Source organism: Gracilinanus agilis, chromosome 3, assembly GCF_016433145.1.
Source record: "Gracilinanus agilis isolate LMUSP501 chromosome 3, AgileGrace, whole genome shotgun sequence".
In the NCBI taxonomy this organism is placed as follows: Eukaryota; Metazoa; Chordata; class Mammalia; order Didelphimorphia; family Didelphidae; genus Gracilinanus; species Gracilinanus agilis.
The window spans coordinates 182,439,538-182,511,626 of NC_058132.1; the positions used below are offsets into that span (position 1 = coordinate 182,439,538).

General features: G+C 35.3%; 1 protein-coding gene and 1 pseudogene across 1 annotated transcript; both read right to left on the reverse strand.

The window, feature by feature from the left end:
* Positions 1-15,894: 15,894 nt before the first annotated feature.
* MMP13 (matrix metallopeptidase 13) lies at positions 15,895-25,989 on the reverse strand. The gene is made up of 10 exons (XM_044666263.1): positions 25,861-25,989; positions 25,535-25,779; positions 24,636-24,784; positions 24,420-24,545; positions 21,708-21,869; positions 20,829-20,946; positions 19,525-19,658; positions 18,518-18,677; positions 16,455-16,558; positions 15,895-15,995 (listed from the first exon to the last, which is right to left on the reverse strand). The coding sequence occupies exons 1-10, from the start codon at positions 25,987-25,989 to the stop codon at positions 15,895-15,897; spliced, it is 1,428 nt and encodes a 475-aa protein (XP_044522198.1).
* Positions 25,990-35,229: 9,240 nt separating this feature from the next.
* LOC123241345 lies at positions 35,230-45,653 on the reverse strand (annotated as a pseudogene).
* Positions 45,654-72,089: the final 26,436 nt, after the last annotated feature.

The window sequence follows — 72,089 nt, forward strand, 5'->3', positions numbered from 1 at the left end:
ACTATCCCTGATTTCTTAAAAAAAAAAAGGCAGTAGGGGCAGCTGGGTGGCTCAGTGGATTGAGGGCCAGGTCTAAAGATGGGAGGTCCCAGGTTCAAATCTGACCTTAGACACTTCCTAGCTGTGTGACCCTGGGCAAGTCACTTAACCCTCCATTGCCTAGCCCTTACCATTCTTCTGCCTTGGAGCCAATACACAGTTTTGACTCCAAGATGGAAGGTAAGGGTTTATAAAAAAAAGTAGTAGGTGCCTAATTAATGCTTGTTGATTGATTAACATGACTCCATCCCACAAAGAAAACAGCTAACAAGTTAAAACTGCCTCCTGACATGATGTCACTCTTGCCTCTCTCTCTACTCCTAATATATTCCAAAAGCAAAAAACAACTTCAGAATACTACATTGTTTTGGTCCTAAACTGTCACCCTCTCAGTCTTTGGACAACTCAGATGCTGATGGGAGAATCTTGAAGCAGGTACAGCAAAAGTTTAGTTCTATTACTTTAAGGAAGAATGAGGGATTTCCACCAAAAAAAGGAAATAAGGCAGAGGTCATCTATACTAAAATAAATGTGGAGTATTTTTATATTATGAAAGATTATTTCTCAGTTTTTTTGTAATATTGAACAATAGCCATTGTAAAGAGGAAGATAAGATGCATTTTCATTATTCAGCACAGCTAAGGTAAAAATAAGAGAAGTAATTGTAGCTATGTTACAAACACAATGGAAATGTTTATGGACCAAAAAAAGAAAACCCCCAAACCTCAATAAGTTGTAAATCTTTTGAAAGAATGACTACATAAAGTGCCTTTGAATGAATCATTTATTCCTTCATTCAATAAGCATCTTTTAAGTTCCTTTAAGGCATCGGGTACTTGGCTAGTGTTGTTCAATCATTCAGTCATATCCAACTCTTCACTCTCCATGGGGTTTTCTTAGCAAGGATCCTAGAATGGTTTGCCATTTCCTTCTCTAGTGGATTCTTTTGTCAAGCAATCAGGGGCAAAGTGATTTATTCAGGGTCACACAATTAGGAAGTATTTGATACTGGATTTGAACTCAAGTCTTCCTGGCACAACCACTGAGCCACAGCTACTAATGTTACAAAGAAATAAAGGAGATAATCCCTGACCTCAAATACTTTGTATTCTAATGGATGGAAAACAACACGTATGTGAATGAATACAAAATATATACAAATATCAGGGGAAAGGATTTGAGCACCTGGAGGAGGTGATTGAAAGGTTTCCTTTTAGATGGCACATAACCTAAATCTTAAAGTTGTTGCTTTTAAATTTTATTTTAATTCTGAATTTAAACATCAAATAAAATGATAATTTTCATATACAAAGAACAAAATAAAATGAGTATGAAAATGCTAATGTCTGTAATGTATAGTTTGCTTTTCTTTCTTTAATTTTTAAACTCTTACCTTCTGACTTAGAATTGACATTCTAAGAATTAATTAGTATCAGTTGGATACTAGAATCATTAAGAATTGATACATGTCAGTTCCAAAGTAAAAGACTGGTAAGGGGTAGGCAATTAGAATTAAATGACTTGCACAGGGTCACATAGCAAGAAAGAGTCTGAAGACAGATTTGAACCCAGGACCTCCCATTTCCAGGCCTGAACATCTATTCACTAAGCTACCTAGTTGCCACCTTGCTTTTCTTCTTAAATATATAACTTCTAGCTTTCAAAGCTATCTTATTTGTCTATACTTCTTTCCACCTTTTCTTCTGATTTCTTTTCTATATTTTTAAAAAATTCTTCTCTTTTCCTTTTTTTGCTACCCTATTCCCATCATGTACTTCCCCCTTTACCTTCATGATATTCCATCATGAAAAAAAGAAAAAGAGAATCAAAGCCCTTTTAACAAATATTCATAGTTAACATTTTCTACACTCTCCAAAAGAATGTCTTTCTGCATCTTGAGTTTATTGCTGCTCTTTAAAAAAATAGGTAGCCTACAATATCATTAGTCCTCTGGAATCTGAGGTTGGTGTTTGTATTTATCAGCATTCTCAATCTTTTCAAGTTGATTTTCTTTGTCATGTTGTTATTATATAAATTGTTCTAATTCTGCTGACTTGATTCTGAATCAATTAATACAAATATTCCCTCTGAAATATTCTCTGAAACCATCCTTTCCATAATTTAGTACAATATGACAATAATCCATTATATTCATAAACAATAATTTGTTTAGCCATTAGCCAACAGATGGGTTCTCCCTTAATTTCCATGGTGTTTTTTTTTCTGCTAAAGAGACATGTTTAGTTTCTTCCTGAGAAGCTAACATCGTATTGGTCCTTAGTTTCATTAAAGCCCAGTTCGTAGGATCATAGGATCATTGATCTGGAGATAGAAGAGAACTTAGTCCAAGCCATTCATTTCACTGAGGAGAAAAATGGACTTCAAGGATGCTAAGTGGCTTGCATATGATCACACAGAAGTTCACTCTCATCTCGTTCTCTTTCAACTCATCCATGCAATCCTTCTGTCACCACTTTTTGTTCTTCATCTAGGTTGTTCCTAGTAACCCTCAGTGTCTCCCAAAGATCTGCTTTGGGAGTTAGATGAGTGGAATTGATTATTAGAACAATAATGAAATGTTTTTATTTTTATTCCCTCCCTTTCAATTAGCTTTTTGAACACATGTAACTCAAGTTTGAGGCATAGGAAGCTTGGACACAGTAAGAGTGGCAGAATCAAATATACAAAGTTAAGTGATTAATAATGAAATCATGAAGTGGTTAAACATCACAAATTAGAACCAGCCTTTCAAGAAAAATTCCACCATACTCGAAAATTGTTTGAAATCATAGTGGCAAAAATTTGAATTAAAATTATATATATGAGAATGTTAAATACACATGGCTTATGAATATATTAGTTAGAATCTAAATGTTAATTATGTAGATATTGGATAAACCCGTTAGGTAGGATAGGTTTTTCTAGTAAAATGATTATTCATATTATAGCTAATTCCATATAATCCCAGGGTGTGTTTTATTATGCAACAGATATGTTCTCATTACTGTATTATTCTATAAAACATATCCAGGCGTGTCTCATGACAATAATTCCTTACCATTCCTGGCCGGAGAATTATCATCATCACAGATTCTCTTTTATGCTTTCCCATAAATTGGTGTTCCAGGGTTCCTACATAGCAAGAATACTTCCATGTTCAAAGGTCTATCATTTCTAGGTGGCAAAATCAGTATAAAAATTATACCAGTGGGTAGTTTAGATTCATAGAATTATAATATCTAAAACTAGAAGGGACTTTAGAGAACATTTAGTCCAGGCCCTTTGTTTTATAGTGGAAGAAACTGAAGCCCAAAGTAGGACATTTGAACCAAATTTCGCAGGAACAGATGGATAAGCAAATGATGCTGTGATGGTTTCTGAATGCTCTGACCCAGCCACCTCTACTTTTCACCTAGTCAAGTTGTTCATTTGCTCCAATAGCAATTGGAACTAATTATCAATTATTAATTAACATTATTCAATTAGCAAACATAGTTTATCTTGAACAGAATTCATCACTGGTATGCATGAGGATCTGGATTCCTTTGAGAACACAAGAAATCTATGCATTAAGGATCTAACATAAGGCACATCAGACAAATGCCAGAATTAAAAGAAAATAGAAAACCAAAAATATATAAAGAATAGATTTAAGAGTGTAAAACAGAGCAGATGAGTTAAGAGTCTGAAGACCTGGGTTTGAGCCTTGGGCTTGTCACCTAGCTGAGTGGAGTCTCATCTCTGTGGCAGGTATTTCACATTTAGCTGTGTGATGTTAGGCAACTCAATTAGTCTCAATTTACTTATTTGTACAAGTAATAGGATAATTAATAGTAACATACTGATACAGAGATTTTAGATTTACAAATCACTTTACTCATAACAACCATGTGAGTTATAATTCTATTTACCTGGGTCTGATTTGATTAAACCACCATTTATTAAGAAACTATTTTATACCAAGCATTGTGCTAAGGATAGCAAGGCAAGTATGAAAGGTTTCCATGAGGCCAAGTGATCTGAATTTAAAAGCTTTTCTCCGTATCAGCTATTATTTTATTGTTTCAAATGCACCCATTTGGATATTTTCTTACTCTTTTATCACAAAGAACCAAGATTATCTAAAGATAGAAATGTTTTGTTTTTTTGTGCTGACAAGACCGTGCTAGTTTGTGTTCATATTTGAGAGCTGAATTTACATCAGATATTAGGGCCTATGTCTTATGATTCACTTGGTGAGCCAGTCACCAAATGGATTTCATAATGACTGAAAAAAAACAACCCATACTTCCAAGTGAGTCTTGGATGTTCACAACAACACAGCCCTCTCCTGACTCTGGCCTCTACAAAAGGTTCTGAAAAGTTTCTTAGGGCTAGTGACCAAGGCATATGAAGTCATTAGGAAGCCAAGTAAGCTGATGGTCTCTCAAATCCATTACTTATGAGACTACAGTTGACAGAAGGTAGAAATTTATGGCACCGACTTGGGCTAATTCCAATAAATTCCTTGTCTGAGTGCTCAGAGCCCTTCCTATGGGTGATAAGGGAATCAGGGGGGCTTTACCCATGCAGGGCTTGGCAGTGCCCTGAAAGGCTGGGTGATTAGCCCCTGGCCACACAGCTGGGCAGCTTCAGGTAGGACTGGAGTGAAGGTCTTCTTCATTCACGGTCCAGAACTTTGTCCCCTACACTACCCTGACTCTCTGTTATATATGCAAAGAAATACAAATGGTTTAGTTGCTACAAACAGTTCCAGATGTTTTCTTCCACCTAGCTCATTCTTACGACCTTTCAGACAAACTGCACTTCGTGGTTTGCCTCCATTATTTTGCCTCTAAGCCATCAAAGAGAAATGCAAATTCTGATTTTCACTATTAAGACAGTGCCGCCTAGTGGCTGAATATTTCCAACCCTGATTTCGAAATCCCAGCATTCTAGCACAGAACTGTAAGAGCTGACAGGAAGGAATCTCGGCCATTGATTATTTAGGACCACTGACTCAAAGTACCTTAGATCCATAGGTAGGATGGGCCTTTAGAGGGTATCTTTTCCATCTCCATTATTTTACAGATGAGGAAAATAAAGTCCAGAAATTATTTTAAGTTAGCCTTTTATTTTATTTTTATTTTGAATGTTTTCCCATATTTACACGTTTCATGTTCCTTTCCTCTCCCCAAACCGCCCCCCCCAACCCTCCTTATCCAACACACAATTCCACTGGGTTTTTTATGTATCATTGATTAAGCCCTAATTCCATATTATTGATAGTTGGACTAGAGTTATCATTAAGTGTCTTCATCCCCAATAATATCCCCATCAGCCCATGTGTTCAAGCAGTTGTTTTTCTTCTGTGTTTCTTCCAGAAATTTTTAAAGACTTGCTCAAGATCACACAAGGAGCAAGTATCAGAGGCTGAATTGAAACTCCTGGACGTCTGTCTAGAGAATCTGTGCTCCTTGTGCTGCCCCAAACTACCTCCTTCTCTTTATGGGTGAAAAAAATTGAGTCTCTCAGAAGTAAGAGGCTAGGGAGAGCTGAATGACTCAGTGGCTAGGGAGACAGACCTGAAGGTGGAAGGTCCGGAGTTCAAATCTGGTTCATATACTAGCTAGCTGTATGACCCTGGGCAAGTCACTTAACTTCAGTTGCCTAGCCGTTACTGATCTTCTGCCTTGGAATTGGGAATTGATACTTAATATCAATTTTAAAATGGAAGGTAATTTTTCTAAAAAGAAAAAAAGAAGTAAGGGGCTTACTTAATGCCAGTAGAATTTAAGTTTATTAAGGTCAGCACCATGAATAATGTCTTGTGCATTGTAGAAACTTGAAAAATGTTGTTTGAATTGAATTTGTTGAAAGTTATAAAGCCAGTTGGAGAAGTAGTACAGTGTTCTGTGAACCAACTGTTCTTGGAGTCAGAAAACATGGATTTGAGGCCCTGCTTTGACATTTTCTAGTTGTATTAGTGTGAGCAAGCCGCTGTTGCTTCAAACCTCTGAGCCTTTGCTTGTCCATTTGACATGATAATTCTTGTACTGCTTAATCTGAAGGATTATGAAAAAAAGCACTTTGTAGACCTTATATTTCTTTATCAATTTAGGCTATTATACAGGTAATAGGATACAATATTTTCCACATAATGAGCTTTAAGGGACTCCCACATTCAGATAGAAGTCAAGTGCCAATCACTGAGGAATTCAACAAAAGGCCAGAACATGAAATCTCTCTTCTGGTTTTTCTCTGTTTTCAATACCAGACTTAAACTATTGAGTTTCAAATATTGGACTCATCTTTCCTTTAGGAAATGGTACAGGTTCCAGTATAAGACTCTCTGTGGATCTTCATTTATCCCTCCCATTTATTACCTTGGAAAGGCTTAAAACTTGGGTTCTGAAGCAGAAAGACTCATTGTTTCCCTAGCTACATTAGCCCCAGGGGATATCCAATGCACTAAGTACTAAAAGAATCTATTCTGTTCATTCAAGACCAACTCTCTCCACCACCATCCCACTCCAGTGCTCCCCAATGAGCATGTAGCCAAGGAAAGAGAACTAAAGAAAGTTTTATGCATCAACTGAATAAACAAGAACTATAAACTAGATGAACTAGAACATAGAAAGGAGGGGAAGTTGAAGAAAACACTCAAGAGAGAGCCAGAATTAATCAACACAATGAAAGCACAACCACCAAGGATTTGTCTGATCTTAAGAAGCAGAGGGGCAGCTATGTGGTGCAGTGACTAGAGCATCAGGTTTGGAATCAGGAAGATCTGAGATCAAATCTAGCTTCAGACACTTATTAGTTATATGACTGTGGACAAGTCATTTAACTCTGCCTCAATTTCCTCATCTGTAAAATGAGCTGGAGAAGAAAACGACAAACTACTCCAGTATTTTTGCTAAGAAAATCCCAAATGGGGTCCTGGAAAATTGGACAGGAATGAACAACAAATGGAGCAACAAGAGCTTTGTGCTCAAGATATTGGAAAGAGGCCATTCCTTGTTACCTTCCCTTCAAGTGTTGGGGAAGGAATAGTATCTGTGAAGAGTTATCTCACCCAACAGGATATAGTTCCACTACTCCATTCAGGCTGCCAGCATTATCTCTGCAGTCATTTCTTCCCACACAGCAGGGGTCAGCAACGTATGGTTCTCAAGCCATATCTGGCTCTTTTGAGGGTCAGATATGGCTCTTTCTGCAAGAGCCATAAAGTCAATTGTTACAGGAGCGCACTGTGAGCACTGTACGGCTCTCACAAAATTACATTTTTAAAAATGTGGCGTTTATGGCTTTCATGGCCAAAAAGGTTGCCGGCCCCTGCCACACAGTCTCTTATGGCTGCAGATGCTGAGGAGGAAACAAATCCTCGTCTTCAAGAGGGAGAACATGCCCACCACTCTCAAACTCCACTTCTCTCCCTTTCCCCTTGAATCTTCTTCCCAGAATTCTCCTGGCACCCATTCCCAATCACATCCACATACAGATGTGCTTCCCAACTGCTTCCCAAACATTTCATTGTTCTGCATCCCAGAACTGCAATGCTTTGAAAGCCAAGTTACATTAGTCAATGGCAGAACACACTGTACTATGTTGTACTGCCTGGCCTATGTGGGTCCCAGTTTTCAGTAGCCATCCTTAGTGGGACTTGGCTCTTTGTTTTGAAAGTCATGAGGAGACTAATAATGTAATTTTATTCTGACATTATGAAAATGATGGGAAGATGAGGGAGGTTAAGGGCAGTTTTAAGAAGACAGAACCAAGAGCTCTGATTCCTTACCCAAATATCCAATATTACCAGGTGTCTAGTCTTGTCAAAGTAATCTAGAATAGGATTATACATTTTTGAAGAATAAAATGCAGAGACTAATTAGTTCCCACATGCATTTTCTGGGTACAAATGAATGCTGAGCACTTATCAAGTTCTGATTGTTTTGTCAAAGTTTTCCTCTGCCACCTTCTTGTGTCATTGAGTGTGAATCTAGGCTACCAAAGGCTGTCCTGATGGTAGGTTATGCCATATTCCAAAAGACTTTGAGGACACTTCCCCAAACAGGCTGTGCTTGTGGTCCAAGTAGCAGCCTAGCCAAATGTTGACTGACTCTCATCAGATAGCTGGCCATGAGGAAGGTTGTTTGTTTTCCATAGAGAACCATGAGATACTTGATTTATGAATTATTGTTTCCATAAATTTGAAACTCATATTTACTAATCGTGTGACCAGGGCAAGTCACTTTAATTTTCTGAGCCTTAGTTTCCTCATTCATGAAATGGGAACAAATAATACCTGTAGTACCTACCTCATAGGATTGTTAAAAAAATATGCATGATGTTTTATAAACTTTAAAGAAATATACAAAAACCAGTCATTGTTATTATTGCTGTCATTTAATATTAACAATTAATAATAATAAAGACATTGAGTAGTAGAAAAAGTATTAGACTGATAGAGAAGAAATATGGGTTCTAGTCTTGACTTTCAATTAACTAACTAGGAAAAGTAGACAAGTCCCTTAATTTTCTCACTTTCCGCTTGTACAATCCTCAGCTTTCATCTACATAGCGCTTTTCTTTATCTCCATCTCCCTCACTTCTCATCATTAATATAATCTTTAAAATGATTTTTCATTCATTTGTCTAAATTTTGTATTTACTTGCATACATATTGTATCCTGCCCCACATTTCCAGCATGTGAGGTCCTTGAGGTCAAAGGCTGTATTATTTTTTCTTTGTATCCCCACACTCACCACAATGCTTTGCACAAAGCAGATACTTTTTTAAAAATATACTGGAAATAAAATAAATTGTTGAATTAAGCTCTCTGAAAGTCTTTTTTCTCACCTGTAAAATAATGGATAATAATACCTATCAAGCTACCTTATATAGAAACAAAAGAATTGTCCATTCAAAAGTCTTTAAAGTCTACAAAGTGCTATTAAATATAGAATATTATTATTATTATCATCACAATTTTGGAAACTTTAATTCTTATAAACATGTTTGATTATTAAGATGGATACACTCTTGTCATATATGGTATTTTCCTGGTAACTAACTGCACAAACAAAAAATAAGGTGTGATATCAAAAAACGAGGAGCCAAAGTCTTCTGGCAAACTCAAAAACTTCACATCTTTTCTCACATCATTTCTTTCCACAAAAGATCCTTGGCCAAGGTAAGTGATGATCTACACTATTTTTTTAATGAAATTGACTGTACCTTAACAGATAATAAAAGATTGGTTATCGATAAAGTAGTCATTTGAGGTCAACATGTGCAGTTAGATTATTGACTGATTAAAAAAAGAATAAAGTCAACTTGTCTTTTGGGGGGGCGGAAATGAAGATAAGATAAAAGATAAAAATCACAAACCACCTATGCCTACAGTAGTTCCAAATTAACCCATTTTAAAGAACCATTAAGGTTTTTATTTTTTAATGGGAAAAGAAAAAGAATAAAGAAATTGACTTATCTTTTCTTAGGGAAATTGCATGAAAACCAAGGGAACTCAGAAGCTACCTCAGCCAAGAAGCTTTTCTCCTTGTTAAGACCTTAGTCTATAATTACAATGAAGGAAATGGGTCCTACTCACAATGAGCTTTCATTTAAATGAGAGATATAAAAAGAACTTAAACCCATATATACTCCCTGTAGTGCTTTAGAGGGATCCTTTTTAGAGGCTACATTGATTTGAGCATGGTGCTAGACTTAGAGTCGGGAGATTAGGGTTTGAATCCCACCTCAAATATTTCTTCACTTTTTGGTTATAAGCAAGTCTCCTAAGCTTTCCAAATCTCAGTTTCATCATTTGTAAAATGAGAGTAATGATACTTGTATTACCTCATATGATAATTTTGTGGAGAACATCATGTAAACTTTAAAATGCTATAGAAATGTTAGTTCCTAACATCTGAAGCTTCCCTCCATTGATTAACATTCAATCAACAGACATTCATGAAATGCCTACTATGTATCAGGCATGTGCTAGGCACTAGAACCATGTTGGCGAACCTATAACATGAGTGCAGGAGGGGGCTTTTCCCCTCCCTCTCTCCACATGTACCTGAGGACATTTCTCACATCATCCATCCCTCTGCACAGCCACTCAATGGAAGTACTTCCTCCCCCCCCCCCCCCCGGTTTGGAGTAAGATGAGGGGCTTACATGCTGCATGGGGGTGGCAGTTTGGGCACTTGGTCTCTAAAAGGTTCGCCATCTCTGGACTGAGAATTCAGATACAAAAGGGAGATGGTGCCTGCCCTCAATGAGCTCATATTCTACTGAGTCATTATAACATGTTCATAAATAAATAAATACATGATATATAGAAAATAAATACAAAGTTATTTCAGAAGTGGGTAAAGGAAGGGTGCAAATAATTGGGAGAATCAGGAAAGATCTCCTGGAAGAGAAGGAAGAGAATCCCAGGGGTGTGAGACAACCTATGCTAAGAAAAGAGGAAAGACACTGAAATGTTAAATATAGATTATAGCAAGTAGACTAATTAGTCAGAAGTACAGAGTTCATGAAGGGAAGAACTATATATTCAACATGGAGTTGTATTGTCAAGAGCTTTAAATACGCAATAAGCGCTTATTTTTAATTCTAGATACAAAGGGGGAACCACTGGAGATCCTTGAGCAGAGGAGTAATATTATCAGTTATGTGGCACAATGGGTAAAGAGCTAGACTTAATGACAGAAAGTCTTTGATTCAAATTTTGTCTGAGATACTTACTAGAAAGGTGGCCTTGGGCACATCACCTAATGTCTCTCAGTCTCATTTTACTTACCCCTAAAATGAGTATAATAATAGTATCTATTCCACAAGATTGTTGTAAAGAATAAGTAAGATAAAATACTTTGAAAATCCTGAATAATACAAATGCCAGCTATTATTAAAGTATTTCAAAGTGCTTTAGAAATAACAGTTTGGCAACTAGGTGAAAAATGGGTTGGAGAGAGAAGAGACTGGAGACAGTGAGACCAATTAGTAGTACATGGAGCAGATGATGAAGACCTAAACTGGAATGGTTGTGGTGTGCTAGAGAAAGGGATGGATGTGAGAGACATTGAAGAGGCAGATTTGGCAGCTGGTTGCTTATACACGTTAGCATGAGTGCAAAGTTGGGTTCTATACAGTAAGTATTGTTGCTTTATTACCCATGTTCTCCTAGTGCTACATATGACTGAAGGGACAGAGAGAGAAGAGGTTGGGCTGATAGCAGCTGTGATTGACACTCTGCTTCTGATTCCTTGGCTAGCCCTGGGTCTTAAAGTCTAGGGACTCCATTGAGAATCTTGTTTCCCAACTAGTTAATATGATACCTGATAAACTCCACAGGTCAAGAATTTATTTTATATTCTTAGTTCCATCATCATTATCCATTATCCATAGTTCAATTATCCATTATCATAAAGGAAAGGAAGGAAAGAATAAAATATTTATTAGGCATCTATTCTGTGCCAGACATTGTGCTAAGAGCTTTTCCAATGTTATCTCAGTTATTTCTTACAACCTTGTGAGGTAGATGCTAATATTATACTCCATTTACCATTGAGGAACCTGAAACAGAAAGAGGTTAATGACTTGCCCAAGGTCACATAGTGTAATATCAATTTCTGACAAGAAAATGGAGAACAGGATGAGTGACAACCAACAGTTTGGAATTTAGAATTTACCCAGATGCCATGAGCCAGGGAACAAAAGGCAGTTACACCAGCACTATAAAAGGCAGAGCTGAATCAAGATATGCTCTCACTCATGGGTGGCTGGGTGGGTAAGCCGACCAACCTGCTTAAATTACCTGTATCCTGTTTCATTGATTACCACATCATCAACTACAGAATAGAGCTGATATATGTATAAATTAATAATAATTAATATATATTAAAAGTAATAATAATATATAACTATATCTATATATATATATCTATTAAAGAGGAACATTATCAAACCTCAATCCACCTGGTCAGAGCCAAAGGTGCCTGGCTTGACCAGGGCCAGAGAGAGAGGAATCTCTCCAGCCAACAGTTACAACCTGATTAGTCACTGACCAACAAATCTAATCATCTATAGTCTAGAATAGATTCCCAACACCTTCTTCCTTCAACCCTGATTCCTTCTCCTGGGTTGATTACAATTAAATCCTTAAAGCTTACTTAGGTGAAGGCTGTTGTTATTATAAACATCAGTGTGACATCCTTTGCATCTAAGGGGAAAGGAAATACTCAGGCAAAGACAAAGTCTCAGTCACCATGCTATCCACTTATCATTAACATTTATCCACTCATCATCAACATTATCCATCAACTCAACTCCTGGACAAGTAACCAGAGAAGCTGTGTGATTCATTTCACAGCTTCTCACTTAATCACTTAGTCCTGGGCACTGTTAGGTAGGGTTTGTTGTTCAGCTGAGCTCCAAATATTTGTGGGACCTAGTGTTCACTACCACGACTTGGTGTTCACTTGGGCTTCTCATCCCAACTCAGCTTAGGTCTTTAGACCATCTGAGGACCTTGGGCCATCTCTCTATCAGGCCCTGTTCAGCATCACCATACCACCTATAACAAAAGCTAGTAAGTGCCTGAGGGTGGATTTTAACTAAGGTCTTCTTGACCCTATTCATAGTTAAGCATCCTCTCTATTGTACTACCTACCTGCCTCTAGGAATAGATAGAAATATTATCTCTCTGAAGAAATGGGTTTACTTAAAAAATATGGCAACATTTGAGATAGGCTATATTATTTGGGGGAGCATTATACTAAACAATTGCCAGCTCTTAAAGCTATGATTATTTATTGTACAATATCACCAGCTCCAAATAAATTTGGAATTTTAGTCTTATCCTTTTTTCTTTCTCAATATATAAAATTGCCTTTAATGCTATTTTAATCTCTATTTAAAATGAACAAGTTAATTTCCATCTTTAATCAATGCTTGCCTTTGACTATAAGCAGTCATTTATGAAATTATTCTCTCCTCTTTTATATATCCCCCAGGTGGGGGGGTGGAGGGGCTTGAAACATTCTATTGGGCTGTGGGACATTATTCCTAATCTGACGAATACAATGAGTAGGATACAATACAATGAAACTTTGAAAGAGTTGCCTTAGAAACAGACTGACACCCCATTGCCCACCCTTACCACTCTTCCAACTATGAAACAATACACCGAAGTACAAGGGTTAAAAAAAAAAAAAACCTAAAAAAAAAAAAAAAGAAAGAAACAGACTGACAGATGAGCATTTCCTTCCCTTTGGCCCCCTCTTTAAAAAGTTTGCCCATCACTGATCTAGGGCATAGTACAAGAAGAGGAGCATTTAGGAAGGGATAGGAAAGGGAATATATTTGGTCCATGTATCCATAAGGACTGTCTTGAAAGATCTTTGTTCTTTCCTTCTACTTCTTATTGTAGGATTTAAATTAAATCCAACATTCCAAGAATTACATTTTATAGAGTTTAATAATTAATTATTAATTGTTATTAATTATTACTTGAAGTAGAAGGAATAAAAAGGAAATAGAAGTAAAAAAACCTAATTATCTAACAAAATTAAGACCACGTGAGCAATAGTCTCCTGGCTTTCGCCTCATGCCACCTCCACCAAATCTATCAGATGCAGAGAGGGAGAGAGGTGGGGCTACACAAAATTTATAACCTCCCTACATTAGCACATAATGTGAGGAGAGTGGGGTGCTGGAAATCATAGTTTTTACGGTAACAGATTCTAATTACACATTATCCTTGTATTACAGGCTGAGCTGGAAGGGAGCTTAGAGGTTATCTCATCTAATATCTTCATTTTACAAGTGAGGAAACTGAGGCTGAGAGAAGTTAAGTGACTTGCTCAAAGTCACAAAGGTATTTAAGAATGGAGATGGGTCTCCTGACCCTCAGTCTAGGGGTCTTTGCTCTCTACCACCAGAAAGTACCCATAGTAGAAAAGTCTCAAGGAAGGGAACCATGTGGCTATTTCTCAGACTCAAAAGAGCTCAGATTTTCCTCAGTACTCACATTTAGTTCTTTCTCATGGAACTAATATAAACTTGTCTGCCAAGAATAGACACAAACTACATGTATCATTTACTGTGTTTATTGTTCTTGCTTTTTGTTTTTTGACTGACTCTTCCTATCTTGCTAAAGCTGACCAGAATCATTCATAGGCACGACCCCATTCTGATTCACCCAGGACGTTTGACAACTCCATTTATAACATAGGCCACTTCACCACTCCTTAGGCAACCTGTCTCCTGACCCCCAACAATTAATCCCAAACTTAGTCTAGCCACCTCAGCTCTGAACCCTCCAAGTTTACGGAATCCCCTAGCCTCAGCCATTCTAGTAGTGGGGATTATAGGTTAAAGCCTCTACACTGGTCACTGAAGTTTTACTTTGAAAGAAATTAATATTAAATGTCAAATTCCTTTTGTTGTGTTTAGAACCCGAGTTTTTTGGGTAATGGATTTATAAAATAGATATCACATATGTGAAGAAAAGTTGAACATATAGCTTAGGAAAAAATACTATTTAACAATATCATTGAGGGTTAAATCAGTTTTATTATGAACTTGTGCAAGTGTATTTCAAAAAATATGATTCTACTTCTCGTTCTTTAACTTTTTTAAAAACCACATGATTTTCTAGCTTCCTGAACCTTTCAGGATTGCTACAATTTTTATCATTACATTGGATTTCACTGGTTGTCATTTTCAATTTATAAAGCAACTTCTATCACAAAGCAAGTGGTCTAGACAAGAACTGTGCCCACATATTCCTGATGCAGAGGACAATGGAGGCAATTCCCTGTTTAAAATATACAAAAGCACAATTATTTTTGCTTTAGATACTTAGAAAGCAGTGATTTCTTTTCTTTTCTTTCCACTTAAATTATCCAGATAGTGACCATCAAGTCTCAACTTCATCTTGTAGATCTAAAAAGATCTAAGGGAACTCAGATTAAATGCAATGACCCATCTTGCTTCCAGAGGACCAATGATAAACATACTTCCCTCCTCTCAGTAGAGAGGTGGAGAACTCTGGATATGGAATGTTGCATACAATGTCAGATACAATCACTTTTTTGTTTGGTTTTGCTTAACTACTTTTCCTTGTCATAAGGGAGAGTTTTTTTTAGCAGGGCACATTACTGGGAAATAATTATGATATAAAAAGCACTGATAAAACATCTAAAATAAAATAAAATAAAAAGACCTGAAGCATCTTAGTAAAAAAAAAAAAAAAAAAAAAAAAAAAAAAAAAAAAAAAAAAAAAAAAAAACAACGGATAGATCATTGGCCCTTTTCTTCCAAAAGACAGTATTTGCCTTACTGAAATTTACCCTCAGGAGCAATTTCATGACTGAACTGAAACAGAAGTCAAGACTTGACTTCGAATTATACTGCCCTAACCATTAGACTACCCCACTGCATTTCTTTGATGATCGTTTAAGTTTCCCTGGCTAGTACCTTTCGGGAGACAGGCTTAGATATGTGGTTGTTCTTGGTAAAATACCAAATTGTTTCTTCAGGCCTTTGAGAAGTTGACTAGGAAATATTTATTCCAGTCATTCCATCCCTCAGGGTTAACCTTTCTCCACAGGGCTTGTTTGTTATACTTAACACATCTGGTAGACCACAGAGATACAGAATTACATTGGTTTAAGTAACTACAATGCAGTTCCAGCCTGACGGAAAATTTTCCCACTTCCCTCTGTACACAGTGCATTTTCAATAATAAAGTTCATAGGGAACTTGTTGACAGAATGAGGCTTTTTCCTGGGGGGGCCCCAAAACCTGTAGTCACATTTTCTCATGTGTGAAAAATTGAATTATATAAAATAACACAGCCACATTCAACACCACAAGAGGGAATTGGTTGGCATAACTCGAACAATGCGTTGACTCCAGATGCTGTACTCAAATTGCAAGACTCCACTAAAGAAGTATATATAACCTAGGGAAAAAGAATTCTATTTAGACAATGTGAAAAATGAATCATCCTATATAATATTTTAAGCCCCTTTCCAATTTTTCAATCACATAAAATTGATTGGTTCATTCTTTTAAAAATCAATGAACAAGCATGTATTAAATATCCACTCTAAGGAGGAATATAAATGAGGGATATATAAGCTGATGAGATTAATATATATTTTTTCATAAATAGTATATCATATTATAAATTTCCTTATTTATATTTCTTGAAACCAAATCATATAATAATTTTCATTTAACACAAAGCAATTATTTTTACTATTTTCATTTTCTACCTTCTATAATTTAAGAGAATTATTAAACCTGAAAAATTAACCCATAATTCCTTCATGTAACATCATTAAACATGCCCTAGATAAAGATGTATGTAGACAAATGGTACTAGTTCCTGAAAAGTGAACGAGGTAGAAATACTTACCATTTTTTTCATATACTGCATCTACTCTATTTCCAATTCCTGGGAATTCTTCCTCGAGCAATCTGGGATAGCCTTCATTCATTGTATGGTTAGTTTCATCATAACTATAGCAATCAGAAAAAGGAAGTCTCTTATCAGCTGGATAGATTTAGGAGAGAAAACTGAGAAGAAGGTCTTGCCCTATTTGAATCCAAATAACTATAAGTATTAATGCAGTGCCAAGGATTTAGTATTGTTCACTCTGCATTGGATTACTAGCAAACTGTAATCTTGGATTCAACACTTCAGCTCTTTTGGTTTCAGTTTATTTATCTGTAAAATGAAGAGGTTGGACTAGATGACCTCTGTGGTACCTTTTAGTTTTAAATCTAGGAACTGATGAGCTCTTAGTCTACAATCTTTTAATAGCTATCTGAAAACTATTTTTTGCATATTAATTTGAGACCTTTCTTAATTCCACTAGGTAGACATCTAAATTGAAAAATGACTATTGAAATGACCTTAAAAGTCATCAATTATTTCATTATTCCATCCATCATTCATTAATTCATTCAAAAAAGGTTTTTTAAAACCTTCTATGTATAAAGAATTATGCAAGGCTTGGCAAAACCAAAATACAAAAAATTGGCTTCTATCCTCAAGGAACTTATATCTAGTAGACTAGATAAGACCTGCTAATGAATAATAGCATGGAAAAGTGGAAAATGTACTAGATCTGAAGTTCAAATTTTTCCTCTAACACTTACTAACTTGTCGAGAGCATGGAAAAATTATCAAATCCAGTTTTCCCTATCTGTAAAATGAGAATGGTAATAGCACTTATCTCATAGGGTGACCCTGAAGTCAATGAATTATTGCATTTAAACCTTTTGGGCAACCATACTGAACTATTTTTTTTTAAACTACTGTTAAATATAACGCTAAGTGATGTGACAAGTATCCTAAGACCAAAAGTGTCATAGAAGTTCAGAACAGAGAGAGATCTCTCCTGGTGAGGGTGATGAAGGAAGGCTTGATGGGAGGAGATGGCATCTCAGGCAGTGCTGAAGAATAGGGTGTGATTTTTATTAGGGAAAAATTAGAATGATAATGACTTTTCCACTTGAGGCAGCAAAAGTCCAAAGGCAGAAAACACAAAGACAAATGTTAAGTAAGTCAATTTTCAGCATCTAAAACAAATAGCAGATTTGCGGGAAATAATGCTAGGAAAGGAAAACCAGGACAAGACTATGAAGGGCTTTTAAAAGTCTTGGAAGGCTTGAGCTTTTTTCTTTGCCCAACTCCCCAGTGTCACCAGTATCCACTTCTGAATTGATGACCTTTCAGAAAACTATTATTTTCTAGCCTTTTGTCTTACCACTGGATTTTGATGACTCCAGAAGAAAGAATAAGGCTGACAAAAACAATCTAGTGCAACTCTGCCTCACTTAAATCCAATCCATGTGAAAGTCAAGTTGTTGGTAATGTATTGGTCCTCTTTGAAAATGAAGGATGAGCAATAACTTTCTAGCCCTATCAAATAGAATTGCTTAAAAGAGATAGTGATAAAATTTGGAGGCTTCGAGAGGTACTGTAAGAGCTAGTAGCGTCTAGAAAGGAGTGGAAGGGAAGTGTGAATTTAAAAGGAATGACTAGAAGTGAGACAAAAAAGGATGGTTTGACACTGAATGAAAGTACCTAAGTGGAAATCATAACTGCAAAAGTTAAGGACCAACAAGGAATGGATAAGAATTAAATTTAGTTATACGGGTACCATTTTTAGAAGACTTGGAGTACTATAAACCAATCCAGCATTCGTTCCTTCTGTGTGTAACACACTAGACTAGGTGCTGGTGAAACAAAGACTAAATGAAAAACTTCTTACCGTCAAGGGGATACATTCTACTGGGGGAACAACTAAAATTTAGTGGCCCCACCTGTTTGATTTAACTATTTAAGATATGTAAAAAATATATGGCACCTTTTACTTTGCATTTTCTTAATGAAATTAAACTGACTTGTATATAAGAACTTTCAAGTTGGCTAAGAGGATATACAGCAAAAAATAAGGATGGTTGCCGTACCTCCAAAAATGATCTCCAGTGAAGAAGAGAGTTCTGTGTGTAGCTTCAATATGAACTGCAGCATCTATCCTCTTTACCTCTTTTGGGAACCCTAGTTCAGAGATTTTCTTTGGGTAATCCTTCAGTATCTCATAGCCATTCAGGGCCCATACTTTTCTGCCTAGGATAAGTGACAAAACAACACTTCAGAATTCTAATATAATTTTTAATACATAGAAACATTTATCTTAATGAAAAAGTTGCTAACAATGACCTAAGGACCAATATTTTCATCACATAATCCTTGAAAATATGAAAATACAAATACTATTCAAGCCAAGTTTAAATCCAGGCTTCTTAATTTTCTATGAATTCAGCTGCATGAATATTCCCATGCTTTGCTAATTGTTACTCTATATTGAGGAATATACTATATATATACAAATAATTTAGGAGGTATTAATATAGTAAAAATTCTGAATCTATACTCCACAATCAATATAGCATTAATTCTAAATTATAGATTGATTATAGCTAGTAGATCACAGTACCATGGAAAGTAGATTATTAGCTTTGTGACATTAGGTAAATTACTTACTTTCCCCAAGCTTCCGTGTCTGCAGCTGTACAAGAAGGATGTTAAACTAATGGTCTCTAAGGTCTCTCCAACATCTAAATCTATGATTTTATAATATGATTTTTTAGGTTAACAAAGAACATAATGCCTATTGATTAAACTGAACTGAAAAAATCAGACTTCATGGCCTAAAATTAATCTCTTTTTAACAAAGTCTAGAAATAATCAACATTAACTTGTCTTCCACAAGTTAAAATCAGAGATAGCTAGCAGGGCTTTGTTGGGTGCTCCCAATCATCAGGTTGTTTTTCTCTATTTTTTCCTAAAATTCAAAATATTTACATCCCAAAGTTCTGCAGATGCTGGATTAGAAGTACAGTGGTTTTGAATATGGTCAAGTATACCTAGAAGGAAGTGAAAGCAGATGAAAGTTCTCTAGCAGAAGACTTACCTCTAAAGATGAATATTAAGTCATGAGCAGGGTTCTCATATGCAGCATCAATGCTATTTGGAAGTTCAGGCCAAAATGATTTAGTTAAAAAGAGCTCTGGTTCAACCATCTGTGGATGCAGACGCCAGAAGAATCTAAAGAAGACAGAAGAGTAAAGAGTTGCTAGTGCATGAAATGGTGCCTCATCCTGTTCTAAGCACTTTTTACAAATGTTATTCCATTTAATCTTCACAACAACCCTGGAAGGTAGGCACTATAATTATTCCCATTTTACAGATAAGGAAATTGAGACAAAGGTTTAGTGATTTGCCCAGGGTCAAACAGATAACAAGTATCTGAAGTCAGGACTGAATTTAGGTCTTCCTGACTACATTCCTAGCTTTCTTTCCACTGCTCTATCCATTGCCTCTCCTACCAACCACTAAAGCTATAAAAGGATTTCACAAAAAGTCTTTTCAGTAGTGGAAAGTGATGTTACCTTTTCACTACCATATTTTCAAATGTTTTTTTAAGGTTTTTTTTTATCTCCCAAGAATAATTTTATCTTCCCTGAATTCAAAGACTTTCCATATTAGAAATATTTATGGACATTGGATGCGACGCCTAGCTTTTGAAAATAGCATCCATGAGGTATATTTGCCTTTTGTCCTACCCACAAAGGATTTCTTAATCAAACTATTATGTCCTTTAACGTAAGAATATTCTACGACTATAATGATGTAAACAGTGACTGTGTCTAATGCAAAAGAAATCAGTCTCGAATAGAAAAATTTAGACATCCAGTTTACTCTTAACCTCATTCTGGAGTGTGTTTGTGTGCGCGTGTGTGTTTTGATCTTTCTTTGTATTTCCAGTGCTTAGCAAGGTGTCTGGCATAGAGCAGAGACTTAATGCGTGCTTGTTGACTTCCATTTCATTAATATAAGAGCATCCTCCTTAGCAGAGAGTTTTATGAGTGACTGTCTAGAAAATTTTTTTATTTGTGGTCAAACTTATTTTTTTAAATAAGCTTTTCTAGATTTCAGAGATTTGTATCAAATGGTCACTAGTCCCTACCATAAAGGCTGTTCCAGGTGGAAAGATCTGCCAGAATTTACGTTTCACCAACAAAGCCTTCAAGAACCCAGGGTAGTTTCCAGCCCATTAGAGTAGAAATAAACAAATAAGTGAGAAAAAAGAAATTGGACTTTCTTGACCAATTGGACTACATTTTTTTGGTTTTTACTTGACACATGTTTACACCTGCAGACATTGTTTCAGATGTATTTATCAAGTAGTATTCTTTGGCTTAATATTGTACTTGCCTGTCTTTAAAGATTATTGTTTCTCCTCGTAGGCTAGTGACAGCATCCAGTGACAAGGCAGGATCACATTTGTCTGGGGTCTTGGGATGTTTAGGGTCAGGATCTTCATCTCCGGGACCTGAAAACATGAATTAAATCATGAGGATGGCTGCTAGTTCTCTAATGTGAAATGACCATATTTTATGTAAAAACTACCATCATATTGCTGTGTGCCACAGGAAAGCTGTTGATGAATTCTTGAATGCTCAACTTTTCTGAACCTTATTTACCTCCTCTAGAGAGTAAAGATAATAACACCCAGCTAAACTATCCCTCATGGTTACTGTGACTATCATGACATTAATGAATATGAAAGAATATACATTGCAAAGAATATAAGTACATGTTCTAAAAAGGCAGGAAAGAAATTTAAGCTGTGTCTGAAATGTTTTGTTTTGTTTTGGTATAGATTTGAGATTTCTTTGGTAGAGGGAACTCCTGGTGAAGGAACTCCTTTCAGAGTTTGCAGATTGGCAACTCATCTGTAACTTATGAGCCAGGAGTGCTGTGCAGGGCTCTGAAAAAATTGCCCATGATCACACAACTAGACTACATCAGATTCAGGGCTTGAACCTACATCTTCCTGACTCCAAAAGTGGTGCTCTAGTCGCTATTTTTGGATTTTTTTTAAACCAACATACCAAAATTTTTAAAAAGGGTTTAAACACCTGAGGAGTGTGGTTTTCTGTTTAGGCATCCTGGGTCTCTTTAAAAAAATATGGCCATATTGTCTCCTGATTTAATGAATAAGCCAATATGCATGGATAGAAAGTTATTTGGAGTTTTAGAAAACTAAGAAATGTAGTTATTCTGATTTAATACTGTAAATCTCTAACACACCATAAAGAGCTTGGATCCCTTGGACATCATCATCAGGAAGCATGAAGCCACTTTTGCCAGTATAGGTGTAGATAGGAAACATAAGTGCTCCAGGATCCTTGGAGTGGTCCAAGCCTAAGGAGTGGCCAAATTCATGGGCAGCAACAAGAAACAAGTTATATCCTGTAGGGAAGAAAAATGTAAGCCAATTTAATAAGAACTCACCTTTAAAAAATTATATTTTATATTTATAATTATATATAAGCATATATATAATTATATATTATCTAACAACCCTAGGAGGCAAGTGGTACAAATATTATTTCACAGCTAGATAATATGGTTGATCTGAATTAGATCAGAAATCAGGAAGACCTGAGATCAAACACTGCCTCAGACATTACTAGCTATATGATCCTAAGTAAGTCTTTTAACCACTACCTTAGTTTCTTAAACTGCAAAATGCTAATGTTAATAATAGCACCCATCACAAGATTGTGGTGTGAACAGAAGGAAATAATAATTATAAAGAATTTGGCATGCCTTAAAGTGTTATGTAATTGCTTTCATTATTGTTTTTTTATTATAGCCATTTAACAGATATGGAAACTGAGGATCAAAAAATTAGGTAATTTGTATACAATCATAGAAGCAACAAATTCAAGAGCTAAGCTTCAAAATGAGATCTTATGACTACAAAGTCTCCTTCTTTGATTAAGCTTCCCCAAAAAAGTGACTTTGTCTTATCCTGGGATTGGTTGTATTTGCACTTTCTATCTCATAGAATTATCCCTAAAGAAAAGTTTTGTAAACCTGAACGTCATTTATAAATTTAAACTATTATTGCTCTTACTGTTGTTATTATTAACTATTATTAGTCAATTGACTGAACTAGTCAATATGAATTCAGTGTGAAGTGTGCTTTATGCACTGAGCCACTTAACTGCCTCCATCATACTTACACTCTCATGTAAAGTTTGATGATTCATTTAAAACATATATTAATTAATATATAATTAATTTGTAATTAATTAATTATCAATGAGTTAATTATTTGATTAATTAATTTTAATTGAGATAGTTAATTTATATATAACAATGACTTGAATATCAGTTGACTAATTTATGTTTACACAATTAAAAACTGAGTTTAATTAAATTGAATTGAATTTAGGTGCAACTTTCTTGGCTTCTTTATATTTTTATCCTCTTTCTTACATAGCTTTCACTTTGTTCATTTTCTCATAGTTACCATTCAGTAGTATAATATCAGATGGCTCAAATAATTTCAACTTGTTTGTGTGTGATCATTTCTGGTTACAAAATTTGAATGTCAATTGTCTGAACCAGACCGGTTAATGTGAATTCAATGTGAAAAGCTTGTTTTTCCTCCTCTCTTTTGAATCAGAGATGAAAAAAATTGGGCTGCTAAAATATGAGGAAACACTCACTACACATGAAAAGTACATATCCATTGCACAACCAATCATAGTTTTATATACAGGGCAGCCAGTATCAAACAAGCCCCCAGTTTTGTATGGCAAGTAGCTTTTTCAGAAAAGGACAACTTTTCATCCATAATCTTACAACATATATAAAGATAGAAAATAGAAAAAAAAAGTCACCTAACAGAGAAATAATTGCAGTGGGTAACAAGATAGAAGGAACAGATCCTAAGCATGTTTTATAACATGAGCAAGCTAATTAATTCCTTTATTTCCCAGATATCTAAAAAGGGCACTAACAAGAATGTTGAATTGCTTAGCTCTAAGAATTTTAAATTTCTAGAAGTAAAATCTTCAACAAATGCAAGAGTTCTGGGAGACTCTGTCAGTTGAACACGAGCCAAGGCAGAGCCTATAAACCTGAGAAAGGAGTTCTACATGTGGGTACCATTAAAGACAATATGTCTGTTTCCAAAGTTGGAAGCAACTAGTTCCAACTAGCCAAGTTGGAAGAGGAGAGGCACATCACCAGAGGACTCGCCACCAGGTGGTGATTTTTTTCCTTCCCCACAACTTCTCATGAAAGCCATCTACTAAGTCATCAGGTAGGGAAGAAATCAGCTTATGCTCTGCAGAGATGGATGGAGCAAGTCACATCAGCATATACAAGAACAGATCTTTGGAGGATTGAAGTATACAAACACATAAGAGATGGAGTCAGGGAGAGAGGTGTGTGTGTGTGTGTGTGTGTGTGTGTGTGTGTGTGTGTGTGTGTGTGTATATATCTGTATATATCTGTATATATATATACATATCTGTATATATATACATATTTGTGTATATGTACATATGTATATTTTTGCTACTCAGTCATTCAGTTGTATCTGACTCATCATGATCCTATTTGAGGTTTGATTTTTTTTGACAGTGATAATAATATAGTTTGCCATTTCCTTCTCCATTAAATTAAGGCAAACAGAGGGTAAGTGACTTGCCCAGGGTCACATAGCTAGTAAGTTTATGAAATCAAATTTGAACTCAAGCGTTCCTGATTCCAGACCCAAAGTTCTATCCACTGAGCCAACTAGCTGTCTCCACATACACCTATAGATGGTTTAAGGGAGTTATCATACTTTATAAATACACATTCTCATGTAAAATATGAATCATTTGAAATGTCTATAATTTCTTACCAAAATGACCAAGTATTTAGCTTAATCTAGGATTAGCTGACCACATACACATTCCAAATTAATTGTTTGAGTTTGAAATATTTGGAAGAAATTACCTTTGGCACTATTTGTCCAAATCTCATCATCATCAAAATGAGCATCCCCTCCATAGTTGGGTCCAGGAGGAAATGCATGAGCCAGAAGTCCAGAAGGTCCATCAAAGGGGTAGAAGTCTCCATGTTCTGCAAATCAAAGCAGCACTTAGGAGTCCTGTTTCTAAAAGTAGTCCAAAGTCCAAAAAGCATTTCTAGCAAGTGGCTCAACTTTCTTACCTTTTATTCCAAAGGAGATCATGATATCAGCAGTGCCATTGTGAAGCCTGGTAAAGTTGAGAGGTGTCACATCAGACCAGACCTTCAGTGCTTTCCTTATTGCCTTGTCTACTTCTGCTTGGGTCATGTCTGGAGTGTAATTCAGGATCCTATTCATCAGAGGAAATGGAAGTTAAACTTTTTTTGAGTTCAAGCTATGTTAGAGTAAACTTCTTTGGAAGACTATGAAACATTTCACAGTGCAGAGCTCTATTTCTTCAGCATAGTTCAAGATTTACCAGGTTTCCTTCATAAAGGGCCCTGATCAACATGATTTCAAACCAATTGGTAGAAAGTGAAAAATTCCAACAAATATCTGGACACCTCTAAGTAGTTGGGTGTTTACCATCCTGTAGACAAAGGCTCCAAATGTTTTGTGGAATTTTTTACTTTGCATTAAAAATTTTTTGACACAGAAAAAAACTTAAAATAACTATGTTTCCTTCATTTTTCTGCTTTTTGAATTATTTTACATAATCAAAGTGAATTACTCTGACGTCACATATTTGCAAATCACTCATCCTATCGTTAATGTTTATAAATAGTGAATTACAGTGATTCTCAACAGAATATTTTGGTTTTGTTTTAGATTTTTAAAAGATTTTTTCACATATATTATGGTTTTATTTTAAAATATAAGCCAATTTCATGAAACAATCTTTTCACAGAGTTGAGAAAAAATATCTGTGTATACATTATTTTTAAATCCCACATACTAACAAGAAAGTTATAATATTCTGTTGAGGCTATACATGTCACTTACCTTTCTTGTAACTCATATTTCCTATGATTGCATTTCTGTGATAGTTAAATAGCAAAATAGCAAAGAAATGACCAAGAAAAATTGTCAATCCTTTTACCTGTAGGTTAAATTAAACCTAGGCCACTTGAGAGTTCGAGGAAAAAAGTTGTATTCTCCCACATCAGGGACCCCACATCTTGGCTTTTTCATCACATCTAAAGTGTCATCATCCAGTTTGCCAGTCACTTTCAAGCCAAAGAATGACTGCATTTCTCTTAGTCTTTCTGCTGTGGTGCCAGATGCCTTTTTCATAAGTATACCAGCAGGGTTAGAATAAAGGTTGTAGTATGTCTTCAAATAATTCTAGAAAAGAAACAGAGACCATTAGAATCTCCAAGATCAGGCTAATGGAACTTTTTTTTAAAAAAAACTGCAATATCCTACCTCTGCAAAATGGAGGTTCTCTTCTGACAGATCATCATCATCGTCGTCATCATCATCATAGGATAGGGGGAAAGCTGAACAATATGTCCAGCTCAATAAAAATAAGGCAACTATGAAAGTTGGCTGCATCTTGACTTTTTACACTTAGAAGCTGCTGTCTTTCCAAAAGACGAGTACCTGGCCTTTTATAGACCTAAACTGATGAGTCATTTATTATGGGCAAGTTTCAACTTCCTAAGCATTGTAAGATAAACATGCTTACTTGACTACATTTTTTTGCCCAAGAAATTGTGGTTTGTGGTAAAATTTGAGGGAAATATGAAATGTGGGTATCTTTGCTTTCCACAGGGTCTCAAAACTTAGCTTGCAAAATTGATATACTAAGCAGATTTGTGGGCTCTGTGGGAAATAGGAGAGTATATTTTTCTCTTTACAGTGATTTTTAAACCATTTACCATATTAAATTGAGGCAGCTAGGATAGAATATAGAGTGGATAGAGTGCTAGGCCTAGAGTTAAGAAGATGTGAATTCAAATCTAGCCTCAGTCCCCCATTTGCCTCAATTTTTTTCTGCAAAATGAGTTGGAAAAGGAAATGGCAAACCACTCCAGGATCTTTGCCAAGAGTGAAGGGTTAAAATTTGGGGGGTAGGAGTTTGAACAAAGGTCAGGAGATTAGTTTCTTAAACATAAAACAGTTTATTTTGAGGAAAGTTTGGATAGGAAATAGAAAGGAAGAAAGTAAGAGTGATTTTATAATAGCTTGTAACTATACCTAAGATCCCAATCCTAACTAAAATTTTCTAAGAAATCCTAAATCTATCTGCCTTCGAGGGCAATGTTTTCTGCTGAGCAAGACCCAGCCTACTTACCTACTCTGTCTATCTAATAATATACCTACTATCTGTCTACCTATCTACCCAAGCTAATCAATAATCAATAAGGCTGTTAAGGCCTTAAATCAGTTTCTCTGTCTCCAACTATCAGTTAGAAAAAGTGCCAGCCTCAGAGAGAGAGAGAGAGAGAGAGAGAGAGATACTCCTTTCCCCAGGGTACCCAGAAACCAAAGCCCCTTTCCAACTGCCTGCAACTCACTAACTAACCAACTCTTAGCCATACCCATCTAACTGTCTCCAACTTACAGCCTGCACAGCAGTGGGGCTCCAACTCAGAAATCTTTTTGCTCCTTTGCCTCTTAAAGAGAAAAAGGGAGATTAAGAAAAACTTAACACAAGAAAACCTCAAATAAGGTCATGAAGAGACAGGCACAACTGAAATAACTGAATGATAGCATATTAATTTGTTCAATATTTCAAGAACTAGAGATGTGGGCTATTTAAATGTTTCTTCCACATAGATAGGTGACCAATCCCTCCAAAACTTCATAGATGGTAGCTATGAATTATGAAAAGAAAAAAAATCACCCTAACAACAATCCCATGATGAGCTTTTAAAAAATCCTTCCAGTCACTCTTCCCAAATTTGACATCATTCTTGATTTCTGACTCTCCTTCATCCCATGTATCCAATAAATCACCAACTTTTGTCATTTCTATCCTTATGTCTCTCACATATGTTCTCCTCATAGGCCACCACCCTAAATCAAGTTCTCTTCTCTTTTTACTTAACTACACCAATAGGATAATCCTTAGTCTCTCTGAGTCAAGCTTCTGCCCACTCCAATCCATCATCCATAGCCACTAAAGTAATTTTCCTAAAGCACAGGTAGAATGAAGTCACTTCCCTGATCCATTAAACACCAGTTGTTCCCTATTTCCTCTAGGCTGAAATGTAAAATCTTCTCTTTCACTTTTAAATCTCTTCATATTCTAGTTTCTTTGTACTTTTCCAGGCTTACACATTTCTCCCTCTCTACTTTTGAAATTCTGCCATACTGGTCTACTGGCCTGAATACATGATTTTTTTCTATTCTCTGTATCTTTTTACTAAAGGTCTCCCTTATCTGGGATCCACTTTCTCCTCACCTTCACCTCTTAGAATAACGAATTTCTTTCAAGAAATATCTTTCATGAAGCCTTTAAGAAATACCTTCTTCATGAAGCCTCTCCTGAGCTCCCTCCTCAGACAACCCTGTGTCCATCTGGTAAATATTATACATATACTTATAGATATTCAAGTTGTTTCCTCTCATCATAATGTAAATTCCTTGAGGGGAGAAACTATTTTGATTTTGTCTTAAATATTTTCAACATTTGGCTCTTATTGAGTGCTGAATAAATGATTATTAATTGATTCATGGGTTTGTTCTCAAACAGATCATATCTTACCTCTTTAATTACCACCTATCAGAGCCTAAGCTCACCTAAAAGCCATTGATCATCTTTATGTCCCTGATGAAAACTTCAAATTGGACTTCATGAAGAAGGGCATGGAGGAAAGTTGCACAGGATGAACAGACATGAATAGATTAAATCTTATTGTAAGAGGTACCCACAACAATGAGATCATGAATCTATGTGGCATATTGGAATATTAAAAAATAGCTTTGAATAAAATGCTTCCAACTAAAGTAATATAGTACAAATGGAAGAATTCAAGGGGTTTTTATAAACAAGTTGATTTTAAGTTACATGTTCCTCAAAATAGACTTTGGTGGGGGAGAGTTGCTTCTATGATAAGTAAAGTGGAATTGGACCAGAACAAAAGTTCAAGGGTTGCATTTGCTACAGCTATAAAATTAGAATTAGAAATTGTGGTCCTGAAGGGGACAAAACCCAGCAGATATTAGTGTAAACTAGATTTGGGGAAAGCAGAACCCAAATGATTCAGAAATATGTTCCAATGAACTGCATGAATTCCAATGAATTCTGTAAGGGAAGTCAGTTTAAGAGAAGTAAGAAGCTTTCAAGAATGAAATACAAAAAAAAACAAAAAAAGAAAAAATTGTTCTGTGGAGGAAAAGGGGGAGTTAACTAAAGATATCAATAAGGAGCATGGGGAATTCATTTTTTCCAACTTAGATTTGAAAAATAAACAAACAAAAGTTGGAAGTAAGGATAAGTAACAAAAAATAAAAGCATGGCATGGCACTATAAAAACAATGTCAAGAGCTCTATACCTTCAGAATGAACAAAAAAAGGCAGAGGACAATAAAGGTAGATTTTTAACTATGTTGACAAAATGATAAAAATTAAAAAATGAATGAGACTGAGGCTCAGTGTAGGTGGAATGATGATTATCAACCACAGAGAGAAGCCAAAACTTCTTATTCTTGTTTTGCTTCTGCTTTCTCTATCAAGGAAAAATGATCATTGGACTAAAAAGAACAAAAATTATAAATGGACACTAGGGCATATGATACCCACACTAAGTAGGGAAATGATAAAGGGATGTCTAACTATTTTTGATCACCTTGATCCAGATGAACTATGTGTCAGTGTACTGAAATAACTGACAGATATCATTGTTGAGTGGCTGTTGGCAATCTTGAAAAGACCATGGAAAACAAAAGGATAGTTTTATAGTTTTTATTTTTTTTAAAAGAAGAGTTTGAGGACATTTTAAAAAAGCATTAATCATAAAAATCTAGCATAGCTTCATCAAAAACAAGTCACAATGACAAATCTTATTTCCTTTTTTGATAATATTACTAGAACTATAAGGACACTGTATAGTTTACCTATGCAGTAGAACAGTTGACAATAGCTTATACTATTCTGGATGACAAGATGGTCTAGATCAGGGATCGGCAACGTATAGCTCTTGAGCCATATCTGGCTCTTTTGAGGGCCAGATATGGCTCTTTCTGCAGGAGCCATAAAGTCAATTTTTTTCAGGTGCTGTTACAGGAGCACGCACTGTTACAGGAGCACGCACTGTGAGCGCTGTATGGCTCTCATGAAATTACATTTTAAAAAATGTGGCGTTTATGGCTTTCACGGCCAAAAAGGTTGTTGACCCCTGGTCTAGATGTACACTGCTTATATGGTATCATTGATGTGAATTTGGAAATAGCTGAATGACTAGACTCAAACAATAATCATTAATCATTGGATGTCAATTTGGAAGAAGGTCTCTAGTCAAATGTTTCAAGGATTTGTGTTTGGTCTTACACTATTTAATACTTTAATTTAGTTAAAGGTTTAATTAAAGGAATAGACAATAGAATTTTCATGACATAGATATTGAGAGGATATCTAATATATTGGATGATAGAATCAAAATCCACTCAACAGGTGACGTAGCATCGTGGGTAGAGTGCAGGACATGGCTCAGTGGATAGGGAGCCAAGCCTAGAGATGGGAGTTCCTGAGCTCAAATCTTGTCTAAGACCCTTCCTAGTTTGTGACCCTGGGCAAGTCACTTAACCCCCATTACCTATGTTTTATTTCTCTTCTTCCTTTGAACCAATACACAGCATCAATTCTAGTACAGAAGGAGAAAGAAAGAAGGAAAGAAGGAAAGAAGGAAAGAAGGAAAGAAAGAAAGAAAGAAAGAAAGAAAGAAAGAAAGAAAGAAAGAAAGAAAGAAAGAAAGAACATAGTGTTCTCTAATAGAGAGGTGAGAGCCTTGCTTACCTCACCTAAGTCATCAACATCTAAAGTGATGTGCTCAGTTCTAGGCACCACAGTTTAAGAGGAGTATTGGGGGGGGGACCTCGATAGCATCTTGAGAAGGGCAAATTGGACAAAAAAAAACACATAAAGGTCATATCACATGAAAACTAGAAGAACTGGGAATGTTTCATTTGGGGAAGAGAAATGGCAGGGGGTATAAAATATCTGAAGGGGCATAATGTAAGGGAGGGATACAATTTATTCTGCTTGGCCCCAAAAGAAAGAACTTAGAGCAATAGATAGATACATGGATTTTTGTCTAATGTAAAGTTAGTGTAATTCCAAAAGATGGCTCCTTTTTCACTGGCTGGAGGACCATTTACTTCTTCAGTGTGCTATTGACAGGATTCATCTTCAAAATCATCCTGGGTAAGACAAGGCTATTTCTGAGCTCCCTTTCAATTCTCTAATTAACCCAAACAAAGGAGATTTTAAAAACTCATCCAGCTACTCTCTGGGAATTACAATAACTGACACTGAATCATTGTATCATAGATTTAGAGCTAAAAGGAACCCTAGAGACCACAGAATTCAACTCACTCAGTTTTGTTGATGAAGAAATTGAGGTATGGAAAGGTATAAGTATAAACAGAACCAGTACCTAAATGTTATGATAGAGGGGAGATAGAGAGAGTCTATGAGGGAAGAGACTCTCTTCTAGCTCTCCCCTCTGCCAAAATATACACTGAGAGACTTTGAGGGAGTGTCACCCCAAAACTGGGTGACCTGGATGGTCATGCTGCCCCACAGGAGTTGTGGGTGAGGTTTCCCTAAAAGATGAGGTATGGGGTACCCCAATCTGATTCTGAATGAGGGCGGGGTTCATACAAACCTCTCCCAAGGTCAGTCAACTTCACAGCAGAGGGGTCTGGCTTCAAGATGGAGGCAGCTAGACCAAGCTGTGATTCCCTCCTCCTTGTTGTCTCTCAGGCACTCTGAAACACTATCTGACTAATGAATAGCTTTTATTATTCACAATTCATGGATTGGGGAAAGGGGTGAATTGGGGATTGGGGGTGCCCTCCTCTATTTCTATAGAGTCCATCACTCAAGTGGGAACTTTTGGAGTTCCCACTCCTATGCGTCTCCCCTTGCCCTTTCTCCTTCAGTTTCTATTTCCTATTTCTGTCCTTTTCTATAATTGCAAGTCAAACTGGAAAGGGTCTCTCAGCAAGGTTGGGTAATGGGAGAAGGAGCCTAAGAGACTGATCCCAAAATGGAGTCCAAACACTTAGTTTACTCGATGGTTGAAGTCTTGCTCAATGAGATGCAATGGAATCTTTGACCAGGGAATCAGGGTTTCAATGTCCAGAGAAAGATCCCCAGGAAACCCTCAGGACTGGATCCAAGCTGGGATATCCACCTCCTTCCTCTCCCCAGTCCTCCACCGGAAGTCTCTCTTCCTCCTTCCTCTTCTGGAGAAAATTATCCAGAATCCTCTCTCAACTGTCAGTAACTGTCACCAAAGGTCTTCTTCTGGCTCCTTTTGTCCCATCCCCCTTGCACAAATTCCATCCTTACAAAGGTTAAGTGAGTTTCTCAGAGTAATGATGTGCCTGAGGCATAATTCAAGCTCGAATTGTGGATGAAGTGTTGGACTTGTGCCCAAGAAGATCTGAGTTAAAATCCTGCCTCACACATTTATTCACTGTGTGACCCTCAGCAATTAACTTAACCTATTTGTCTCAGTTTTCCCACCTGTAAAAATGATGATAATCATAGCACCTTATACCCAGGATTCTTGTAAGAATCAAATGAAAAAATATTTGTTAAACTCTTTGCAAACCTTAATGCACTATAAAATGCTAGTTGTTATTACTATTATTATTACTATTATGCTTGATAAATTCAGTACAATAGCTACAATCCCACCTAGCTGCCTCAGATGGAAGTTGGGTCAGATTTAACCTGAAGAAGTTTCCTGATACCATAAGTTAACCTTTTAAAAAAAGGATAATTGGAACTCCTTTATCTAAAGAGAGAGTAAAAATTTTTAGGAAAATTATACCTGTAAATAAGGATATAAATTCCCCTAAGTTTCCCAAATTCTGATTATTCTGAGTACTAAAAGTAGTTTTGACCCCTAGGATTCAAAAAGCATCCTATGGAGTTAAAACTTGATATTCCCTTATTAAGTTCCTTATCTTTTAATGGTAACTAATACTTATATAGCATTTTAAAGTTTATGAAACACCTTAGATTCACTACATCATTTGATCTTCCCAATAATAATCATGGTACAATGGAGAGACTAATACTAGTTCTAAAGTCAGAGGTTATGGGTTCCAATCCCTCTTCTAATGTTTATAATCTGTATGAATTTGGGTAAATTACTTAATCTACCTAGGCTTCAGATTCTGTGAAACAAGGTGGATAGACTAGATGATCTCTAAATTCCATAAACCCAGATTTATGAGTTATGGAGAGAAAGCATTATATCATCACCAACATCATAATTACTTCCATTTTACAGATGAGGAATCTGAAGCTCAAAGCTTTGTCCTACAACACATAGCTAATTAAGGTTTGAGGTAGGATTTGAACCTTCTTGATCTCTTCCTGATGAAGTTCAGAAGCACACCATGCTATGATGCCTTCCAGAGATTGTGAAAAAGTGCATGAGAAAGTTACATAGTTTGAAGAGCCCTCCCTAGTTATTACCATATGCAATGAAGCAATAGAGAATAGGATGTATAAATGAATTAGTCCTCCTTTCCTTGTAAAGGGTTTAAATAGCAAGGTTGATAACATGTTTTCAGAAAATTCTCACATTGCTGCTATCTGAGAAAGTTATGATTAACATAGCCCACACTGAAGTTATAATATCCATCGTCCTACAGTTGGCTTAATCAACAAGGTTTCTGCTTTCCAGTGCTTCTCAAGCAATTCCTTAAATTACCTTTAAAATTAAAATAGAAATGGATCCTTATCCTAGGCTACAGTTCTTTGGCTTTAGACCATTGTTCGCCTGTCAGGATTTCAGAGAATAAAATAGCAACATAGCAGGAGCACTATGGGATTAAGAGAAAGGGTATATGCTTCTGTATGTGTGTCTGTTTTGGAAGAAAAAAACAGGTAATCAAGTTGGGGGGGCAGGAGAAAATAGTCTGGCAAAACAGAAGAAGGTTCTATGAAGCTTTTTAAGCAAGCATTTATTTTCAGTTTTTGCAATCAATAATCTTATACTCACGAATTTGTGAAGAGCAGGGGACGTTTTTATTCAAGAGATACATCTTCCATGATCTTGGGTTATAAGAGGCTACTATTCTCCAGCTAAATTAGATTTGGCTTCAGCAATGCATGAGAATCAAACTTTTCATTCATTCAGCATACAATCATACTTGAATTAGTTAATTAAATAATTAATGAAAACACACCTATATTAAATGTTTACTATATTCAAAGCATTGAAGATACAAATAGAAAAGGGGAAATAATCCTTGATACTAAGGAACTCACATTCTAATGATAGAAATAGAGATCTATCACATATATGTGCCTGTGTATATATATATATATGTATATATATTTTAAATATATGTATATATATATGAGTTTATGTATATAGATGTTAAATGCAAAATATTTACATAAATATTTTAGTAGTGAGATAGAAACGTTCTATTATCCTTAGAGCACAGCAGCAAAGCAGATATTAAGGAATCATCTTATTGTCATTTCCACTGAAAAGTTTATATCTCTTTCAGATACCAACCCACTTGACAGTGAAATAGTCAGAGGATCAAAACTAGATGAAAAATAACCAAAATATTTGCCTCATTTGCTACTTTGTCTTATAGGTAATTATAGTATTGAAAATGTTCACATGTATGGGATCACCCAAAATCTTTAGATATTCATTAAACAGCATTTATCAGATCTTTAAGAAGAGACTTCCTACTATCTGGGGCAAGTCACTTTTTCCTCTCTGGTTGTCAGTTTTCCTATTTATATGTTAAAGGGTTGGAATAGATTGTCTTTAAGGTTCCTTCCACTTCTAAGTTCTGAGACAGTATAGTCTTTGGCTTGGCAAATTATGACAGATATAATATTTGATGTACAAAGATGATGAAAGGATATAATAAACAGCATTCATTTGGACTTTCATCTACTTCTTAAAATGATGCCACTTTAATATTTGAACTAAATATTTTAACACATTTTTAAAATATCAAATCAATAAGTATTCATTGAGTTATCTACTGTATATGGCTAAAAAGAACAAGAAAAGATAATCCCTGTCCACAAGGAACCTACAAAAAGAATCCATCTAAAGTGAAGTAAATATATACACACACATATATATATTTAAAAATCCAAATAAAATAAGTAAGAACCAATACCATTGTTTTGTCCACTTTAAAATAATGTCTATGAATCAAAAGCTAACAATAATAGTTTTATTTTTTTTTACCAGACTTTCCTTAGGGAAAGGATTGAAGGAAAGAAGAAAATGTTATTTAGATTGTGCTTCTTGTAGCCCAGATAATTATGCTCTCACTAATGGCAAAAAGAAATGAACAAAGAGGGATCCGTGCCCTAGGCTCCAGTTCTTCAGTCTTCAAACATTGTTCATCTGCAATGATTTCAGGCAATGAGTATCTCTGTCACCACCTCATAATGTGCTGGCAATCAGCCTGCTTGTCATCACAAGTGCTTATCTCTCTCTGCCTGCTAATTGTTTTCCATGAAAAGCCTTCTGTTGAATTACCTGGGAGCTTGACTGAGCTATGAAGTGTTTCATTTGGTTGGATCAAGAGATAATTAGCCCCAAGAAGCTGCAGCTGCTGTTCCTAAATGGCTCCAGCAGCCTCTTGGAAGCCCTGGAAAGCAGAAGCCTTGCTGACTAAGCCGACTGAGGCCATGGTGCGAGTGTGGATATTCCTTCAGCGTAGGCTGTATTAATCATAACTTTTTCAGAGAGCAGCAATGTGGGAATTTTCTGAAAGCATGCCATCAGGCTCCATCACCTATGGAAGATACAAACAAGTCTAAGCCTTGCCCTTCCATTGAAGCACAGGAAAGTCCCAGATCTATTTGGGTCAATATAACAGGTGTGCCTCCAATATATATGCTAGAGGAGGCATTCTTATGTGGTGGTGTGGAAAAAATAAAGAACTAGAAAATAAAAGTCCTCTGATTCCCCCCACACACACACACCAAAGCAAGGACCTGCTGGAAATAGCTCAAACCAACTTAGAAAAGATGATTGTCAAATTCTCAGTGTTAGCATTTATGCTTCAGAAATTGATGAATATTACAAACCAAGGCTTAATTTATTATTTTGTCTAGACTTAATAAAGTAATGGAGAAAATGTTAATATCACAAATTAAACATCAAGTATTTCATGCATATATTTTTTTCAAAAAACCTGTTGTTAAACATTTACCAGCTCATTCTTGCTCCAAAGTTAGTATACTTTTCACTGCCCCTATTTCCACTGCCTTTCATTCTTCAAGTGTAATAATGATTAATAACAACAACTGACATTTAGATAGAGCTTTAAGGTCTGCTAAGCACATTATATTCAGAATCTCATTTGAGATGTGTCTTCAGTACAGTGAATAATTTAGAATGCTGGAAAATCAAGCTTGACAATTTTCTGAGACAGACAACAAAAGCTAGTATTTTCTTTATTCTCTAGCTTTCATTAGTTTCCTAAACAAGAGCAAAGTTTTTGTAAAAGTTTCAATCAGCATTATATTTTAGTTTTGATGATTTTGTTGACAGTCTTTTAAAAACAGAGAGAAATGAACTTTTAAATAGAAATGATTAAACAAAGGATATGGTGACATGCTAGAATAAGGCCTTTCTTGTGTAAATTATAAATCTTAATAAATCATGAGATAATCCACCGGTTTTATAAATTATGTAATAGGTCTTATCTCAGATAGTGCATCTCCAAAGCAGAAAGTCAACAACCCAGGATGCCATTTGTTTTTAAAGTCTGGATGATGCATTTTTCAGACACACATATTCATTTTGGGTGGATCCACTGAAGAAGTAGATGAAACTTGTACAACAAAAGGAAATATTTTTTAACCTTCACTGGTCTATAATCTCTGAAGAGTAAAGTTTCTTTCACTTCGTCCACAACCCTTTTTCATTATGATTGTACTTGGTTAGGAAATTAGTCGTTTATTGCCCCAAATTCTGTCCTCTTACTCAAACATGGTAGTAGGGAAAAATAACCAAAAATAGAACATACTGCCAGTCTAGCCCATGATTGCTTACCCTACTTTTAAATGGGAATTATCTGGGTTATTTGGCAGGAAATAACTGGACTAGAAAAGCCAGAGGAATGGGATAATAAAAACAACTTTCATGTGATCATTTCTTAATTGTTTTTAACACATAGTTTTACTATTTTTAAAACACCTTCATATTTTAATTCTGAAGCAAACATCTAATTTTAAAACCACCTGACCTTACCTTGTGACAGTTGTGGTATTTTGAGGGATAATATCCACATTATTACTTTATACTCAGTCTTAAAGATTTGAAAATATGAAACATTCCAGAGCAAGAGGCTTGCCATTTTATTGGTAGATTGTCTCCACTTTTTTCCAGTTCCTGGAAAGCAATCTCTGATATATTTGGGGTATTCTTCCATAATTAACTTTCTTTATTGAATCTATTAAAAAATAAAATAAAATAAGAAAATATTTAACATTTCTGAGCACTATTAATTAGGTATTTAGGTACTAAAGTTTAATTTTAATATCCCTGATTATCTCCAACTTTACTTGTTTCTATCTTTTTTATACATACTTGTTTGCATATTGTCTCCCCTATTAGATTATGAGTTCCTTGAGACAAGGACAGTTTTTTAACAGTCCTATTTTTATAGCTCCAATACTTGGCACATAATAGGTGCATAGTAATTGCTTGTTGACATATATAGACTCTAGTTAATTTTAGGAAAATATAAAATAAGCTATAAAAATAATTACCTCAAATGAAACAGTATGTCTTCTAGCACTATGTATCCATCCACCTCTAAATTCCTTCTAGTGATTCCATACCTCCAGATCTTGTCTTCAGTGAAAAATATGGTGTGTCTAGTTTCAGGATCATGGAAGACAACATATATCCTTTTAATATTTTGAGGGAATCCAAGTTCCTTCAGATCTTTAGGATACCCATCCAGGATTGCATGGCCTTTGAGGGCCCACAATTTTTGTCCTGTATAAAATATTGATTCAAAGAAAATTACTTTTACTTCATAATAATGTTCAGAGAATACATTTGATGCATACCTAAATAAAGGAGCATGAGCACATCTCAATTTAAATGAAATCATTTCAGTCTATAGATTTATAGATTTTCAAAAAATAATAATCAAACCTTTAAAGCATTTTACCAGTAAATTCACCAGCAAACTCCAAAAATATATATATTGGGGGGGGTAGCTTGCTGGTGAATACCTAAGGAGTTGTATGGCTTAGAATGTGGGAGTGATGGACAGCCCACATGCTCCATTGACATCCACACCATGCCAAGAGATATAAATAAAAGCCTTGAGAATGTGAGGTGGTTGCCTATTGGAGAATTTAGGGGAGACATGACAAAAAGGTGGGGATCATTTATGATCTACGCCACTACAGGAAGTGTCCCTGTTGAGATCACAGAACAAGCTAACCTTCCAAAGTATGTGCTCACTAAATAGTTGAAAATACAGCTATGCCAGGTACTGCTGAAAGGATTCTCTATATAAAATGGTGAAGGGTTAAATTTCATCTTTGGTGCCTCCCATAACCACTTTCAGCTCCCCTCTCAAAGATTCCTTTACTCTTCTTTATGGACTTGCCTTCCCAGGCACTTTCCGTGACCAATTCCATGCAGCCTTCTTCTCATCTTCCTTAATCCCCTCCCAGGGTATTAACTCTTAGATTTTTTTTAAATTTCCAGATAACATGTTAAAACAATTTTTAATAATTGTTTTCTGACATTTTGCAATCCATGTTCTCTCCCTCCCTCCCAATCCTTCCACCTCCCCATTAGCAGGTAATATGATAAGGGTTGGGCACATGTATATATCCAATACATATTTCTATATTCATCAAGTTGTGAAATGACACATATTATTTACATTAGAGAACAATTCTTGAAATAAATGAAGAATAATATGCCAAACTATTAAATTCTTAAGGTAGACAATCATTCCTAGATATCTTCATGTTAGTAGCAGAATTCTGAAGGCAAAAAAATCCCAAGAAACAAAAACTCTTCAATATCATCCAAAGGAATGACTCTCTCTCTCTCTCTCTCTCTCTCTCTCTCTCTCTCTCTCTCTCTCTCTCTGTCTGTGTGTGTGTGTGTGTGTGTGTGTGTGTGTGTGTCTCTCCATCTCTCTCTCTGTCTCAGTCTTGGTCTCTCCCTATATCTCTCTGTCTCTCTCTAATAGTAACATTTCAAACATTATGACAGTGAGAAATGTCTGATTGGGGCAAAACCTACCCCTGAATCACATTATTCAGCCGCCTACCCACCAGGTCAATTCTAGCCATATGAAATAATCAATAGAATGAGTAAATTCACATATATATCCATGGGTATACATGTATGTATATCATGCAATAAACATATATGTACATGCTTATGCATAATGCATATTATGTGCCCACATGTCCACATATGCTTACAAATATAGTGTCTAAATTTACAAAGGCTATGAAAGAAGTACTACAAACCATTCACCTCTGAACAGAAATATAAGATCCTTTTTAGGGTCTTCATATGCTGCATCAATCTGTTTGGGAAGATCTGACCAAAATGAGTGAATGAGCAGTGTTTTTTCTTTGGCCATCTGTGGATGGTGCCTCCAGAAGAACCTGATTTTAGAAAGTGAGATGAACTAGGTAGCTAAATTACCATCATTCTACCATCTTGTCATACAGTCTCATCACCAGGCTGTGGTAAAGTTAATTGAAGGCTATACAAATGAAAAAAAGATTTTAATAAAAGAACCAATAAAAATACACTGGAACGATTCACAAAAGATGAATGCTCAGATTTTAAACAACGAGGGGCTTGCTATTACCTGAAAATTCCTGAAAGGTCAAGGCTAAGGAATTGTATAAAGAGGATCTTTTTTTGTGATGGAAGAAGGCAAAGGATCTATGGTCTCATGATTGATTCTGTGAACATCTGGCCTTTTCATCATTATGTAGTAGATTGTGGTTTTAAAACTTTAACTGAAATGGACATATTTCCTGGCTCATTTGTGAAGTGTTTATATGTGCTAGGTCTAGAGGAAATGCAAAGATAATCACAACATAGTCTCTGACCTCCCTCCTTCCTGGATTTTACGATATGAGCAAATTTTCAAAGGAAGAAAGAAAAGACTTGATGACTCATTAGATATAGTAGTTGTATTATAAAAAGAAGATCTGAGCAATTGGGAATCAGAGAGTAATGCGTTTCGGTTGTTTTTGTTTTTTTTCTGTCATGCCCAACTCTTCATGACCCCATTTGGGGTTTTCTTGGCAAAGATACTGAGTGGTTTGTTATTTCCTTCTTCAGTGGATTAAGGCGAACAGAGGTTAAGTGACATGCCCAGGGTCACATAACTAGTGAGTGTCTAAGTCTGGATTTGAACTCAGGTCTTCCTGACTTCGGACCTGGTCTCTATCCCACTGAACCACCTAACTGGCTGGAGACATATTGTAGGGTAATGTAAAAAACATGGGCCTTAGAGTGAGGAATCCTGAGTCCAGGCAGGATCTTCAACTAGCTTTCTGTGGGACCTTAGACAAATTGTTTGGTGTTTCTGGGTCTCAGCTGTCCCATCTGTAGAATGAAGTTCTATATAAATTTTAATCTTGTATAAAGCACAGATTCAAAGAAAATGACTTTTCCTTTGTAGCAATATTGAAAGAATACACTTGAGGCATGCATGAGTGAAGTGGCATGAGTGTATCTCATTTTAAATGACAACATTTCAGTATATAGATTTATAGATATGAAAAATGGTAATCAAGCATTTTAAGCATTTCAATAGTCAACCAACAGCCAACTACAAAAAGAGGGTACCTAAGGAGATATTTGCCATAAAGGGGGGAAGGGGAGAAACAAATCATTTTGGGAAGGTGGGGGCATGCCTATGCTCCACTGACATTCACATCCTATCGAATGCTTTAGTGCGACTTACATTTCCTTAAAGACAATTTTTTCTCCACGTAGATCAGTAATGACATCAACTCTGAACATTGGGTCACATGTCTCTGGAATCTGGTCATCCAGTGGTCCTTTTCTGGATCAGAAATAAGAGTACAATCCAGCATTCTCATTTGATTTCCTTCCCACTTAACTTCTATTCTCTTTTAATGTCAGAAAATACTCATAAACTAAAACATGGTAGGAAAAAAAGAGGGACATTTTTCAAAGCACCCATTGTATACACCTTTGCATTTCACAATGGCATTTGGAAGGATGGACTTTACAAAGAAACTGATCTGTAAATGTCTTAGCTATTCCCAGCAATACAATAATCCAAGACAATTCCAAAGGACTTAGGAGAAAAAATGGTATCCACCTTCAGAGAAAGAACTGATGGAATCTGAATGCAGATCAAAGCATACTTCTTTTTTAATTTATTTTTCTTTCTTTGATCCGTGTTATCTTTCTCAATATGACTAATATGGAAATATGTTTTGCATGACTCCTTATGTATAATTCATAGAAAATTGCATGCCTTCTCAAGGATGGGAGAGGGAAGGGAGAAAAGGGAAAAATTTAGAACTCAAAATTTAAAAAGAAAAATCATGCCAAAAATTATTATTACATGTAATTGGAAACAAATATAAAAATCTTCACCTAAAAAAAAAAGAGAAATTGATGAGGACTGTAGTCTGAGAAGGATAGGATTCAGCTGGGAATCACGAAATGCATGTTCTTTCTAGTTCTTCTTAAACAAGATACCTCCCAAATGAGTTGTCTAGAGGAAATGAGCTAACAACATGAAAGTGTGAAAAAGATAATGGAGCTTTGTTACTCTGGAAGTAAACGCAATCATTATACAAATTATTTTTAACTTATTCCTAGTCAGAGAGGCGAGGTGTCATATCATAAATATAAAATTCCTTGCAAACTTTAAAGCACTATGTAAATGTTAATTGTGTGATTATTGATAACAGTGGTAGTCTTCAAGTTTGGATTTAGAAAAACCTGTGTTTCTTAACTTCTGCATCTGCTATCTACCAGCTATGTGACTCTGAGCAAATTATTTCTTCTTTTAGTGTCTCAGGTTACTCTCTAAGACAAACAAGTTCCAAATGAGTTGTAATCTGTATTGGTGGAAGGAGTTTCCATAGATTATATTATATGCTTCCTATACTAATGGAATTGCAGGTTCAGACCAAAAAAGAAAAAAATTTAATTCTTTTTTTTAATCTTAAATTCTTAATCAAAGACTATGAAACTTATTTTTACAAAAAAAACTCAAGTATGGGTCAAGGTAATTATCTTTTCCTTTGTTCAGCCATTTCAGTCATGCCAAACTTTTTTATCTCAATTTGGGTGGTTTGGGGGCAAAGATACCAGAGTGGCTTTATATTTTCTTCTCTAACTCATTTTACAGATGAGGAACAAAAAGTATTAAATGACTCTTCTAGGGTAACACAACAAAGAAGAGTCTGAGGTTGGATTTAAACTCATGAAGATGAGTCTGTCTGATTCCAAGCCCAATGCTCTATCTACTGTGCCACCTAGTTGCCCTATCTTTCAGGAGTGCATGTCTACATTTTGAAGATTTGTTCTCTAGGTCCTCTTGAAATGTCCAATTAATCTTACCTCATTCCAATGAGAAAAAAGCATTATCAAGTATATAGTTTTACTGCCCTTATTTTAAAGAGAGTATAGTAAAGCTGTATTACTTTATGAAAGAGAATTTCAGTTAAAGAAATTATATAGCAGAGTCAGTGTACATGTTCCACAGAGAGGAAGCAGAGCACATGCCCAACTCAAAGGGAAGTATTCTAGGGCAAGAGATCAGGAGAGGGTTCCTCGCTCCCTGTTATCCCTATTATATAAGCATTAATTACACCTTTATTAGAGAAATGAATTCCAGTTTTGAACTCCTCTACTCAAGAGCTTCAAAGATTAAATGATCATAATAGCATAGATTTAGAATAGAAATGGAACTTCAAACTGAAAAAGTCTAATCTTATTTTATAAATATGGAAACTAATGCCAAGTGAGATTAAATGACTTACCTCAGGCCACATGGGTTTTAGGTGGCAGAGCTAGATTTCTAACCCAGATAGGTCTTCTGACTCCAAATAGCTTGATGTATTTCAAAGTAAAGCCATGATGCTGTAACACATAAGCTATGAAGTAAGGACAACATGTTTCAGAATCAGCTTTCCAAAAAAGAAATGTACATGAAACACATTCTTAAGTTGAATCTGCATTATTAATATTTCCTCCATCACTTTATTAAGTCTTGGAAGCAACAAAACACTCAAACTCTGATTCAAATCATTTGCTGATTTTGAAGGTGTAAATGCTCATCCTTAAATTTTAACAATAGGCTGGCTGGTCCTAACATATCCTTGCAAAGTGGAGGTAAAAAAAAATAGAGACTGAGAAGATATCAATATGCCCAGTTCTCTAAATCTATGGGTTAGAGGTCTAGGCTAGTGACAACCTGTACAGAGATCCTTTCACAGGATTACACATCTTGGGAGATTAGCAAATTATCTTCTGGCTTCATGTGAATGTTTGAAAAAGGAAAAGAAAGAGAAAACTTCATTGTACCATAAAGAGCCAATGCCTTTAATATCATCTTCAGATAGAATCTTCTCTCTTATGCTGTTGTATTTGTAGATAGGGTACAGCAGAGCTTCAGGATCACTATAGAGTGATGTAGTCCCAAGGAATGGCCAAACTCATGGACAGCAACAGAAAACAGATTAAAGTCTAAAAGAAAATACAGTTTTGTCCAAAACAATCACAGAATAAAGATTCCTTTGAAAAAAATTTTATCATCTCTCTTCTCCAAGGATTATTCTTTGCTAATTTCTGAGTAAGAATTTTATTAAAGAACTATATCAATTTTGGGGGCTCCTCTTCTTAAGAGGTACACCTTTATGATTGAAAAGAGGGAATGGGGGTAAAATTTACATGCCCAAGATTATATCAGAGACCAGTCAGGTCACAATGTAATGATTACTTCTGTTACCTGAAAACTGAGTTGTAAGAAAGTCTTGAATAAAAAAATGTGATGATCATCTTGTCTTTAGGGAAAACAAATAGACTTACCTTGGGATAACTGCTAGAGAATGCATTTGCAGTTCTGGTCAAGTCTCTTTTGTTGGAACCCCATAAATTTAGAACTAGACACAGTTGATCTTTGCTCTATGAAAAGATGCAATAATGCAAACAACAGGAAATGTTCAGTCTGAGAGACCAAGTGTTTTCCAGCACTTTTATATATAAAGAAGATATATACTAATTACAAGTCATACTTGTTCATTAAAACAATTCTAATGAAAACTATTTGACTAAAATTTATTGAACAATATAAAACAATGTATTTTTTAAAAATCACTCAAATCAACCTTTTTCGCCAGTTCAGAGATTTTCTATTTTTCCTTCTAATAGCCTCTCCCTCTTCTGCTCTTCTGCCTTATTCTATTATTCTCCATTAGCATGATTATATAGCAAGACAAAATGTCTTAGTAATCCATCAAGTTACCATAGAAATATGCTTCTTGTACCAGATCAAAGTCAAGTTGTTCTATTTAGCCAAGTAGAATGGAGACCATAGGTACCAGGTATTCATTTAATCCCCTTTTTGCTCATCCATTTTTGTCATTCTCAGTTTTTCAAAACAAAATCAATGTTGATTCCTAATGTGAACATTCAAATCCAAAAACAATTGTTTTGCAGATGATATGTTTCTGTGTAATGGAACAGAAATAGAGTTTGAGTGTACAATTTTGTGAATATAGAGAAATTCCTGCTAAAGAAACTTCCTCTATTAGTCAGCATCTTCTCTACAATTTATAGATTTAGAGAGATAAATAGAGAACTAAGATATAAAATAACTTGCTCAGGGTCACAAAGCCCAAAAATATCAGAGATGGGACTTGAACCTAAGTCTTAACAGTTCAGAGGCCATTTCTCTATCTAGCAGAATATTGATATTTATAAATTATTTTCATTAAATTTTTCAAAAAAGTAATTCCCATTCAAGGATCTACAGTTATTTTTCATATGGAAATTTCACCAATACAAATCACAGCCCCTCTTCTGCTTAGTACAAGGAGTTAAGAATTGCCATAGTGGAATAATTCATGACCCTTAGTTCAACCTGTTAGTATCCCCCTAGACATCAGATTAATCAATCCATTACTGGACCCTTACTCAAAATATTTCCAAGTTGTTAGCATCTACCAGCCTTGTTCTCCCTTGGCATAGCCTTCAATAACCCTAGGTCACATTTATGACACAATGAGCCATCACAGTAAGAATTTAGAGAATTAAGATATAATTTTAATGGTAAACTCTGTTATGTATTCTTTACCCTTAGGCTAAAAATTGGGTCAAGCCAAAATTTAGACTGCCAGTCACCCCATAATCTTTGTGGTACAGGTTTTCAGTATCCAAGACCTCAGAAAGTAGTTTGGTTGAAATCATTTTGTTGCCTTAATTGCTGTTTGGGGAATAGAATGGAAAACACAAGGCCATTGACCACATAGGTCCATAAAGTTCATAAAACAATTTTCTCCACAATGGGGAATTGGTTTGATGACTTTGGCCAGATTTCAAGGTTAATACTTACATCAGATATAATCAAACTTTCCTTGTCTACAGAGTAGGCACCTTTACCTTGAAAATTACTTTTCCAAAGTTCATCATCATCAAAGTGGCCATCATCTCCAAAGCCTTCACTAGGAGGAAAGGCATGAGACAGTCGTCCAAAGAGTCCATCAAAGGGGGGGAAATCCCCATGTTCTAAAAGCAAAATAAATAACTCGGTAAAAAATAAAACAGAATAAAATACTTGTCATATCAGGTAGTAATATGGAAAATTATAAAAAAATAATTACTCCTCCTTTCTGTTACCTTTCTTCCAAAAAGGATCATGATATCAACGCCCTGGGGAAAGCTGGTGAAGTCAAGTGAAGTCTCCTTGTTCCAAACTTTAAATGGTACTTGGATTGTTTGGTCCACAATTTCACAAGGTAAATCTGAAGTGTAATTCACCATTCTGCACAGTAACAATATCCACAAACAGTTCAAAACATGAGAAATATAACCTTTCACAAAATACTCTCCATTTTTGTTTAATTTATGCTTCACTCTGATCCCCCCCCCCTCCACTAACAAAATAAGCATACATAATAGTATTCTTTCTACAAAGTCAGCATGGGATGTTTTCTAAGTATTATAGAATAAGACACCTTTTATTAAAATATGCCAAACCTGCCTGGGCAGAAAACACCAGAGTCTCTTGATACCTCACATACATATAGGAAGGATTTGTAATTTGATCAACTGTGGGAAATATTTCCATTAATGCACATCACAAGCCATTTGATTTAGCAGATAAATTATTAGGAATTCTTGGGATGTGTAGAAGTTGAGTGACATGTCTAGTCACATAACTAGTAAATGTTTGGAATTAAGGATGGCTCTCCATATACATCATGCTACCTCTATGAAATTACAGTTAAAATCATCAAAATTTGGAATAATTGGGGCAAAAACTACTCACTAAATAAAACATGAATCATAAAATATTTTAAAGAAATAATTTTGTTACTTTTATGCACAGTGCATCTTAAGAAAAGAGATAAATTAGTCCTAAATAAATGAAAAAATACAATTTCACAATGACCTTTGTAACATTGTACAATAAACAGAAGAGAATTGTGGAACCCAGAAGTTGAAGATATGCTAATAAAACTATGTAGGACCATATGATCTTGTATCCAGATCTGGAGGACCTTAATTAGGTTTTCTGCTCCAGTTGTCTTGTTTTACAGATGAGAAAGCTGAGGTTGAGGGAGATTAGGTCCTTTGCCTGAGGTCAATTAAGTAGTAAGTAACTGGGATGGGATTTGAACTCTGATCCAGTGATCTTTCCAATGAAAAGGCTACTCATTTTTGACTAGTTTTCCTTAAATATTGTGAGGTATACTCTTTTTAAAAATTACAGGATAAATATGGCCAAATGTTTGTTGAATTATATATGCCACATCTAAATTATCATGAAATTAGTAGGTTTCAGAATAATAATTAAATAGCTTGTGAACAAAGCTTATCAATATAAATAAATCTCTAAAGATATTTTCCATATCATAATGAAGCAAGGACTTGAGACAATCAGTTTTCCACAGATTTCCTGCCTGCTTTATTTAAGATGCAACTATCTAATTTATTTGGCATGAGATTACATTCACTAAATATTGGACAGAACACTTAGAATTTTTAAATGATAGAAAATACTTTCTTTATAACAAGAGGAAAATATTTAATGTTCCCAAACTTTCTGTGTTGATAAAGAAATTAGATTAGTCTTTTGCTGATCAAAATACCATTAATAGCATATGCCTTTCAATAAACCAAATTGTGGATAAATGTCATGCAAGGGGAAAGGTTTTTTTTTTTAAGTAACTAGTTCTCTATAATGCTTCTCCAAATTTTAGGAAGTCCTTTTTTTAGGAAAAGTCATTTTTTTAAGTTTTAGGAAAGCTACATATTATTATAGCTGAATTGCTACTGAGAGCTTCAATTTATGGGAAGAGACTAAAACAAATTTGCTGTATAAATGAATGCAATTTGGGAAAATAATAAAATTATGGAATTTGCAGCTAAAAAATAACTTATAGATCATTGAGCATAATACCCTGAATTTTAGAAAGGTGATGACTGAGTCACGGAGAGGGTAAATTATTATCTAAATTTAACTAACAGATTAGTAGTAGAGTCAAGATGAGACCTTCTGGCTTAGACTCCACTCCTCTTTCCATTCTACTGATACCTTCTTAAAATTTAAGAATGTATACTGTATCTCCAAGTTAGGTCATCTCTTGGTGGGGTGGTCCTGTATACCATCTCCCCTAGGGAGACCTAATTTTTTTTCTGCCAGAGCTTTCTTAATCACCCAACCCCAATATGAAGCAAGCATGATACAATCCAGCTGCTGGGGAAGGAGCTTTCCTACAAAGACTTTCTAAATAAGTGGTAACTAAGGATGTGTGCTAATTTTTTTTTCCACAACGGAAATTTTTCCAGAGTTTCAAAAACGTTGGCAAATTGAAATCATGAAGCTGAGTCTACATTTGTTTGTTCAGATGTGCCAATGACAGTGAAACTAGGGGATTTCAAATTAATTTACAAATGTGTAATATGATCCAATGATCTATTGACTAACATTTGCCACATTTTGGAAAATCCTGCACCTGTTATAGGTTACATAGAGTACAACTTGGAAAAACAAGTAGATTGAATAACCAATGAAAACTGAGATGGTCATCCTACTGTTTCTTTTGCTCTGAGGGCATTTAGTCATATCCAAGTTGAATGAGTGGCTTTTAATGTTTTCCCATTTGTCACTGTCTTATTATAGGTTGTAGTCATCGAGAAAAGGTCTGTAGACCCAGGAGAGAATGACAACTACTCCAACCTAGGTCAGGAAGGGCTAATTTCTGAGTCTAAAATTTATTAGAAACTATGGTTCCCATACAGGATTTAATATATCAAGAAGGTTCTCAACAATTATAAGCCTGCCAGAGTGAGCTACCAATATAAAACTAAAAAGGGGGAATTAGAAAGTTGACAACTGGAAATATAATCAATTATATTTATAATGTAAACATGGAAAATGCAACAAGTATGTTGAAACAGGGAAAGATAATGCTATAATTACAAGAGTAAACAGGAAGGTGATGATCTGTGTGGAGAGTAAGAAAAAGAAAATAGGAAAAGAATATCAGTATTATACTGAGGAGGAAGTGCTTCTGATAGGAATATCTGGCCCACTTGACAGGTATCTAAAAGTGTTGGACTTGGAGTCAGAAAATCTGGGTTCAGAACTTGATTTTCTCTTTCACTAGCTGCATGACTTTCAGACTATCATATCATGTCTCTGAGCTTCTTATCCTTGAAAAAGAGAAATATCCACCCTTCCTACCTTATAGGGTTGGTATGAGGCTCAAATTGCTATTACTATTAAGAAAGAAGGGAAATTTATCCTTCTACAATATCATAACTGCTATAGACATCATTGAAGATAACTAACTCCCTTTGCTGTAATTCCACACTTAATAAGGACATTTAATTTTAATTCAGTTCCTATTAAACCCAATCTGAATTAGTTAATCTGACCCATTTATTTCTCTTGTAGAAATTCATACTTCAATATTTCAAGGATATATGTTTTCTTTAGAATAAATATTTTCTTCACTGATAAAAATTCAAATTCTTTGGTAGATGATCTTAAAGAGTGGTTGTGACTTAAAAAAATTTATTACCCAGCACCTGGGTGATAGCCTGGCAATGAGCCTCTTTGCTAGGTTGGTTATCAATCAATCAATAATAATCAAGCAATCAATAAGCATGTATTAAATGGCAACATGTGTCAAACACTGTGCTAGGTGCTAATATCCTTGGACAATAGACATACAGTAATTTAGTAGATCTATATTTATGAGTGTGCTAGAGTCAACTTGAAGTTCTGGAGGGCTAATTATGAAATTTTCAATGTGAATATTTACATTGTAGAAATCAGCAAACTACCAATCAGAACTTGATTTATTATTTGTTGATTGTTCAGACTTAAGAAAGTAATGAAGAAAATGTTAATAATGTAGATTAAATTTAAAAATATGTTCTGTATACTTCTTTTTGGAAAGCCAGTTGTTACAACACACCACTGTCCACACTAAAAGACTTTTTAACGTGGTGGGACTCCTGAAGCTTATTATCCGCTAACATAGGCTTAGGACTCTAGTTACCTCATGCCATGGTGAATCAAGAGGGACTTTACAAGAAGAGTTATCTTAATAAGTAAAGATAATCGGGGAAATTGCCACCCATATCAAAGTTAATGCAGAGCCAAATGATAGTTACCTAGATGGTTTGTAAAAGAAATTGTTTGACTTTGTTGGGAAATACATAGGGGGAAATTGGCAGTGCCACATCCCATTCTTCCACTGCACACAGAATTTCTTAGGATGTCTCCAATGTCCTCTCTGTGTATCCATTGTGCATATTTTAAGTTGTTTTTAGGTCCTCCACCTCATCATAGCACTTCTCAATCTCTGATATGTCTCCTCTTCCATTTCTTTTTTAATTTCTCCATTCTTCACGAGGGAACTGGGATTCACACATATGAGTCAGCCCCTGCATATCACCATTTGGTTTCTTGTGTAATAAGGAATAAGGTAAGGTAGATAAGTGTAAAATTTAGAAAAAGTATATTGGAAAATGCAAGCTTGAATTAGACATTCTAAGGGCTTTTGGAATGTGGCATAAAGGGCACAGAACTTTTGAACTCTGGGACAGATGAGAGTTTTGCCATGGGTAGAAGAGCTTGTGCCCTGATCTCACTGACAAAACCCCACTTGAGGAACTACAAAATAGGTATGGATCAGCAGCTTTGGAGGGTGGACCTCCAAGTCTGTGACAACCTATTGGAGTGACCCAGTGGAGGTAGTGGACTATACCAACATCCTGGACCCTGGGACAGCAGAGAACATCATTGGAGCAAGTTGTGCTATATCTTGGGAGAAGTTATGTCTAGGCATGATAGAGCAAAGATTGTGGAAGAAACTAGAACTACAGATGGATTAACACCTTGGCCTGAGAATTGGGAGGAGATGGAACTAAATTTGGTACCAGCATTTAGGACACTAAAACAAGCTAGAAAGGCCATATTAAAAGTGCTGGAGAACAACTCTAGGCATCCAAACACTTGGCCAAAGTTTGAGAAGGTCAGGCAGGCAGGGCAAGAAACACTGGCATCATTTCTTGACTGAAAAATAGAAGCTGCAGAATTACACTTAAGCATAGATATTAGACAGGATACCACCAATGACCACGTGAAATACCTATTTGTAAAGAATGCTGTCTCCCAAGTTAAAAGATTCCTCCAGGACAATTGTCCTGACTGGGAACTCTTTAGGTTGGACAAATTGAAAAGAAAGGTAACATATGTCTTTGCACAAGAGAGGGATAAGACAAGGGATGAGAAAGATGTATTGATTGAAGACCTCAGGAAGCATCTAAGAGAGGCAAATCCTAAGGCCAAGGAAAAGGAAATAGATAACATCAAAACAGAAGCCGCTCTCAGAGCTTCAGAGAGAAAGAATGCAAGTTATAAGAGTAATACATCTGTGAATACAAGGTACCAAGGGCCAAGAAGATATTTTTGTGTGATCAGGTTGGACATCTAGAGTGAAAGACTGTAGATTTAGAGGGCAATTTAATAGAGAAAGAATTAATAATAGATACAATGGATATAATAATGGTTAAAGACAGAACAATTGAAATAATGGTAATAATTATGGATTTAATGCACAGAATAGTTTTCAGTGTCCAAATGCCTGTTACCAGGGTATTCAAGCTCCCAATGTGGCAACAATGCAAGACTATATAAAGGCTGGAGAGAGACCAAAGTATAGCCATGTTGTCCAGGAAAATGATAATCATGATAACCTGAATGGAGGGACATCTTCATTATGAAAGTGTGCCTGAAATTTAGAAGTAATTAATCAAATAAATGGGAATAAAGTGAATATTGATGAAATTGTATGAGTTGAATAATGATAATGTGATTGTGGATAAGAAGGAAAAGGAGGAGAAGGAGGAGGAGGAGGAGGAGGAGGAGGAGGAGGAGGAAGAGGAAGAAGAAATTGTGTAAAGTTAAGATCTTCAGTCAATTTGATTCTGCAGTCAAAAATTTCAGTAAAGAGAGGACCATTCCAGCAGAAGGGGACATGGATTCATAAAGAGGATTCAGGATATTATGTACATTATATTAAGACTGATGAACTTATGAATTGAACTGATTAAAACTTTATTTTTAAGGATTTTCTTAAAGAAGAGGATTAATATCAACAATTTGGATAAATGGTTTGAAAGTATTTTGGGTAATGTAAATAGTATCACTACATATTCATATGCATCCAATATTGCACATAAGCTATCAAGAACTTTGATAGAGAAAAGGAGAAGAGAAGAAAAGGAGAAAAAAGGAGATTTCCTCAGAAAATGGAACATCATAAGGAGAAAGGAGATCTGAAGAGTGGTAGGTGTCATACATCCAACAGCAACATGTTGCAACATAATATAGCAAAGTAACAACATAACAAATCAGATACAACACAAACATGTTAGGATACATTGTATTCCTTGTGGAATACAACAATGTATAAATACTAACAGGATTACGATTAGCTATAGGATAAGTAAGTACTAATAAAGGATAGTTAGTTACTAACAAAAATTAGCTAGTTACTTAGTTGAGATTTAGCTAGACTAATCTACTAATAATTTAAAGATAGTTTAGAATAGTTTAGTGAAATAGGAATAGTATTAGATTAGATTAGAGGATAAGATAAGGTACTAATGTACATGACAGTGCAAATACAACAAACATAACAAAATTGCATTACATGAAGAATATATAACATATTACAGATCACATATCACAAAATAATGTAAATAGATATATTATAATAAGTGTACATAGTGTGTATATTGTAAATTGTATTATAAGTATTGTATATATATAAAAAGTGTGCATATTTATATTTGAAATGTATATAATATGTGTACGTATATGTATATATCATGCATGTATATTATGTAGATAGTTTATGTATGTATCATATGTATATATAAATGTAAATTCTGTGAATAATTTGATATTAATTGAGTTGCAAACATTTAAATGTAATTTGCATAAGTGAGTTTGATGTTTTGTTGTAATTTTGATGTAAAAACTTATGCGATGTTGTGTTAAATATATATTTTCCAAACTTGTTTGCATTTATTAGTGTGTTATTTAAAATCACTTGGGATACTTGGAACTACATTTCCCATGATCCCAATGGGTTTCCTGTTTTGGATTACGTATTCAAGGTGAGGGACTGTTTGAAATAGGGGGAAGTGACTTTGAACTTCCTCTCTTTAGCTACCTGAGCGCTCGAAGATACGAAAGGTAAAATGGATGAGGAGATGTTGGAATAGGTTTTCTTACAGGTGCGTGGTCAATTTATCTCTATCAGCATGGCTTTTATTAAAATACTATTCTCCCTTTTAATATCTGCCTTCATCATTTTTAATAACAACATTAGTTAGTAGAATATTTCTGTATTAGAATAGGAGTTGTGTTTGACGTTTGTTTTGAATTTTGTGTTGATGTTTTAATTTTGCTTTTGATTTTGTTGCAAATTTTGTTTTACTACTTGGTATTCTGAACTTTGAACTCTGTAACTGTTCAGTGTATGTATCCCTTTACATTTCCTTCTTAAAAGCCCTAGAGTAGGATAAAGTAAGGTAGTGATAGATAAGATAAGATAGAGATAGTGTAGGTTGTTTGTTATTTTGGGTTAGAATGTTAAGTTAGTAAATAGTGCACAAATACCAAAATACCATGTGAAACATATTTTGGCTTTGTGCAAAGGGGGGACTATAATAAGGAATAAGGTAAGGTAGATAAGTGTAAAATTTAGAAAAGTATATTGGAAAATGCAAGCTTGAGTTGAACATTCTAAGGGCTTTTGGAATGTGGTAGAAAGGGCACAGAGCTTTTGAACTCTGGGACAGTTGGGAGTTCTGCCATAGGTAGAGGAGCTTGTGCCCTGATCTCACTGAAGAAACTCCACTTGAAGAACTACAAAATAGGTATGGATAAGCAGCTTTGGAGGGTGGACCCCCAGGTCTGTGACAGCCTATTGGAGTGATCCAGTGGAGGTAGTGGACTATATCAACATCCTGGACCCTGGGACAGCAGAAAACATAATTGGAGCAAGCAGTGAGATCCCCAAAACTCTGTCAAGCTTGCACTTAGTCTAGTATCATGTAGTGTAAGTTTTATCTCCCCTGCCCTGATTTCCTGCACCACCTAAACCTTTGTATCTTCCCTCTTATAGCAGTTAAGAATAGTTTGTCCCATTTCCCACTTGCTCTACCTTATTTTATTATTAAAATCCTTTTATGTTGCTTCCTACTATCTCATTATAACCCCAAAGGCCTCACAAATATTTAATTGGTTTCCCTCCCTATGTTAAGTATTTAACTGTCATACCAAGTATTCCTGTCTCTCCCCATTCCCCTATTTCACTGGAGAAATGAAGGAGTGGTCAACTTCATATGACATGAATTTTTAAAAATGACTATTTACAAAGCACTTTGAGCATCCATGAGAAAACTAACTTTGCAATAGTAGGTTAATATTAGGCAATAGTAAATAGTTGTATACATTCTAAACAGGGCATTAGGTCAAGTTTCAGTAAATAGGTATCAGTGGGTGTGTCGGAGCATACCTACAGGAAGGATATGTACCTCTGGCACTACTTGTGACACTTTATTCCATAATGCAATTTCTTCATACATAAACATATCTACTGCTTTGGGGAAGAGCTTTTGTTATTTTTATTGTGAGCTTTAAAGATGAATTATGATTTCCTATCATTACTGAATTAGACAGTTCAAAAAGTAATTCAGAGGGTCATTTAATGTATACTCTTGCTCTCAGGAAAGGCTCCACATATCATATTGGCTCAACTATTCTTTATACCCTCCAGGTAAGGATCTTCATAACTGCTTCAGAAAATTAACATCATTATCATCACTGTAAAAGTAACATCATCTTAATGTTGAGATATTTTTCCTCAGAATGAATATAAATTTCTCTTATTATCAGAATCCCTTGCACAAAATAGATGCTTCATAAATGTTTGTTGAGTTGAATTAAATCCAATGAATATGATTTAGGTCTGTTCTGCCTGCTAAAACTATACTCAGTAGAAATCATGATCAATGGAGATCATCATTCTCCATTTGATGTTATAGATCATCCTTCTTTATGTACATGAAGAGATTATGAGCTACCTCTTCTTATCAGTCTTTCTCCCAAATTAAATCACTCTAGTTTTAAAATCTCTTTTTCAGACATATAAAAGGGAACATAAAGTTCATTGAAGTGCAGCCTGATATTAGCGAGAAAATCATTGGCTCTGGCACAAGGCGAAGGTTTAGATACCACATTTGATGCTACTATTTAAGTTACACTGGCCTAATTAAATCACATCCTGAGGCCACGGTTTCTTATTTACTGTAAGATTAAAATTAATATCCAAAAACTCTAAGTATTGTATTTTATAGCATTTATTAATAATCACTTGAAGGAGAAGAAATAAAGAACAAAAGAAAAAGCCTAAGTAAGTAACATGTGAGTAAAATTCTCCTGCTTGGCACTCATCCAACCTCCTAAAACCAAGTTCTTATGAAAAGAGAGCAAGGGCAGAGTTACACTCAAAATATATCCTCCCTATGTTGGCACTAAACGTGAGAAATAACATGGTAAACAGGGAAAGAGAGTTCTGGGGAGCAAAATTCTAATTACACAATTCAAAATGAAGAGCTGTGACCTCTGGGGTTCCTCCCAGCTCCAGATCTATGAGCCTATGATGAAAAATGTGCATGAGCTAGCCATGAAGAGAAAGAGAAAGTTTAAAACAGATAAGCCCAAGTATTAAAGAATAAAAAGCCCTCAGATGCATTGAACAGATATTCTGGAGATGATTTATAGAATACACAGGATTAGTCATTTACAGGTTGAGAAGGGATGGATGGGCTTCTAGCTGAATCAGTGGAAAGAATGTCCAGGTCCATGAAGTCATGGGCCCATAGGTGGCACAGTGGAAAGAGTGCTGGACCTAGTGTCATAAATAACTGATTTCAAATCCTGCCTTATATACTTACTAGCTGATGAGCAAGTCACTTGGCTGCTGAATGCCTCAGTTTCCTCAATTGTAAAATGGATATAATAATAGCACCCACTTCCCATGGTTAGTGTAAGGAATAAATGAGCTATTTGTAAAGCACCTAGAACAGTGCCTGGCCCATAGTAAGCACTAAATGTTTGTTTCTGTACTTCATTCACAGAGAATTTTTCTGTTTTTACATAAAATCTGTCTAGTAATTTTGATTTCTTAACGATCTTAGCTAAATTGGAATATTATGAAAATGGAGGGTTAGAGAGTAGAAGAAAATTAAAGTATAAGAGGCAAAAGCCAATGAAGAAGAAAGGCAGATAATCACATTCCCTGGATGTGTTATAACTCCAACCCTACTATGAGAGTTAGTTTGTATTATTTTCCCCTTACAAGACAGTAAGCTATATTGACTGTGGCACTAGTTTTAGAATCAGGAAGCACTAGATTCAAATCTGCCTGATAGAATGAGAGTTCAATAGTTGAAATGAACCTCAGTAGTGATCTAGTACAAGCACTAGCTATTATTAGAAAATATCCAATATGTAGCCATCCAGTTTTTACATGAAGACCTCCAGAAAGGGAGAATTCACAACCTCTAAGGGCAGCACATTCTACATTTGGACAGCTCTAACTAACTGGAAAGTGTGTGTGCTGACGTCAATTTAATCTTGCTTCTTTGCAGATTCCATCCACAGTTCCTGGTTCTGTTCTCTGGGGCCAAACAGAACAAGTCAAAGCTCTTCTTCACCTGACAATTCTTCAAATGCTCGATAAGAGCTATCACGTGCCTCCAGTTCCTTCAACCAACCTTCAAAAGACACAAACTCAAGGTTCTTCATCAGCCAAGGGATCTCCCCAGCTATCTCTCATGCCTGGAAAATTCTACCTCTTCTCCTTTGTCTCCTGACTTCTTTGGTTTCCTTAAGTCTTCCCAGATCTCTTTAACCTCAATGTTTTTCCTTTAAGACTACCCCCAATTCTTTATTTTTCCTTTTATTATTATTTTATCTTAGTTTGAGCGTTTCTTTTTACCTCCAGTGCTTAGCATAGTGACTGGCACATAGTAGACATTTAATAAATGGTGGTAGATTGACTGACTCTTTGCCCTTCTCTGTATATTCTCCAATTTATCACTATCCTTATGTTATGACACTCAAACACTCATTATATAAGTGGTGCTGGGTTCATCACTTAAAATTCCCAAGAGGCATCTCTCTAAGACTTATCTAAGACAATTTATGATCTGCATTGACAGAGTATGTCCCTTGATAAAAACTTCCCAAGGGATGGCTATAAGATAATAAGATTCCTTTTCCTTTGTGCTGGAAATGTGACTCAGAAGAGAACTAAAAGCATTTTGAACAATCTCAGCACAATTGTATCTTGAACTCTGAAATTTTCCTTTCAGTCTATCCTTCTAATTCTAATTTCCTTATTTCATTTGAAACCTGATCTTCACTCTCATTGTAACCTGTGTCCTTTGATCCCTCATTATTCCAACCAATCTATGCCATTGTAATTACCTCTAACTTCCCATTTGGAAGCCAAGGTCAGCCATTTCAATAATGCACTCACAGTAGAATCATATTTGCATTTTATCATACATTCCTAATTTCAGGTTTATAAAGATTCTGGAGACAGTCACAAAACCATGTTGATTGGGACCATTATAAACTAATTCTATCTTATCTCTGCTAGGACCTCATTGCCATTCATCAGTCCTTTTATTCATCTCTAATTAATGTCCTATAAAATTTCCTACAATAGGTGTTCCAAATCTATTATACTATTCTCAAGCCCAAAGTACCACCCTGCCCCTTCCTACTTTCAGAAAATAACCTCTTACTTTCCTGAGAAATTTAAAGTTATCTGGAATGATTTTTTTAAAATTATTTCTCTTATTGAAGAACTTGTTTCTTTTTTTCCTTTTTTTTCCTATTCTCCTCCTCTTTAAGATTTCTTTCCCTTCCTTCCAAGATGAATCCTTTGATCTGTGTCCTTTTTCCTATCCCTTTTCATGTGTTCCAGAAATATTTTCTCTGTCTTAAATTTTCAGTCTTTCCACCAGTTCCTTCCTCTAATGTACTATAATATACTCCACTTATATATGTATATAATGTATATATGTAATAATGTAATGTAATATATGCCAGTTTTCTGTATCCTAGAAAACAAAATCTTTTTACCCTGACATTCCCAAACTATCACCTTATGTCTCTTTCCTTTCACCATAAAATTCTTGAAGGAGTAGCCTATACTCACTCACAATATTTACCAATGAATCTCTTGTAATCTAGCCCTCTGTCCCAGTGACTCTACTAGACAGCCTTTCCTTAGTATTCACCCTTCTGACCAAAACAGCTAAAGCAATTAATATAATCATTCCACTCAGAAGACACAGGTTCAAACCTTTCCTATCACCTGTCTATTCAGTTTTTTTTTGAATGAGTTCCTTCATCTCCCTGATTTTTGCATATTTGTAAAAATGAGGGCTAAGACCCCTTTGGGCTCTGATGGTCTATGTGTGCATGAGTCTTTCTTGACATTCTCTATTCCTGTGGCTTCTATGACAATGCATTGTCCTGTTTTTTTTAAGCTCATCTTCTTTTTCTTACCTTATGAATGCCAGTGTTACCCCAAGGTTCTCTCCTGGGTCTTCTTCTCCCCTTTTTCTCTGTTGTGATGATGACTTTATCCATCTCTGTGGCTCTAAAAGTTACCTTTATATATGTGACCCTAAAATTTATATCTCCAACTTCTCTTCCTCATCTCCTCTCTGCCAACCCATACTTCCAATTTCTACCTGGACATACCCATCTGGTTGTCTCACTGGCACTTCAAAAATCAAAACCCAGATGGAGAGATACATCTGACTTGATTCTAGCCTAGGAAGCTTAGAGATCATTCACTACAATAGAACCAAAGATTTAGAACTAAAAAAGTTCTTTAAGGCTCATCTAATTCCCCTTTCCCACATGAGGAAATTGAAACTCAGAGAGGTTAAATTGTTTGCCCCAGGGTTTTTCAGCTAGGGAATGAAGAACATGTTTGAACTCTGATCACTGGATTCCAAATCCAACATTTCTTCCAATGCACCATATTGAGGCCCCTAAACCACCATATACTCAAAGGCACTCAAAAAGAGATTTGTTGAATTAATGAATTAGTGATTAAGTATATAGCCTCTCTTGGAGGGAAGGAAAGACTATGAGCATTTATTAAGCACCTACTGTGTATTGGCCACTATACTAGGCACTTTACAATTATCTTATTTAATTCTCATAACAACCCTGGGACTTAAGTATTATTATTATCCTCTTTTTACAGTTGAGGAAACTAAGACAGATTAAGTGATTTCACCAGGGTCACATAATTAGTAAGTATCTAGAGCTGGATTTGAGTTCAGGTCTTTGCTGCTTTAAAGGGACCTAGTATCTCCCAAAGTGACTATTTTGAAGGAGACAGCTCTTTTATAGATGATGATAATAATAATAATAATAATAATAATAATAATAATAATAATAATAACTGATGTTTACATAGCACTTTAGAGAGGCACAGTGGTATATATGGTGGACAGAGGGCTAACATTGTAGTATCAAAGATCTAGCTTCAAATTTTGACTGAGATAAGTACTAGCTAAGTGACAATGGGTGTTCATCTTAACTTCTTAGTACCCTAGGAAATTACCTATCTCTAATTAAAGATGAGCAATTAAAGTCTGTTATGGGAATTTCCACTCCTAGGAGTCCCTCACTACCTACATAAAGACAATCTCATTTGAGCCTGACAATACCCCTGTGATGTACAACAGTTATTAATTTTTCTCCATTTTACAGATGAGATTTAGAGAATTTAGGGGACTTGCCCAAGGTCATTTAGCTAGTAAATGTCAGTGGCAACATTCAAAGATCTTCCTAATTCCAGGTTCAGCATTCTATCTACTACATCACACTAGAATGTTGGTTAAGAAACAATTCTCTTACCTTATAGTCATACCCACTTATCATTTATCAAAATTAATAATAATCAAGACAAATTGGTTTCAATTTCATTTTTTGAAGGCTGGCTCAACTTGTGTTTAATTTATTAATATTCATACTCATTAGCTCCTAAGAACCCTAAACAGTTAACAAAACCTTTTATTTACTAAAACCTTCCTTGTAAAACCTTGTAAAAATATAAGTTAATTCTGCTTTGAGATAAAGAACTTTTTACTAAAATCGTCTTTATAAAGTCAATATTCATTGATCGTTGATTGTATTGGGAGGAAACCTAGACTTGTATCCAGGTTTATGTAGTTCTAACACTTAAACAACACTGTCTAGAATGTTAGCAATCATCATTAAATTTTCCTACGATTGTTCTTTTAATTCAGGTTGCAGTTTAAGTCAATGGTGCATAATCTCTTGTGGATTGATAAGATTTGAAATTTCAAAAAGTCACTCAAACATTGTGAGTCATATTCTCCAGACTCCTAACCAGACAATATTTGTGGCTTCTAATGAATAAAAATACAAGTGAAATGAGAAGTCTTTGTGGACCGTACCTTTAGGCAAGAGAAGAGAGTGTCACATATATTTAGTAATTCTTTGAAATTGATTCGGGTATATGATTCACCATTGGGTTTTCCACAACTCTGTTTTGACAAAGAATTAGTGAATAAACAAGAACCTATTTCCTTCAAAGACAAATAAGGAAGATAAATCTTAATCATATACATAGGTTAACCTATCAAGTGTACTTTTTCTTTAGAAATATTAATTAGTTAATAAGTTGATTTAAAAGTTAACCAACTTTAAAATTCACATTGTAAGTCAAAATTTCTTAGTGTTTTCTGTGCATAAAACATTAGCATAGGATTCTTGAAGTAATAATAAGAAATGATTTGAGTAGCATTTTTAAGGTTTGAAAATCATTTTACATAATCTCATTTAACAGAAAATTTGGTTATGTTAACTTCTGCTTCGTAGAATTATAATTTAGTTATCACATTTGATTACATTTGAGTTGGCAGATATTTATGAGATACTTTTTGTGTTAATTTTATTAAGTCAAATGCTATGTCAAATTCAAAGATGGAAAAGCCTTTAAAGAGATCAGTCTAATGAGAAGGGAATAAGACATGTTCACAAATAAATTTAACACAAAGTAGACTATGAATGCACATGAGAAAGATAGACAGATTATAGAATCATAAATCTAGAGTTAGGCTTAAGGGTATATATAATCTAATCCTCTCATTTTGCAAATGAAGGAATTAAGGTTCAGGGACAGTAATCAACTTGCTCAAGGCCACACAGAAAGTAATACAAGTTGAATTTTAACCTCTTCCTTTAACTACAAAACTAATACTCTCATCACTTGCAAGGACTTCAATAAATAAAGAAAAAGACTAAGGAAGAAGCAGAGAATTTGGATCTAAATAGGCAGGTTGAAGGTTGGAAGAATATAACAGAGAGGAAGAAGGATGACAAACATTTTCAGGTAAATAACATAAAGTGGTATCATGTAGACATGTCACCCATGAAAGATCTGAGAAATACAAGTTGTGGTTTAAAATAATATATATTAAGTAATAATATGAAATATGTATATTACATAATAGAAAATAAATATAACTTTTTAATAATAATTAAATAAATAAATAATGAAACTATAGTGCTAGATAACATCCTGCTAAGCAGTACTAAGGCAGTCCCCGGCTTTCTTGGGATATGGAATCACGAAGTGACAGAAAAACCTAACAAATGTCAAACCCAATTATAAGGATGATGATAGTAGCTAGCACTTTTACAGTGCTTTTAAGATTTACAAAGCGCTTTACAAATATTAGCTCATTTGAACCTCACAAGAACCCTGGGAGGCAGGTGCAGTCATAATTCTCATTATTCACATATTATCCTAATATTATCATATTATTATCCTTATTTTATGGATATAAAGGAATGGGCAGTGTCTAGAACATACGCAAAGCACCTGGGAGAGCATCTCTTCCCTAATCTCCCACTACATGTAAAATGTTATTCTAGGTGATGGTGGTGTAATTAAAACAAAAAGAAAACACAGAGGTTTGTTGTACATAGACCATTTTGTAAAGCCAAGGCAATCGGCTTCCATCATGGCTGCATGATTTTTCCTTTGTCATTCCTAGGGACATCTTCACTTCTAAGGTCCACTAAGATAAAAAAGGGAGATGAAATCCTTGAGCTAGGAAGTTATGTTGTGATTTTCTTTCGTGAGCTTATAAGCAATGACAGAAGCATGCCTGCACATCTTTCCTGAATGCTCAAGAAAATGACTAGTCGTACTCCTAGGTATTATGACCAGTTATGGGATATGAAGATGAGAATGAACCAAACTTGTCAAGGCAATTTAAAAGGAAACTCAGTACTTTCCTGATTTCTATTTTGGTCTTTTTTCTTTTAATGAATCCTAACTACTGTCTAACTTCATTGCCAGGATGTGAGTCATACTATTATGCCGATAAGACTTTATTTGCCTAGCATAAAAGAATGGGCAAGCTCTGAGACATACTCGATGATAATTGTTTTTTTGTTTTTTCAAACATGCAATGAGCAATGATCTATTAATGTGCCACCCCCATGTTCAGTCTCTTGGAAAATCATCTGCTACCTTCCCCCTTGGTCTCCTGGGTGATACTTCAGAGTACAGTTTTTCTACAGGTTTACTGATCTACAAATTGACAAGAAACCGATCATTTATTAGGTAGACTGATCTAAAGCAGAGGCTAAAGTAACCACAGAATGTAACTGGTTTAGAATGATTTAAACCGAAAATCTTCATTGGAATGAGTAGATATTTGCGTTGACTGAGACCCTTTCCCTATTGAGGATCAAGGTATTGGTCAATAGAAGCTTCTTAAGAGAAGTCACAGAAGCCTCATTTCAGAACAAACTTATCAGCTTTGTAGAATTCAGTGACCAGAAAGATGGTTTCCATCACTATTTTTCTTAACTCTGCAAACAGTGAGTCTAAAGGAATGATTAGGCAGATTAATAAGCAAAGAGTTCATTAGCTTTCGTAACATATGCACAAATGTACAACCATGAAATTATTCAGTCTCTAAAGCAAAACTTATATGTTGTGATAAGAGATGAGTGATAAATAGAGAACAGAAATATACAATATAAAAAGCCAGACCAGAGAATATTTCCTTCTGTCCTGTTTAAGTTGTTTTCAACTTAAATTCCGAGTGGTGTAGTTGTTTCCAGGAACCAAGAAAACTGTTATTTTTATCCTGTTTCCCTAAAGTGACACAAGTTCTTCAAAATAAAAACAGTGGAATTCCTATATCAACAAGAACATTCTTGTCTTTAAATGAATATGATAAATTCTTCATCTTTAGTCTTAGTTTTGTGGGAGACAAAAGAGGTCACTTATTTTTCTTCTGTTTGATTGTTTCTTGATTAGAAAGTATCTTTATTTTGACTGGCAATATTTTTTTCTTGCCCAAGGTTTGAAAAACAATAAATCTCACAACTATTTGTTGTTCACTCATTTTCAGTTGTATCTGACTCTTAGTAACCCCATTTGGGGTTTTCTTTGCAGAGGTACTGGAGTGATTTGCCACTTCTTTCTCCAGCTCACTTCACAGATGAAGAAACTGAGGCGCACAGAATTAAGCATATGTATATCATCCATGAATTATAATGCACTAGGTCTCTCCTTCCATGCCTATAAATATAGTTATACCTCTCTCTGTCTCTGTGTCTCTCTCTTTGTCTCTGTGTCTCTCTCTGTCTCTGTGTGTCTCTCTCTGTCTCTGTCTCTCTCTCTGTCTCTCTCCACCCCACTCTCCTCCCTCCCACCCCCTCTTTCTCTTTCTCTCTCTTCCTTCCTTTTTGTTCTTTCTTGTTTCCTTTTCTTATCTGAACCAGTGATTTAATAGGTGAAGGGAAGTTCTAATAAGGAGACTTCTTCCATAGATTGATAATATCAAGTTATCAACTAACAAGCATTTATTAAGCACCTACTGTGAGCCAGCCATTTAGCTAAGTGTGGGAATACAAAGACAAAAATAAAATATTCTTTTTTTATCAAGGAGCTCACACTCTATCAGAGAAGACAAGTACAAAAAATGTAATTTTATACAGGAAAAATACAAATTTAATGCATTAGTTTAGTGAGAGATGACACAAGCACTTGAGGGAATCAAGAAAGGCTTCATATAAAAGGTGTTACTTGATCTAAGTTTTGAAGAAAGTGAAATGTATGAGGCTAAGGTCAGGAGGGAGTGCATTCCAGGCATGGGGAACAGATAGCATTCCAGATTCAGCAAAGGTACAGAGAAAGGAAATGGAGTGATGAACAGTAAGAAGGCCAGTTTGGCTAGATAGCATGATGGAGCAATGGATAGACCACTGAATCTGGAGTCCGGAAGTTCTGAGTTCAAGCCTGGCCTTATATATTTCATGGTGTGTCACTTAATCTCTGTCTGCTCAGTTCCTTTATCTTTAAAATGATGATAATGAAAGTAACTACTTCAGAAGTTGTAAGAATAAAATAAGACAATATTTTTTTAAAGTTCTTTGAAAACCTTAAAGTACTTTATAAATTCTATAGTTATCCCTCTTATTACTATTATTATGTTATGGAATGCCAGAAGGAGCATATGTATAATAAGCCTGGAAAAGTATATCGGGGCCAGGTAGTAATAGGAAATTCATCCATAATTTAGAGATTTAACTGGAATAGTGAGAGGTTGTGACTTGCTCAGAGTTGCCCAGTTGGTATGTTTATAAGTCTTGAACCTAAGTCTTCCTTACTCATGCAGCCCACTATCCATTCTACCAAGCTGCTCCACATATACTTTAATGGATATGCAGAAAAGACTGGCTCCCCTTACAACTCTTCCAACTCCCTAGACCTTTGCTATCTTGAATGCATCATTGGACACTGACAGCCTGAACCCAGGCTTGACACCTATCAATCAGAGAAAGAAAAAGAGGCTGTACATGTAGGAAGATACCAAAGCATAGAATAGAATAGATGTGATGTGAGAGACACTACTGCATTTCTAATTATCTTACTAGTCTTCATTACTGAAATCACTTTAGTATGTTTCTTTGAAATAGTAAAAAAGAAAGTCATTTTTTGCAAATTCTTGTACAAAGTCTTGTAATTCTCTTAAAGAAATGTTAGATTCCCAGAAAAGGAAAGAAAAAAAAATGTGCTCTTGACATAGTAGAATAAAGGTATAGAAAGGATGTTATAGTTCTCCGTATTCCCAAATTATAGAGCATGAGAAGTGGTTTGATGGTTTTCCAGTTCCTATTCTGGTTGTTTTGGGAAGTGAGACCACAGTGGGCTGGACTTATATTGTTAGTATTTTTTCTTTTTTCAGTAAACATTTCTCTAAATTTTTTCCTTCTTATTGGGCTACCATTATGGCTTATTTGTTTTAGGCTCAGATGTTAGATTATATTTAAGTAATTTGAAAAAATGCTCCATTCTGTCTCGTAAGAAAGGTTAAAATCTTCTCCCTATGCATATTGTTAATATTAGGCAAGAAACCAGCTGCCTCTGAATGCCAAAGTCTATGAAACATCTCCAACATTAATTTAGGAAATGCTTTCTGAAACGAAAAGATTCCAGGAAATCATTATACAATTGTTACTAACAAAATAATTAAAAAGAAATGTTATCCATATTAGAATATCACCATAAACATTCCAGATGAGATCAACAAAAGAAACAGAGGAAATATGAACATGCTAACAAAAATCTATAGTTGACTGTAGGCTTTTTGTGGGAAAGAATTATGATGCAATGAAAAGAGTGCTGAATTTCAAGGTGAGGGACGTCGGACTAAATCCTAACTGTGCTATTTACTAATGATGTGTTTAGAGCAATGCATTTAACTTCTATCAGCCTCAGTTTTTATATCTGTAAAATGAGGAGATTAGAGTATATGATGTTTGAAATCTCTTCTAGTTTATAGTTTTTTATTCTATCGCCACCATTTTAATCTTTGTAACATTAACACAGTGTCCTGTATATAAATGTAATAAATGTCTTTTGATGTTTGTTTAGTATAAGAGATAGGGATAAAAATCTTAGATAAAGAAGAAAATAAAATCAAGAGCAAGGCATCCAATACATAATTCCTAAAAAGACAAAATTTGACAATCTGTGCATCTACACTATAATAATAATGTCTGAAGTGTACATAGTAAGTTTTTATTTTTAGTCAGTCTCATTTTAGTCCTTCAAGTACAAACCCAAACACACTCTACAAATTGATTTTGCCATCTTTATTTTGAGCTTTAATATAGTGGTCCCAGTTAAAAAAACATGGTATGCATGAGCGCTTGCTTGCTCTTTGCCTGATAAATTAACACTAAAATTCTGCTGTGATGATTACCATAATTTGTATGACGAAGTATTAGGGAGTTTTAAATACCATGTTTATTCATTCAGAATGTGTATGTTCGTGTTATGCTTATGTACATGGATCCACATGTCTCCAATCTGAGATTTCTAGTTCTCAAGAATGATGGTTTCTCATTGTCCTCCACTGTTGCATATGGACATTTGAAATTTTACTTCCACATGCAGTAATTCTTTGGGGCTAACCATCCCCAAAGTTTATAGTCATAGATTTAGATTTAGAATTGGAAGAGATAGAAATATTATCAGTTAAGTCCCCTCATTTTACAAGAGAGGAAACTGAGGCTAATGGAAGAGAAGTGACTTACCCAAGCAGTAAGTGGAAGTTTTGGGATTCAAATCCAAAACATGTCACTCCAAATCCAGTACTCTCTTTACTACATCTTTTAATAGGCCTCCTAGGCAGGTATAAACAATGTTTTATGTAAGCTGGCAATAGTAAAATTGCTTATTCCTTTTCTGTGCTGATGGGAAACAAGCCAGTCAGTCAGTCCTCTTCATCATCAGTAATGTTTGGGTATACATTCTCACAAAGAAGGAATATTTCTCTCTGATTCTAGGATGTAATAGAAAGAATACTAGATTTAGAATCAAAGAACTGGAATTCAACTCGCTACTCATGGGATTAGCAAATCATTTACCTATCTTGGGCCTCAGTTTTCTCATCTGTAAAATGAGGGTGTTAGATTGTCAAAGTTTTTTCTAGTTCTAAATCTCTGGTCTTATTCTAATACCTGGTTACAATAATTCAGGTTTTTTTCAGCCTAGAAAGCAATATAATCACCCCTAATATCCACTCTCCTTTTCAGCCAGAGGGAGTCATATTTCAGATGAAAAATTCTAAGTTCAGTCACAATCACTCTGAGTCCCCAGTTAGGAAAATTCCTAAAATATAGGCAGAGGTTGGGCTCCCTGCCTAATATTATATTAATATCCATCTGTAGTAAATTGTGGCCTCTTTGAGGTTGAGACAAAGCTCAATTTATTTGAGACATTCAGGTTAAAAAACAAAAACCAGAAAAAATCTCCTGTGTCTATATATCTATGGATTGTTAAACGTCAGGAAGAGAGGCTGAGGAAAGAAGTCATTTTCTCTTTGGACTTCCCATGGGCTAAGTCCACCTGTCAAAGATGCCTGTAGAGCCAAGGACTCCCTCCATATTTCCCTTCTTTGCCACAGGTCAGGCCTCCCTTCTCTCCATCCTTGCTCCATTCACATGTATTCAGAATCTCTTTTCCCTGCTTGGGAGATAGATTTTCCATTTTATACAAAATGCTTAGGGTTTGATCTGATCTCACAAAATACTTTGTTCAAATTCTCATTCAATTCTGATTGAGTCAGTCAACGTGTTCAAACTGAGTCCTGGCACCAGAGCCAAATGGAGAGGTTTTAACCCCATCCTTCCACTGTGATACATATTTCCATTCAGGGTTCTCTCTCTCTGTCTCTCTCTGTCTCTCTCTCTCTCTGTCTGTCTCTCTCTCTCTCTCTCTCTACCTCTTTCTCTCTCTCTCTGTCTCTCTCTCTCTCTCTCCCCCTGTGTGTGTGTGTGTGTATATTAGTTTTAGTTATTTAATACAGCCAGCTACTCTCTTTCAGAAAAAACAAATACTAAGATTTGGTTAAATGAAAATTATAGATTCCTCCATATGGGAAATAACCTGTAGATCTCTTTAAAAAGGCACATTTCTTGTTTGTTTAAGTTCCTTATAGCAAAGCTGCAGAAAAAATAAACTAACCAAGCACTGATCTGGAAGTTTGTTCAAGCACTTGAAAAACTGTGATGAAAATGGTCAGACATCATAACCACAGTCACTGCTGTTTGGTTTATGAAACAAAGGTGCTTGGGAGACCTAGGGATAGGGATGTGATAGCTGTCTTCAAGTATGAAAATCTGAGTTCAAATCTATCCCCAGATACTTCCTACCTATGTGATCCTAAACATGTTATTTAACTGCTGTCTTGCCTGAGTTTCTTTATGTGTCAAATAGGGATAATTGATAGCACCTACCTCCTGAATTGTTTGGAAAATGAAACGAAATCATTGTGAAGTGGTTAGCTCAGTGTCTGGCACATAATGGGCTCTCTATAAATGTTAGCTATTATTTTTAATATTATTATTATTATTATTATAGAGCCATCATGTAGAAGAAGGATTGGATTGTTCTGCTTGGCCCCAGAGGGCAGAATTAAGAACAACAGATAGAAGTTGCAAAAAAGATAAATTTTGGCTCAAAATAAATAGGAAAACTTTCCCAACAATTAGAGATGACATAAAGTGGATTAGGCAGGCTTGGAAGGAAGATTTCCCCTCACTGGAGGGTTTCCAGCACAGTTTGGACAGTCCCTTGTCAGGGATGTGAGAGAAAGGATTCTTTTACAAATACAGGTTTTACTAGACAGCTACCGAGGTGCCTTCCAACCCTAAGATTCTGGGATTGCAGGCCATTGTCTGTGCCAGAAGAAATGGCTACCAAAATCAACACTGGGGCCAAGAAAACAAAGGCTATTTTCAAATGCACTGACACAAAACAATGAGCATCTTAGATAAGAAGGAAACAGTTGTACTTGAAGGTGTTTGGTACAAAGAGCAAAGGATGATGTTGATTCTTGCCTCTGCCAATGAATTACTACCACACAAAAAGAACATTTTCAACGTGTTTTTCAGGTGTCCAGATGTACAGGTTCAGATACTGGAGATCTGTCATAACATTTGTTTGGGTTCTGGTTTTTTTTGTTTGTTTTTTTTTTAATCCAAACAGAAGCTCTTTTATAACAAAGAAAGGGAACAGCAACGTCTACTCTCATAGAGCTTGCAGTATTTATACATGCAAATACATACATACACAAATATATTTTGGGGTGTGTATATATATTTGTACACATATATATATTGTATGTGTATATATGTATGGGAATTAGAGGCAGCTGGTGGCACTGTGGATAGAGCACTAAGTCTGGAGTCAGAAAGACCTGAGTTTAAAGTCAGCCTCAAACACTTACTGGCTGTATAAACTTGGCCAAGTCACTGAATGCTATTTGCCTCAGTTTCTTTATATGTAAATTAGCTGGAGAAGGAAATGACAAACCACTTTTCAGTATCTTTGCTGAGAAAATCCCAAATGAAATCATGAAGAGTCAGGTACAACTGAACAACAATGGTTTTTACACATCGTCTTCCACATTAGAATGTAATCTCCTTTAGGACGAGAACTATTTTTATCTTTCTTTGTATCTTCAGTTTAGTATAGCACCTGGAACTTAGTAAGGACTTATTAAATGCTTGCCAACTTACCTGGTTTATTATCTATATTTGGATATAACATATTCCCCAAAATAGGGCATAACAATATAATATAATCATCCCCATCAGTAAGTTTAATTCAGTAATATAGTTCATGTTCTAAAAAATTCCATAGAACAAGGTTGCTCTTATTTGAAGAAGAGGCTTCTGATGTTGATGCCATCTATATGTACAGGAAGAACTAAAAAAATAGATGCCTTCTGAGAAGCTAATTCATACTGTGTAGAGAGGAAACCCAGTGCCTGGGTTTGTCACTAAAATGTATTACACTGGGCTTTGTCATTACGTTGCTTAGGATTTACATTTGAGGCTTCAGTGCCACAGAGAGTAATTCCTATTAGGACTTTTTCAGAAACCGCCATTTATAGGGGATTGAAAAATATTTGTGGTATAGGTCTATAAGAGAATATCTTTATATTATGATAAATTCTGAATAAAAAGAATTCAAAGAAACAGAGACAGCCTTGTGTGAACTGATACAAAGTAAGGTAAGCAGAATCAAGAGAACAAGAGACAGAACTACCACAACAGTTTGACTAAAAATACTAAACTATGAAGCAAAGATTTAAAATTAATTTTGGTCCTGGAGATCAGATGATGAAAAAAATACCCTTCCTTCCTCTTCATGAAGAAGTAGGACATGATATTTTATTAGTCATGGTTGCTTAGCTCGTTTTATTTGTTACAGTGTTGTATTTGTTTTTTTATTATTAAATATTTTGTATGTGCCAAAATTATGCTAATCACTGGGGATGCAAAGGAGGGTAAAAATAATCTCTGCCTTCAAAGAGCTTACATACTAATGTGAGAAATGACACTATGTATCTATACAGGGAAAATTGGAAGTTTATTTCAGAGAGAAGGCACTAGCATTAAGGGAGACTTGAAAAGAGCTTCTTACAAAAGGTTGGAATTTAGCTGAGCCTTGAAGAAAGCTCAGAAACATGTAGACAGAAATTAGAGGGTAGATTATTCTAGGTGTGGAGTCAACAGGTGAAATTGAACAGTTGGGAGATGGAGTGTCTCATACAAAGAATGGCACAAGATCATAGAATAAGTTGAGGTGATTTTTATAATCAGTATTTCTAATTTTTTTTAAGTTATTTGTCTTTATATTTTGTTTTATTTATTTTAAATTTATTATATATTTATAACATAGTTGTATAACTTGTTCTCACAATTCTATTTGCTTCAGTCATGTATCAGTTTATGTAAGTCTTCCTATGTTTCTCTGAAACCATCCCCTTCATCATTTCTTATAATATAATAGTGTTCATCATATTTATATGCCATAGCTTTTTAGCCATCTTCCAATTAATGGGTACCCTCTCCGATTCTCATTTTTTGCCACTTCAAAAAGAACTACAAATATTTTCTATTCCTTACTTAGAATTTTGCTTAGAAATAATCTCTCCTTTAATCTATTCTCTCTCTAGTTTCTTCTTCAGGCTTCTCTCCTTTCCCTCTTATTTTCCTGTTGTGGGAAATGTATTTGTGCATCTTTTTCTGTGTGTATGTGCCTTTTTCTCTCCTTTGACAAGTGCAGTTGAGAGTGTCATGCAGGTGTTACCTGCTCACCTCCATTCCCTCCCTTTTGTACTTCCTCATTACTTGGACAACTTGGACAGCTCAAGTGACCCTGAGCCTTTGCTAACCTACTCAATTATTCGTGCTCTCTCCTCTTTGTCTAAATATTTTGTCCCATTATATACATACCTTTTAAAAAATGTAATTATCTCTGTACATTTGATAATGTCCACATTAGAATGTCAAGCTTTTAGGGGATGAGACTTGTTTTGGTTTTGTATTTGTGACCCCACTGTCTGGAGTGTGTCTTACACAGAATAGGTGTTTAATAAACACTAGGCCTGGATTAGGGGCAGCTAGATGGCTCAGTGGATAGCACATTGAACCTGGCTTCAGGAAGAAAAGAGTTCAAATTAGGCCTCAGACACTTCCCAGATCAGTTCTCTGTCTACTATGCTACACTTTCTTATTGAATTAATTAAACTGAGTCACATAATAGAAATAATATGCAGACCTTTTTGGCTTTGCTATAAAATACAATCTAAGATATAGTAGGAAATAAGATTAATTGTATAAAGGGTAAAGTTTCACAGTTGATGGAAGACCCTGAAGTTGACTTCAATACTTAGAAGGTTAAAGTTGTATTTATGTGATTTGGAACTAGTCACTTCAGTCCCTCTTTACCATTCCACCTCAACCCCCCAAAAAAGTCTCATGGAAAGAAAATGTCCCACTGAATTAACTTTTACTCTAGACAGTGCAAATCCTTATTGGATTCAGAAGGTGCCTTGTATCTAAGGCAACTCCTTGAGAAGAGAATGAGAAAATAAAGGATTGTTCTGAAAGCTACTGTGGTGATCATTTGAACTAAATAAATCTTGGGGAATGGAAAAGGCCCACTTCCTCAGAAAGTACTTATGGTTTTTAATGCAAACATTGAGTGTGGTTTGTACACAGATGTAAGAGGAAATAGCTGAGGCCTGTGTTTTGGGATTTCATTCCTCTTTTTTTTTCAGTGATGGCAATTCCTGAATTTATTCCCAGAAGGTAAAATGATCCAACCTAGTTTTGCAAATGTGCTACAAGGCCTTAACCTTTGTTTCACCTTTTTCATACCTCAGGATTTGGGAATGGTCAGAAGGGAAAGAACTGAGTACTCCTCAAAGAATGTGTTGGTACACACCTGATTTCTGAGTCATGGCAGGACAATAAAGACAGTATCCATTTAAAATACATTTAAATAAAGAGATTGATTTTAAAAATAAACTGCAGAAGCACTTTATCATGAGATTCAAACATTCCCTAGTCACTGTATCATTGACTGCCATTACCTACATTATGGTTCCTTACTTTTATTTTTTGTATAAATGGATTTTAGAAATTCAGACTTGTGATGTTTAAGCCTGGCATGAGGAATCTACAACAAAATTCACATTTTGGATTTGTGG

What these genes read in the sequence shown, in the direction of transcription:
- MMP13 (XM_044666263.1), bottom strand. Translation starts at nt 25,989, where the DNA reads ATGCAGCCAACTTTCATAGTTGCCTTATTTTTATTGAGCTGGACATAT. An exon ending in AGAACCTCCATTTTGCAGAG is followed by an intron (nt 25,780 to 25,860) that starts GTAGGATATTGC and finishes TTTCTTTTCTAG; the next exon opens with AATTATTTGAAGACATACTA. An exon ending in GATCTCCTTTGGAATAAAAG is followed by an intron (nt 24,546 to 24,635) that starts GTAAGAAAGTTG and finishes TTTGATTTGCAG; the next exon opens with AACATGGAGACTTCTACCCC.